This window comes from Pleuronectes platessa, chromosome 12, assembly GCF_947347685.1.
Source record: "Pleuronectes platessa chromosome 12, fPlePla1.1, whole genome shotgun sequence".
Classification (NCBI taxonomy): Eukaryota; Metazoa; Chordata; class Actinopteri; order Pleuronectiformes; family Pleuronectidae; genus Pleuronectes; species Pleuronectes platessa.
In genome coordinates this window covers 5,599,267-5,656,056 of record NC_070637.1, presented here as the reverse complement: position 1 = coordinate 5,656,056, position 56,790 = coordinate 5,599,267, and the positions used below count along the sequence as shown (strand labels likewise).

The window sequence follows — 56,790 nt, the reverse complement described above, 5'->3', positions numbered from 1 at the left end:
CAGCTATGAACTATGAATTTACTTCAGACTGGTGTTTTTTCAACATTGTTCAGGATTCTGTTCAATAGGTTTGACTAAATTGGTAAAATAAAGAGCATCAAAAACTTGTTAGCATTCTGTATTTACAGTCCATGATCCACACACTGCTGATATAGCTTCTAACTTGCTAATCAGCTGGGGTAGTGTTAGCTCTAAAAATAGCTTGTATTTTCTTACTATGTGTTCACCTCAGGCCTGTTACTTCAACATTCTCTTCCTCTCAACACTGTACAACATTTCGTTCAAAGAAGTCATTAACCAGGGAAAATAAAGCTCAAGCTAGCTTACCAATGGTTAGCTCAGAAGCTCATCACCTTGTTAGCTTAGCTTGGTTGCAAACAGGATTATAATTTTAATTTTTTTGTATTTAAAAGAGGTATTTGTACAAAGAACTGTCATACCTGTTAAAAGGTTTTACTTGTTGATAACAGGTTACCTGCAAATTGAAGGGTTATACACACCAACTTGGTGTTTCTCCAGATAGAAGTTTACCTCTGGCCTGTAAATTTGCAGGTCAGAGTTCACCCAAAATAGCATTGAATTTACAGCAGTGTGATTAGAACTAGGCCTATGTGACAGAAACCATCTTCGAGAAAACTTGGTTTCATATGTACTTTGTACTTGACAAAGAAGTCTGTTGTTCATGTCCTGTCAGTGGTGCACTGTCTTTGAAAGTCAATGGCCAGTTGTTCAATACCCCGTCAGGTTTGTTAATGAGTTACAGTAATTGGCTACTGTATTATTTATGATTCTACAGTCTGATCTGTCATAGAAGCTGTTCTAGTTTTCTACCAACATCAATATTGGTCACTGTTCAAATAAGCCTCATGTTTTGTAACCCTGGTACATTGACAGTAATTTACAAATACACATTATTAAAAACAATAAGCAACGTTCATGTCATTCAAAAAAAAATTATAAAGGAAATCATACATAATTGCATTGCTATAACCGCATGGTTAACCCACTTTCCATTTATTTATACACAGTGGTAATCCTTCCACATAATATTGAAATAGTGATTACAAAAGTATCACATCAGTATCTTGAACCTATTAAATAATAAAAATGTAATTTTAGGCTTTTACAGAAAGCCTGTTTTATCTGTATTTTTAAATGTCTCTCACATGTCTCGCAACATTGCAGTATGCCTTTAAATTAATGAATAAATCATGCTGCCTATCAGATTTTTTTAGAATAAATTTATACACCCAAAACATTAGGGGCCTCATTTCAAAAATCTAAATTCATGGTCTGAAGCTCAGGGAGCAGGAGCCTTTAGGGCATTTTCAAACAAACGTTTTCTAGTTAACAGTTGGAAAGAAAAGTTCACAGCAGCGGACACAGGGTTCAGAGGGTAGTGCTTAATTGACTCTTAATTAATCCTGTGGGTGTTTCGGGCAGAACATTTATTAATTAATTATGATATTAATGCATAGTGTTTTGGTCTTGTTGTTTCCTGTGGCTCGTTCCAACGTCATTAATAAGCTGTAACACAGGTCTGTTGGAAGAGAGTTGATACTCACATTTTCAGCTCTCCTACTGTGTTCGTAATTTGCTGCCCCTGAACTAAGCCAAAGGAGTAAACACCCCAGAGTTAAAAAAATAAATAAACACTCCACACATGGTATGAACTTCCCCTGAGGTTGTCGGCCATAAAAATCACACATCTTCAGCTCTGTCCGGTGGGGAGTAAACAGTTGCAGTTTAAAGCAGACAACAAACATTTTTACTGGAGGTAAAGATGTCTGCGTAAACCAAATTTTTGATTAAAGGAAGCTATGAAAAAAATATTAAAGCAAATTAACGAAGTTTATAGAGTTTCTCCGCTGAATGAGACTGATCTAACCAAGCCATGAAATGCAAACGGAAACAGAATGGACAACATGTCATACCCTAAAAGTTTCTGAAAAGTTAACATGAAACGAGTAATACGTTTAAGCTATATGGAAGAATTAGAAGCGTGAACCAACACGTTTTGTTGGCGAACCATAAATGTAAATGTTTGGTCACCTTTCATTTACTTGTAATTAAGGCCTAATATTATGTACTTGTTTTCATCCTTCAACTGGACATTAGTTATATTTAAATGAATGGAAAGGTGAGATCCAAGACAAAGCATAAAACCTTTATATATGGTTGTAAAACCACATAAAACGTCCATGTGTCTTTCTGTAACTGAAGCTTACTTCAGAGCTACTAAAGTTCTGTCTATTGGTTGGTGTACAGAAGTGCTGCAAATACATTTTCTGATCTCAACATTATTTTGATTTAAATCTTTTATATTGAACCAGGCAACACAAGCTATTATTCAGCTTACACATAGTTATACGTGTGTTGCAAAAATAAGTGAATAAATAACCAAAGTCTATATCAGCTATCAAAATCACTGTACAAATGACGATGCTGTAGAAATGTCTGAATCAAGTTTAAATACCACTGACACTTCAATATTTTGCTTTTGCAATGCTTTTTCCGAATTTACATTTGGTAAATATACTGTGGTATTCACTATGTATATCGATGAATGGGACGGGGCATAAGCCTGTAGTAAACGGGTTGAATTATGGAAAATGTAGTGTGGAGTTCTTGGAGCTCGATCATCAAGTGGTTTAAAGATAATGTTAGCTGTTATCCAGCAGGACGGAAGACATAATTTCATTATTCTAACAAATCCTTTATTATCAATATGATGAACAAATTGCATACTGTGCACCACACACCCAGGTACCTCATACACACCCAGGAGCCTAGGACACCACAGGCCCCAACTGCGGCCTGGATGACAGTGTACTGGTTGACTGGGATGGCCTGAGATGGAGCAGTTAGCACCCTATATGCTGAGCCTAGAGGGGAAGAAACATTAAGGTCATCCTAATTACTGTTTTTGCAGCAGCAGCGACAAGGGGAAGATCCCAGGTGTGGAGCTGGTTGTGGTCCTGCATTTCTCCACCAGCGCCACAAACGAAATTAGTCACAAACACATGTGAACATTGAGATGAACACAGGTATCTGGGATTACTCACGTTCCCATTAAGTTTGATCACTATGTTCTACTTCCTCATGATAGAGTTAATTTCAACACTTCTCTAAAAAGTATTTTTGAGAACCTGAAAACTCACTGTCAGTCTAATCTTAAGACTATGAAAATGTTAAATTGTGAGGGATCGTTTTGGTTGAGGAGCAGGTCCGTTGTTTGGCGTCAACTTTATGTGCCTGCACCAAGTCAAATCTGTACCAAACTTCATTTGTTTGATGAGACTTCCTGAGTTTTAGTCAAACTGTTAATTTGCATATACAAAAAAACTATTAACTCAGCCCATAATGGCAGATCTTTCTAAAAGTCCCGTTCTACAGGCCAAATGTCAGTCTTGGTCATAGTGCCACCTACTGGCACTAACTAGGTACTTTGACATTGTCTCATAGCAGGTTCAAGTCTGTTTAGTCTTCAAATCTGGTCAGGATGATGGACATTGTTGCCATGGCGATACATCATTCAACAAACGCAGGATGGAAGGAGGAGGCTGTTTCTTAGGGGACTGACATACTGGAAAACTCACACATTTAGCACACACTAGAAGACAAAATTCATTTCTTTGGGTATGTATTTTTGTATGAATATTAGGCAAGACAAATAAAAACACTTTCAAAGGTCATATCTTGATATGTCAGTGGGACAAAAATACAGCTGCTACTGATAAGACAAGTGCTGCTACTGTCTACCTTGTAATCACTCATAGACTGTATGCAATCACTGCACACAAGCAAACTCGCGAGTCCTAATCATAGTAAGAGTGTACTTTTATCTCGAGTGTCACTCATGAGGCCAGATTTAAGGCTGAACTTGAATTGCTGAGCCAGAGCTATGCTGGCTGTCTGTAAATTCCTATCCTGTCTACAGTACACCTATTATGATTTGACATGTACCAGCTCATGTTGGCCACATTGGTATAACAAGTTACCAATGCTTACTACAGTGGATCAATAGCTACACTTTTAAAACCTTGAATTTGTGACTGGGCCTAACTCATAGTTTGCCACCTGTCTGAAAAAGATATGACTGCCTGTAAAGTCATATCTTTGTTAATTCACTTATATATCTGATATTTCATCTTGAAGACAGCATCAAATCACATGCCATGCGATTCAGATCATGTAAACCAGATCATATGATCCAGAACCTGACCACACATCACAGTTTAAATTACAGCAGGGATTGTCCTCTTTCCATCAAACTGAGCAACTTGTAGCACATACAAAGCTGATTGTTATTATTTATTTATAAACGCCAATTTGATTTTGAAGTGGTAAAAACATAACCTCCTTGGTGTAGGTAACTGTGTAAACAGTCATGCAGAGCCATGCAAAACTATTCCGAAGTGCTAACATGACATTGATAGACCTGAGAGAGTTAATGACTAATGTTTGATTAAACATTTTAGATTTGTCAGCTCTCCCAGGGCTTTGTTTCCAATAACGTATTTTTTGTTTACATAATTAACTCAACTATTCATTGTATTAATTACATTTAATGAGTTTAATTTGTCTTCATTCCAGTTTAGCTGATTTTGATCTCAGTTCATATATTTAAATTTCTTATATTAATGTCGTGTGACTTTCAGTGAGTTAATGCTTCAGTTTTTCCAGCAGAGGGCGCGGCAGGATCACACACCAGATGCAGGCAGTCTAAAGACTTGTGTTTCAGAAGATGGCGCTGTTATTTGTTTACATAATGTCCTGATCGAAGCATGGACTGGAGTAGAAGACTAATCACAAGGCAGTATTCTTGTCCTGTGTTAACAAAATCCAATTTCCTGCACATACTCTCCCGAAGTATAAAACACAGGAAATTATTCATTTATATATATATTACTCTGAGAGCAATATATATGATAGCCTCTTTACATGTTTTGTCACAATGGCATTATTGTGCAATATCCCTGAAACCGTCCAGCAGTTTCCATTTCTACTTTCCCTTTTGTAAACTTCCATGGCGAGGCTGAGCTTTTAGGCAACGGGACAAGAGCAGCGTGAGCCAGCACAACAAATTACAAGTTTCTTTAGTTGATTGCCACATGGAGGTCAGCCCCCTGTTGTGGTGCAATGTTAATATATGTAAATGGGCTACAATGCCCTGACCAGACAGAACGAGATTTAACCAGCCCACGCCTGGCCGAGGTTGCTTACCTCCAAACTTCACACATGTCTAACAGTAAATTCCAGCACTGCAACAGGAGAGATGGGAGCTGCTGACAGTGAGGGTCTGAAGGCAGCTGATGTTTTGTGGACAACATCACTCAGCATGAAATAATGAGGATTTAACAGAAAAACTTTATCAGCCTGATGTAAACTTTGTTAAGTATTTTGATTGTAAAGCATTAGTGAACATGTATGAATATATTGTGCTTCTTGCTTGTGAAAAGTACTTTTTCGACAACAGCTTGAGTGGACCCAGCTTTCAAATCATTATCGCTTCAATGTCATGGACTACCTGATACATTTTCTAACAGATGAAAAATGTAAAGGGTCCCTACACACGCGCGAACACATTTACACGCTTAGTTTGGCAGATTTGAGTGTATTTGCACTTCTGTGGTTTGAGAAGTCATTGGAGACCAAATGGAAAAATACACTTTATACCAAGGATTCTATTTAAATAAAAAAAAAGGGCAGTCTATCCTGAATTTGTATTTGTTTGCAAATCTGATATCTGCAGTCAAATTCATCGGTGGACAACTGTGAACATGTACATGTAAATGACAAAAACCACAACAGTTAAAGTAGCAGTCATGGGACAAGGATGAACATCTTTCACCCCAGACCCCATTTGTCATGAACTGAACTTTAGGCAATGTTTTCTTTTCCTTCCAATACTAATGAGTTCATAAGAAGTTGTCTGACCTGTTTGTTTGTCTGTAGAGACGTGCATGCATTTAAATTCTTGCTGAAGTACAGGACTATGGGAATGTGACAGCATGGAGGGCACAACAAATGGCATCCACGAATCAACGCAGAGATAATAGGCTTTGAAATCTTGTTTGTTAATAACAGAGGCTCAGATATAGGCCTACTGTCTGGGGTGTGAGGCTGATCCAAGGACGTTGACTCAAACCGTGCACAGATACTGTAGGTGAGATAGACAGAATGCTTGCCTTTGAGGATGAAACATGGTATACTCAGAATTCAAAATGATTTAAGGTGACTCTTTGTTTTAAGGGCTTTGTGATGCATGGGGCATATGAGACCTATATTACAATCAGAAATCCACTCACCATGTAATCCATTATGACATATACCTTGTGGCCCTAACACTGCATGCTATGAGCTGAATTATTATTAGAATTATTACACGTTTCATTTATCCTTATTTTTGCCAGCACTTTTAAACAATGTTGTATTATTTCATGAGCTATCTTTGATTTCTAAATGTCACTGTATTGATTTGCTTCCTGCCTTTGATGTTTCATATCCCTGATTATATCAGTCATCTTTGTACATCAGTTTTGAAAGATGCTATATAAATAAAGTTATCATCATTATGACTGATGTGCAATCCTGAAACAACACAGCTCAAATAATTGCAGCTTTTACTGCTGTCAAGGTGTTTTCAGGATTAAATTACATTTTCTGTCCAATCCACATCCAACATGCACTTCAAAAGCAGATATTGTGCACACACAGCTTTGATCAAATGCAACACAATATTTCAAATGACCTGTGCACGTGTGGGTGGAGGAGACATGTAGAAATGAGTGGTGGAGAGTGTTGCTGGGTAGGGACTCAAACGCCCTTCGAAAAATCCTCTGTGAATGACTTTCCTGGGCTGTGTACTGTCTCCACTACACACCAAATCCAGTATTTTTCCATCAAGTAGCGCGCTGGACCACGTGACCATAGAGGAGAGGAGGGGTGTGGGGGGGGGAGACGCTGTCATGTTTGCATCCTCAGTTGACAGCGGTGATCTCCGCTACTCGGCTCTCAATCTGCAAAACGTACACGGCGCTATCACACATCTCGTCGGTGCTGCTGCTGACACCGTGTATTTCAAATCCACTCCACCATTGACTTTGCCACTGTTGCCCGGTCGCGGAACAACATTCTCCTCCAGGTCGTTTTTCTAACCCCGTGCGTTCATGATCGTGTAACCACTCCCACTCGTGGCTGGTGGAAAATTACCAGCGTACAAGCAACAGGCAGATGAATGGTACTTGCGGTTTGTCACGTCACTCAAGCGAGCGGTGAACCTGCAAGAGACAGCCACTGCCTGTGTATCACATTTAAAGAGTGACACACACTGTCTTAAGTGGACCAAAGCCTTCAATGGCTGCACTTTCACTCCTCGCGCTTTACGCACGTGTAGTAACGGTGTGTGGCGTGTACAGGAAGCGAGGTAATGTATGAGTTAACCCCAAGGAGGAGCAATAAAACAGATGTGCCTGAAGTTATTCTCCATTGTGATAAGCGGAGTCATGAAGGAGTCCATTCTGGATGGGAGTCTGTCTGCCCTCTTTTTCTCTCCGGGCGGAGTAGTCGCGTGGGCGCTTGAGCGAATTGAAATAAACGGACAGCCGTCTCAGCCAATGGGACGCCGACAAGGAAGCGCTCACCGAGGCCGCAGCCAATCGCGGCGTGGTGTGGGCGTAGCACAGGTCCAAACTTTACGCGGCGCCATCGGCTGAAAACTAAACCGAGATGGAATCTCCCAGTCTGAACCGGTTTCAACCGGTTGCGAGTTAGTTGCTTGAGAGAGGAGAGGAGGCGCAGGCACACAACCTCCACACTGCCCGCTGGAAATCTATCAGAGTCACCAATTAATTAGTGAAGTCAGGTTTTGTAAAATGTATCGGAGCGACAGATCGCTGGGTTTGCCGTGGTAGTAAGAATTGGAGTCCACATCAGGGGTGGTTAGCAGCCAGACATCACTCACTGCTGGAGCTGGAGAGTCAACGCTGCAGAATTAGGAAGTCTTTCTCCAATCAACTGTGGTCCTCAACTACTCCCTTTATCTTTCATAGTCTTTGGCCAACGCCACTCTTTCCAGTCAGAGCCTCGGACTTTCGGTAGGTAACTGGGCTGAAGCGCCAACCTGCTATGCTGTGATTACCTTGACTGTGTGTGTACATGGGATCCAATGCATTGTCCTGCTGGGTTGAAGTTGTGTTAGCTTATAGTTCACATCGTCTGTCACAGTGCACCTGAAAAGACGAGCTAATTCAAAATGCAGTAGCATCCACGGGATAACAGCTGCCGACTGCCCGCTAGCTAGTGTCCACCACTTTATAAGGATTAGCTAACGTCAGCTGTCATAGAAAGTGCTGTAACTTAACCTAAGTAACTGCACAGATAACGCAGGCTGCATGTGTTAACGGTGTGACCGCAGATGAATAAGTAACCAGAGAGCTGTGTGGATAAATCCGTGCCTCTCCCACTACAGCAGCATCACTCGTGTGCGTGATGTGAGCGGATGTCAAGGTGTTGCTAGGTGCCTAGCGGCAGCAAACGTGAACTTTATCTCTGTGTAGCGTAAAGAAATTAAATTAAACTATTGTGACGAGCTGCTGCAATTGTGTCTGTAGGGCAGTTGTAATACACAGCACCAGCTTCTCCAAACAGTTAAACGATAGCCTGGGTGTAATTCTGAGCGCTCCCGGTCCCTGGGACCACTGGTGGGAGTGGTTGTAGTCAGCAGCGAACCACCACATGTGAACTGTTTGTGCCCCACACTGCTAACACACACAGCTAGCCTCGATGCTAGCTCCTGTTAGCATTGTGTGTGAAGTGCGCAGCCTCCGCGCCAACACTGTTTACTTTAGCCATATTGCAGGTAATGCTAGTAGCTCTGCAAACACAGTTGTAGGCTGCCCTCAGTCTGTGTTTTAACCGCCGGTGGGCTGAGGCTGCTGAGTGTGTCATTAGGAGGAGTGAGCGCCGTCACATACGGATGTAAACAACGTGACGTCGTCTTGTATATTTGGCACGTGGCTGCCTTAACCTCCTTAATATGATCGTGGAGTAAGTGTTGCGAGGAATCTAACGGAGTGTGCAGCGTCCTCTTTAGTAGCTGCTTATTTCCTCTTTTGAATCTGTTATTTGTTTAAGTTCACTGGAGATTTAATTGACGCTGGTGGCATGAATGGTGTGCTCGCCCCTTTTGCAATCATGTAGAGTAGGTATGTGGTAACCTTAGGTTTTGAGATATTTTCACAGTAACACTCTGGTGTTAAAGGCCACTGGGTGGGACAATTAAGTTAATTTGTCGTTTCTGTCTTGAGTCCTCGCTTGCAATTCTAGACTCCTGGGGTAGATCAGGACACCTTGTCTAGAATCTCCAGCCAAAATGCAGTATTCCAAAATCAGAAATATACACGGTTTAATTCTCCAAATCATAAAAACGTTAACTTCCCTTTTGTATACTGTCTGAGCAGTGACAGGCTTGTGGCACTGTGAGCTGAACTTATTTGAATGATGGCTGGCTGCAGAGACTTGGGAGGTTTCTGACATGGTCAGCTGTTTGGAATTGTTTCTAAACGCACTGTTCACATGACTTTGCCTATTGACTGTGTTATGTGCACTCTTGACCCCTCCCTCTGCTGTCCTTGTTGCAGAGCTCTATGCCAGCAGTTATGACAATGTTAGCAGACCATGCAGCACAGCAGCTGCTGGACTTCAACCAGAAACTGGATATCAACCTGCTGGATAGTGTGGTGAACTGTCTATACCATGGGGTGGGACCACAGGTCAGTTTTCGAAGCATATACAAATGCACAAAGTGCGAGTGTGTGTAATTTATAATTATGCCTGGAGTGTTTTTCCACTTGAATGTTAACTAAAACCTCACCTAAAAATACAGTATGTTAATTCTCAATTTCCTGTTCCACCTGTAAAATTAATTGACATGATGACTGTTTAAGCACAAAAATGTGTGGAAATTGCAGTTGCAATGAAATAAAGTATCTTGACCCCACCTCAGTGTTTAATCTAACGTGTAATGCATATTTGCATCACAGCAAAGAATGGCACAGGAAGTGTTGACACACTTAAAAGAGCACCCGGATGCCTGGACGAGAGTGGACACCATCCTCGAGTTCTCTCAGAACATGAACACTAAGGTAAGCCATCTCAGTTCAGAAAACATTGGTGAAAACACTCTTACTTGTATTTTGGTGACAGTCTTTTAGAGAAACAGAACAAAAAAATACACTAGGTCACAGTGGTTTGTTTATAGCATACTTTTTTTATTTAAATATGCTATATGGTGGATCTTTAAAAAAAAATTAATAATATAAGAACTTTATTTGTATATCACTTTATCACTAAACAAGGTCACTAAGTGCATCACAAAATAGATATTTTAAAAAGGTATGCAAATGTAAGGGAAATATGCAATTCAATCTAATTTTAAGCACCAAATCATAGCATATCAAGGTCGAGACCTTAAACATTAAAGAGTAAACTGTTAACAGTAATGGTTAAAACTGTGTGTGTGTGTGTGTGTGTGTGTGTGTGTGTGTGTGTGTGTGTGTGTGTGTGTGTGTGTGTGTGTGTGTGTGTGTGTGTGTGTGTGTGTGTGTGTGTGTGTGTGTGTGTGTGTGTGTGTGTGTGTGTGTGTGTGTGTGTGTGTGTGTCAGCAGAAGTTGGCTACATAGCCCTTGGAGTACTTACTTCATGCATTAACTCTGGGCTATGCAGGACCTCTGTTTTTCCGATAAAACTAATTATGTTGGATCTGTACCTAACAGACAAACAAGGATGTTACCTCTTAGTGGTTTTAAAATCTAAATACCAAATAAGTCTGTTGAGATTTTGGCCTGTTGGTTCTGGAAGGGAAAGAGCTTCTGCTATTTCACTCATCTATCTTAATCAAACCATCCTATCAGCTGAATTGATGTCAAAAGTTGTCTCGTGTGCATTTTTAGTCAATTGCAATATTGTTTTTTAGTTTACTCCCTTGTCATACAGAAAAGGGCCACACAAAATACTAGTGTGTTAAGATATTTCTGTGCTCACTTGAAATGATACAGTGCACATAAATTCGATGGCACTCAAGATGCAGGAAAAATCCAACCTAGTTTTTATAAAGAAAAGTGATTGTAGTTTATAAATGATGACATCAAGTCAAAATATAAAATGGGCTGCCCCACTCGGGCCCATTTGTACGTCAAGGCTGCAACTCTAACTCTTCATTAAATGTGATTTGGTGAATTAGTTTTGCAAGAGATAATAAGGTTAACAAAGGCCTGCCATAATTACCGGTTAGATAAAAAGATGCAGTGAACAGATGGGTAGCTTAGTGAAGGAACGCTCCCAGAAGCATGTCAGCGTCACCTCTTACCAGCCTTACAGTTTCATGCAATGAAACACATAATTGTAATAGATTGATGTTGATTATGTTTAAATAAATAATTTTATTCATTTTATAAATACATCATTAACATTCCTCGAATCTCTTCTGTTATTTGAGGTCCTCAGATTAGCATGATAACTGTGGCCGTCCTATGTTTTGTGATTCAGCTGATAATGCAAACTGACTGTGAATAGTGAAACCAGTGCTTCGGTTTTCAGAAGCACTTGCAAGAGATTCACAATTGTATCAACAAAACAGAATCACTGATATGATCAATATTTAAACCATATCTATGTCCATTGAAAGTCTGTCTGAACCCGAATGAAGTAATCAAAGTGCCAAACAACCCAAACTTCCTCAAAGTCACAGTGACTAGGTTTTTTTCTGTTTTGCTTGTCCAAGTTTACTTTTAGCACTGACATTCTTTACTAATGTCTGAGTTGATGTATCATCCATATTATTTCTAGTTTTAAATTTGTAATTTGCACCAGAAATTGGGGTTAAAGGATAAAAGAGGAAATTAAAGGTAAAACCGCTGGAAATCTGCATTTGCCTTGTTTCTTTAGTTTAAAAAGTAAATAATTACAAAGCTCCTTGAATATTTGGCCTCCTTTTCTTTGTATCTATAGTCTTTATAATATTTGAAAAAACATGTAATGAATTCAAGATGTGACTATTTGATGTTAATCACAATGTCCATTATGTTTATGGCTTGTAATAGGAAGAAAAGGGGTGTGTCATCCTGTGCATCATGACACAGCTAGACTTTGACGGCAGGTCTCCACAAGGTCTACCCTTTTTGAATTCCCTTTGACTGAATTCTGTTCATCCGTCTCTATTGCATCTGTTTCATTGGACAGAGGGAATGCCATTGCAAAGTGCCTTGTCATGAAGGTGTCTGGGGTTTAAAGGAAAACGGATACATATTTACAGTTTTTTAGTTTACAATATCCCCATTATCCCTTGGTTGTATTAAACTTAGACACGCGTTCAATCGTGGGGCATTACGACTATAACTGGGGTTTTAAAAAGCTGCATTCTTGGTGGGCGTCAAACCAAAATCAGCCCTGTGTTTAAAAAATACAAAGCTGCATTGTTGAGGCTGTGTTGCTTCAGGTATTGGTGAAATAAAAGAGTTCCAGTTTGAATAATACATACATGAATTCAAAGCTCATCAAACTGCACAGTGCTTTAATATTTTGGTGGAGGATTTACTTTATATAGAAGGTTATCATTTTATTTACAGAAGCCATGATCTTAATGAAAAAATATTCATTGTATAGAATAATTTCCAAGGAATATGCAATTCCACATGCTTCATTTACATCTGCAGCACTTTGACCAAATGACATCAGGTGTCATTGCAGTAAAACCTGAGGTGTGACTTCTTTGTGGGGCGACCCTGCACTGGCACCCCTGCTGTATCAATAAAATAGTTCCATTAAAATGAATGCAAGGGATGTAGTTTTCATACGCCCAACTTTTCATGTAAAGTTGCTCTGAATGTGACCTCATTTAAATAAAGACCTTGTTACCACACATGGATATTCTTTCTTGCACAAGTCCATTTCAGCTGTGATTACATTTCACTGTTTTAAACGTAGCTGCTCTTTTGAACTTAGGCTCCAATCTGTCTGCTGTTAGAACTGTACCTGTGTGTTGAGACATGCACCTAGCAAGGCAGATGGAGACACTGACGGTTCAAACGTTGCCTTCAGGAATTGCAAATGAAAATCCGATCAAGTTTTTTCAACAAATTCAAACCAGTCCCAATCGAAAACCAGTTGTTGATGTCCAACCTTCCATAGGTTCCATAGTCTCTGTGAAAGAACGTTTAACATTGCCCTTGTTATGTTTTCTAGGCTATTAGACTCAACCTTGGAGCAATCCAAGCCAAAGCTGCTTAATGAATTGTTTTATTTTTCTGCTGTGTTTTGCTGTCTCGTGTGATGCTGGGAGAAACAGCAGGACTTCTGCAGTGTTGCAGCTCAATGCTGCTTGTGTAGATATAAAAAAAGAAGATGTGAATTTTCTGCATACTACAAAATCTGCATGAAAGCTGTGGTTCAGTCAAATCCAGTGAAGAAATGCAAGTTATCACAGACTGGTTAACTTCATACTATTTTTGGTTTGTACAAAAATTACACAGTGCCTGTTGTTGACTGTGATCATAAGGCTTTATACTAATGCTTCTCCCTCCTCTGCGTGTTACAGTACTATGCTCTTCAGATTTTGGAAACGGTAATCAAAACAAGATGGAAGATTCTTCCCAGGAATCAGTGTGAAGGTAACATTTTATTTTTTGGTTTAAATCACCAAAATTCTGTCACCATTGGTTGCTTTTTAAACATTGTGACAGGCTTTTGCCAAGTGGAGAAGTATTCCCCCGTTAGGCACGCTAGTTTGCTTTGTGCTCAACTGGCTTGCACTGGCCACTGCAAAATGGTTGAGTTCTGTGCTATAAAAGTTGTTTTATTGCAGAAACCACTATAAACACCTGAGCACTGATTTAATGAAGCAGGGATACATAAAATCAGAGTTATCAGCTCAATTTACAATGTAAAGGCCCCAATTGATGAATTTTTATTTGACAGATTATTCACATGTTTGTGTAGAATAATAAACATTCCCAGTGTTACTATAATCCTATTAATCTCATTGTACCCACAGGAAAAAGAAGGTTCAATGGATTACTGACATGCATTAGTCTCTGGCAAAGTGTATTTTTTAACTAACTTTAAGAGTTACTAAAGTCAGAAGTTTTCACAATCCAATGTAAGGGATTCCATTATGTGTCTTTGGAAAAATAAATTTTCCTTCACTATTATTATGAAAATAATAGTATGAAAAGTAGTTTACAGTATAAATCCTACTTTTTAAATTCAGGACAATGAGTAGGAACATTAAAGTCTACAGAGTGTGGTACTGTATAAGGACCATAATGTAAAGTTTCAAATCTAATTGTTGCGTAATTGCCATTTTATCTTACTGCCTACAGCTGAAGTCATTTGAGATGTATTTTTAAGAATCTGAAAAAAGTGGGATAAAATGTCTAAAAAAGATTTTGGTATGAGCAAAACAGGAATTTTTCTGAACTAGAAAAACATGATAAAACAATCATGTGCAAATCATTTGGTTCTGCCTCCCTCCATTCTTTTATAATTTTGCTCAAAATTCATTTTTTCATTGACCTAAGACTTCCCTACTTCTGACCGTAGATGCCTGAATTTTGTTCAAGTGGCAAACCCAGTGCAGGGCGACCGGCAAGTATGTATTTTCCCCCCTTGTGCCAGAGTATTGCCTTGTTTTTCGGCTCCGCTCACTATGTCAAAACTGAGTAAAGATACAGTCTAGAAACAACCATGAGGGAGCTGAAAACAGTTTTTAAAGATGCTCTGCTCACATTGACAATCTTGACTTGTCTGTGAAAACAACTGGGGACATGCCGCTTCCACTGAACTGACCAACCTTTTTCCCAGTAGAGAAGTTCAATGGGAGCTGCAGCCCATATCCATGTATTTACAAACTGGCTTGGCAAGAGTGGAAGAGGACCACGCCTTTTAAAAAAATCACTGGGATATGATTTTCAGATTCAGCTACTTATGAGCCAGCAGACAGAGTAACATGCTCCAGGCAGCTGGTCATGTCAGGATATGTTTAGATTTACACGTTTATCTTGTGCACACTAACTCTTCTTACACCTTTGTGTATTTTCCAGGTATAAAAAAGTATGTTGTTGGTCTCATAATCAAGACATCATCAGATGCATCAAATGTGGAGGTGAGTAAATTTAATTTGATTTAAACCCATAGATTTGTGGGGTAATTGTATGGGTGCACCAATGTTGGACTTGTAGGGAGTTGTCAAAGATGGCAAGTGTGTTGCATGTTACTAAAATTCTTAAATTGAATTAGACTTTTTAGTGTAAAGGTTAACACATAACTACACTGAAGTTCCATTCCACCACAGCCATGTTGACTAGTAATACAGAATCTAGTTTATTTAACTGTCGACCCTGTCTAAGGTTAGTCATGTGTGATTATTAGAGCCCGACCAATAAATCCATTAGCCATTCATATTTAATACAAGTCTTTAACAGACATAACATGTATGTATCTGTTTATTTCTGATAAGCTCTGATATGAATACTTTAATTTTTCGGAATAAACAATGATAAGATGTGCATTTATTTTTATATTTCATGAACAAAATTTCCTTTCTGAATTCAAGTTCTTTATATTTGGTTTATGGTTATACTGTGAAATATCAAGCCTCAAATAAATTTGACACAAAGCTTTATAACCTTATCTCAAGAATCATTGCCAATTTTTAGACATATATACATACATCGGCTAGAATTCTAAATATTTTACTCCCTCATCGGTTGGACTCTAGTAATCGGGGTAACTATAGTGCTAAGTAATATATACCAAAAATGCCGTCTTTACCACTTAAGCAGAAGGTAGAATTGTCAAGAAAAAAAGCAGAAGGCAAAAACAACTGCAGTGAGAATAAGTGACTTTGGTTGGTTGTCACTCATGAGGGTATAACACAACTGTATGAATGTAGCGTGGGAAATAGGAAGTCATGGTGTGTGAGTGTCTGTAATAGTCCAACCTAACAAAAGTTACAAGTCATAGCAGAGGCGCTATTTTTCCCTTTAGTGACTAATATTAGAAGTATTATTGCTATCATGCTAAAAGCAATAGCACTGCAATACTAAAAGCAAAGCAAAATTGAAAACCTAATAAAATAAACCATAAAATGAAACTATGGAGCGGCAATATTATAATATATGTATAATTGTTGAACTTTTGAATTCATACCCCTCCTACCCGTCTCATCACAACAAAGTTTACTTAGTCATGTTGAGCTAACGTTAGCTTGAATAAATCTGAGCAATGTAGAGCAGTTGTTGAAATGTTGCCAAACCTGCATGAATTGGGGAATTTAACCGGATTATGTAAGTAGTCTGTAATTTTTGGTGTTATTCTTAGACTGACAGCAATGATTTCCAAAACTCAGTCAGAGACATAAGATGTAGAGGTGGCAGGATTTGAGGGCGAGCCACGAGTGGTTGAGTGACACGAATGAGAGAAGCATCAGTATCTGTAACCTGGGTTTATAGCCTCACAGTTACTGCTCCCTTATCCTCTCAAGTTGGACTGAGGGCAGATTAGAAGCTCCAGTGACTCAATTTTGCCTCTTGAGGTACAAAATGGACATGGTCCAAGGGTCCAAAAAGGAGTCATAGTTCATGTAGATGGCTATGGCCGAATTGAAATGAGACTGTCTGGTCTGCAGAGGTTTAACACTATTTGCGGCATCAGCTTGTCCCAGTCCTAACGCTGCCACCTACCAACAGAGCTACAGTTGGAAAGGACGGGAAAGTTTTAATGCCCCTTGGTTTTTTGAAGCGTGTTTTGTTGTTGAAGCTTTATACTAGAATTTAACAGTGCAATCATCAGACGTTTTGGTCTCGTTGCTTGCCACCGCTATTAGCTCTTTGAAAAAATGGTACCATAGCGCAATGAATCATGGGATAGGTTGGACTGAGAAGTATCCACCCGTTGCTTAGGGATGAAAGGATGCATTTGTTGGCTGCATTTTAAGGAGCCTTAGAAATGGGATCTAGTTGCGCTGTTGTGACGCAATCAATCTTCAAATGCAGCCATAGAAGGAGGTTGTCCATAAATTGCGACACAGCTGTTGTCTTTGACATAACATCAAAACTATTATTTCTTCATTGTCTGTTCAGTATAATTCTTACTTATTCCCACTTTTAAATGCAAATTGAAAAATGAACTAGAATTGAGATCAGACATTAGATAGACAGTGGCCACTGTTTGCTGCCAGACTGTTTTGAGGCAAACATGTTTACCTTTAACAAGAGGTTAGCCGTGGTTAAGAGTCAGTTCTTGTCGAGGCTACATTTAAAAATTACAGAGTGCTAGTGCCAGCTAAATGAAAACGCTGTCTAGCTCTAACTAATGTACAACCACCTTGCTGCTAGTATTTTACTTCATGCTGAGAAAGCAGTTGTGGTGTTTGCATGATTCTCAAGCACGTAACTCTGCAAAACATTACACATTAAACCAAGATGCACAGACCATTTGAAGCCCATTCAGATTATTGAGCCAGCCAAGCAGACCAGGTTGTCTTTGATTCTATGAATGGTCTGTTATTCAAAAGAGAACCCAGCTATTTATAAATATATTCCATTAAGCTTGGAAACTCGTAAGTTGCAGTGTGAGAGAAAGTATTACAGTGTGCTTGTTACATATATTAATTGGTGCACTCCAGCATCGAGCATGGTAAAACGGAGCCATGCTAGAACAGACCTTGTATTAACAACACTCCTGAGTGATCCCATCACAGTGGGAATTCACCAACTGTGTCGATGCGCCTTGAGATCCGATCCACTAGACCAATTTCAGAGGTGATCTGGGATGCATGTGGCCACATTCTTGTCACTTTTAAAATGCAAGTAGGTCCCGGGTCACATATGAAGCGCTATCTACTCAGCTGACATCCTCTGACCCACTACAGTATTAAATGGGTAAAATCTTTCTGCATAGCAGATCTTCACGCAGCTCATTGATTCATTCAGCCTCTCCGGACTCAGCCTCCTGTCTTTCTCTCTCTTTTGTGCTGACACAATTAGACTGACACACACACACACTCCGACTCATCTGTAAACTCAGACTGGGTTAAAACAATAATATTTGGTCTTTGCTACCACAAATCACCCACCTGGAAAAAAGCCGATCTCTTCAGGATGCATTTTAATGCCATGTCCAAACAAACAAATTTAGCACTGTCCATTTGTGATCGGATCTCTCAGGACAGATTTAAATACCAGTTTTTAACAAGGCCTTTGACATTTTTAATCTTACGGTGTGAGAGACTATAGTGAAGCCTCTCAAAATACAACACACAAATATGAGCCCCATATTTCAGCCTAACCTAGAGTTTATCCTACATTTCATCACAAAGGGTGCATGTGACATTAAGTTAGAAGGGCAATTACCATCATGATTAGATCCTGGTTGAAGGCATAGCATGCTACATGCCTATTAGCTCACTAACAATGATCAGAATAATGCTTGGTACAGAATGCTGAAGAATTTTTTTCAATATTCTTTATTCAGTTTGGTTTAGTTGGTGTCCTTTTTAGTCTTACAACCTTAGTCTGGTTTGTGACGTTTAATTCTGCATATTATTTTATTACATTGTCACTATATTAGTGCTATATATTGTCATTGTTACTGTATTAGTAAAATATCTCCCCTCTTTTGTTTTTACTTACTACAGAAAGAAAAGGTGTACATTGGGAAGCTGAACATGATCCTTGTTCAGGTAAGTCTTTAATACTAATAACCAGTCAAAATAAACTGTTTTCAAAAGCGAGCCATTTATTTCAGCTGATTTTACACTTCAAACCCCCTGTTCTGATGTAATGTTTAGTTTATGGAATAGTAAAGATAGTGTTTCTCTTTTCTCCACACTGGAAACTGTGATACTTCAAATCAGTCTGCAAGAGTGTTTTTGTTTTTTCAAATGAACAGTATTGTCTGTATGATGCCGGCCATTTTTGTGCTCTGCTGAAACACTGCAGAGTTTCCTTAAGCCCCACATAGTTGTGTGTGAGTATATTGTGGCAGCAAACTGTTTCAGTGAAGTTATCCACACTGACAGGGAGAGAGTAGCACACGGAGCACAGAACCCACTTCAACACTGCAACTTGAATCCTACTCACTGGCCAGGACAATTGGGAGAGTACTACTAACCACATGTTAGTTAAGCAAAATGCATATTATTGCTCAGTACTTCCTGTAGGAAAGTCCTGAGTCGTCAAATGGCTTATCAGAGTTGAAATGTTTAACAGCTTTTAGGCGGATGTAAAGTTGAGGTGGATGACTAATAGTGCTAAACTGTAAGTTTGTTTTAGACAAGCAGTGATTTATTCCTAATGTTGCTGCTTGGTTTATTGATCTTGCATTAATAATCATTCTAGACTACATTGAGGGGGCAGTGTTATCCATTTATAACCTTGACTTGGGCAGCATTCCACAAACCAAATTGCCCGGCTACAGTTTTTTACTCTTGAGAATAACTTGAAGTATCTCTACACCGTTGCCTCACTGTAGAGCTTTGTGCAGTGCATTGATTTGCTCAGACCCTCCTTGTCTCTCTTGCTCTTTCAAACACATTAACCACACCTTTCTGTCATGCTCAGAGAAATTCCACTACATCGTTCGGTCCAGTGAACCTTCAAAAAATGTATGACAGAGCTTAGCATAACACCAGTTCTCTTTGTGTACCTTTTACTCAAGGTGCACACAGGATTGTCTATCACAGAATAAAGTCAAGTGTCATCAAGCTGTTATAGATAAAATATAACTCTATGGGAAACACAGGGGTGTGGGGGGGGATTGCACAGTACTGTACAATTCATATTAAAAAAAGAAAGAGATGCTGACTGTTGTTATATTAATAGAATTTCAGGATAACTGGATTTTTGTACAATGTTGCTGCCTCATTGCTCCCCCTCAGTTTTTGTAGTGATACTTTTTTACCTGAAGATGTCAGTCTTAATTAGTCTATGTGGCTCAAACAGTCAGTGACAGTTAGGTTCACAATTCCTTATTAAATTTGCATAGTAATTCTTCTCAAATGTCTCAGCCGATGTGTGAAAATTCATGGTTGGGACTTGATGATTGAAAATACGGGCATCTTGATGCATGATGCAGGAGAAGGACATATCCTTGTTGAATGTAAACTGGGATATAAGATCACTAGTCATTGTTCATGTAGCAGTTGTCAACCATCAAAGTGGTTATCACAAGTGACACGATATAAGTACACAACAACAACATATTATATAACACATAGTCCCAGTGATAATTGTACCCTCACTTGAGGAAAGTGATGCATCCTGTTAATGCTCTGCTGCAGAAATTAGCTGTTCACTGCTGTGTGCCCTCCTATCAACAAATTAGTCCGGACCACTTCAGGACACTAAAACAAGTATTTGCATGCTTGTGTGTGCATGTCTGTCTGTGTGTGTGTGTGTGTGCGTGTGTGTTTGTGTGTGTTCAATGTATATTTGACAGAGGGAGGAAGCTATTGGCTCACTGGCTACACGAGTGACTTGGCATTAATGCCAGTGATAATGAGTCACTGCTTGCGTCAGCTGAGCTCTAACGTTGTTTTGGCCTCGAGGGACTGTAGAGCTCCAGATTCCACTCTCATACTCAGGAAGGCTGTGCTTCAAACATGTGTGTCCAATATTTTTGTAACAGTGTGGTGTTGGCTTGTTCTTGTGTACATGTCATACAGTATGTGACATGTCTACAGTCTATTTACTATTAAATGCTGATAGAAGGTTCTTCTGCAAGATTAAACTGTGGCACATACTCTTCTTGATATTATTTTTGTTTAACTCTGATACATGTGTGCTTCTGTGTCTTCAGATCCTGAAGCAGGAGTGGCCCAAACACTGGCCCACCTTCATCAGTGACATTGTGGGGGCCAGTCGTACGAGTGAGAGCCTTTGTCAGAACAACATGGTGATTCTGAAGCTGCTCAGCGAGGAGGTCTTTGACTTCTCCAGTGGTCAGATGACCCAGGTCAAGGCCAAGCACCTAAAAGACAGGTCAGCAAGCTGCAACGTTTTATATTAAACCCTGGGAAGAAAATCACCTTAAAGAAATGTATTCTGATTATAATATCGGAAAGACCTACAAATTGCTTTCATCATTATCCTTATTATCCTTGCAAGCCCACAGGGTGTAGAATATCATTCAAATCTGATTTCTAAATATTCAGCTTAATTAATTATAGTACTAATAAAGCATTTGTCTGTCATTGAGTTTCACCAAATTTAAAGAGTCCAAACTATTGCAGCACTTTCAGGTCATCAAAAAATGATCTCAGTGTGATGGCATTTGGAAATATTACAGGCAGTTAATCCAATAACTTCATGATGTGATCTATATCTAACACAGCTGCAGGCTTTGTCATGCCCTGACTGCATGGCTGCATTTGCCATAAGCTTTTGAGACCTTTTATTACCACAATGCTGCATTTGACAAGTCGATCAGTGTTATTCTTATAAATATTATGTATTTGATGTGATGCAAGGCAAATCGAAGATGAATACGCTTTTTTCCCTCATATCCAAAGACAGTTGTCTCCTGTTGAGCTCAATTGATTGTTGTTGGTGTTTCATTGCATCATCAATGTATTGCTCTGGTTTGCCTACAGATCATTTTGCTTCTTTCGTATTCAGATGTTCCCCAGTCATGTTCACTGGAGCTGAAGTCTTGTAACTGAGGGGAAAAGCTGCTCATGTTAAGTTTTATGAATCTCTGAATGTCCGTGACAGCTGTGGCCAGAGGCGTTATGTTTTCAGGTTGTCTTTCCGTCTGTCTCATTCTCATGAACGGGATACTTTTGGAAAACCTCAAGGAAACTTCTTTAAATTTAACATTAACGTCCAATTGGACTCAAGAAGAAACAGATGACAGTTTACGGTCAATTGTCATAGGTAGAGGGCACTTAGACCTCACATTCTTCTGAAGACAAGATATTTGAAATGCCTGGATGGGATTTACACTGCTTTTACTCTATCACTAGAGTATAATTTATCTTTGGTCTCAGCGCTGTCACAGACTTCATACAAAATTCTGCTTAACGTTTTGTGCACTGTTATGTCTTCTTCTTGTGTGCAAAGTATCTTCTAATGGGTAATAATAATTTCACTTTCATTAAATAAAACAGGGTTAATTTGCAGAGGCTTTTTTTTCACATGGAAAATGTCATATAGTTGATAAGTGATTGTTAAGAAAATCAATCACATTCAGTAAATAAGCCAGACATGTTTCACAGATAACATAACTATGTTTATTTCAACCTCAACATTTTGTTTTCAGGAGGATCTGTTGAAAATCAGTCGCAGCATTATTGTATGTAAATGTTTTATAATATTTAATGTAAATGTTTCTAATGTGTCTCTTTGTTTCTTTTAGCATGTGCAATGAATTCTCCCAGATATTCCAGCTTTGCCAGTTTGTTATGGTATGCACATCATCATCTCTTCTTTTTTCTTTTTTTTTATTTCTGCATGGTTTTACAATGTTTTATTCTGTTACAAACCAGTGTTTATTCTTCAACTATTTGCTTACTCATTGATTGCACCTTAGGAAAATTCCCAGAATGCCCCCTTGGTCCACGCCACTCTGGAAACCCTCCTACGTTTTCTCAACTGGATTCCTCTGGGCTACATCTTCGAAACCAAACTGATCAGCACATTGGTGTATAAGGTGTGAACACACACAATATCCCGTAGCAACTTAACTTTAATTGCTTAACTGTTACTATGTCAGAACAAATTTTTGAAGAAAAAGTCTTCAACTGAATATCTGTTTCAACTGTTTCCAGTTCTTGAACGTGCCCATGTTCCGCAATGTGACACTGAAGTGCCTGACAGAGATCGCCGGTGTCAGTGTCAGTCAGTATGAAGAGCAGTTCGTCACACTCTTCACACTGACCATGTGTCAACTCAAACAGGTTGGTGCAGATTGAAACAATTCTGACAATTCCCTGTCTAAACTGCTGAGTAGAATTTAATTCTGAATAATGTGTCTGTTTAGATGCTGCCTCTGAACACCAACATTCGACTGGCCTACTCCAACGGGAAGGATGACGAACAGAACTTCATCCAGAACCTCAGTCTGTTCCTATGCACATTCCTCAAGGAGCACGGACAACTCATTGAGAAGCGGCTTAACCTCCGAGAAACATTAATGGAAGTAAGTCAATCACAGGGAAAACATATTTTATTTTCTATAGTGGAGTTACTGCTCAGATACACAGCCTGGAGCGGATTAAACAAAATAGTGCAGTGCCCGTTCTAATCCTGACAGTTTGCTTGGGAGCTTCTTCAGAATTATTCCTTGTCATTAGTGAGTCCTCTTCAAACAGTTCTACAACATAATTTATTTTCCCTCACTTTTTATTGTTTGTGTGTTTCTAATAGTTTATGGGGCGAATTGACTTTGCGTTTATCAGATCTGGTTTGTGAAGATTTTATAGTCGCTGGTTGAATGTTTATTCATTTTCTATTAATTTTGAACGTATCGTATTCGACACTGCACTTCCTGTGACCACTAATAATACACATGCCAAGTTTAAAGTTGATCAGATTAACAGTTTGGGAGATATGATTTCAACATACAGACGTTTGTGGAATTGATTATTGCATTTTAAAAACTCATGTAAACCACATTAATACTGTCATTGCTCCCTCTTTCAGGCCCTCCACTACATGCTGCTGGTGTCAGAGGTGGAAGAGACTGAGATCTTTAAGATTTGTTTGGAGTATTGGAACCACTTGGCTGCGGAGCTCTACAGAGAAAGTCCCTTCTCTACATCCACGTCCCCTCTGCTCTCTGGCAACCAGCACTTTGACGTGCCACCACGCAGACAACTCTATCTGCCTGTCCTCTCCAAGGTAGAGCACACAAACAGATATAGTCCACTAATAAAGAACAAACCCTTTCCTGTACATTGATTTATTTGATTGGCATTGTACCTTTTTTCTCGTGATAATATTTACATCCACACCAATGCAATCTGATACAGTATGACAATTATGTTTTGGGATATAGTAACATGGCCATCAGCTGACAAATTCATCATTATAAATTACATGAAGGTGAAGCTCACACAGACAGGTGGTGTTTAGAGGTGCAGTAGGGTTTCAGTGAATGCAAGCTCAGTCATAGTAGAACCACCTGGCACTGGTCAAGCGACACATACTTTCCAAACTGCTTTCAAAAGAGTTGCTAGTTCCAATGTTACTGAAAATCAGCAGTAAAGCTACAATAAATGTGTCGTGCACAAGTGTCAAATAAGCGAGGCAGTTCTTCAACGTGTTTTGACGTGCTGACCAGTTTTTATCTCTCGCGACAGGTGCGTCTGCTAATGGTGAGTCGGATGGCCAAGCCGGAGGAGGTACTGGTGGTGGAGAATGACCAGGGGGAGGTGGTCAGAGAGTTCATGAAGGACACAGACTCCATCAACCTCTACAAGAACATGAGAGAAACACTTGGTATGCATCAGGAATTAGAGCATTCACTGACATTATTCTTAGTCCTCTTTTTCTTGGCCATTTCTTTTGTATATGTATTATTCAATTGATCATACCCAAAAATAGTTTGATTTGTGCATTACTTCTAATTGAGGTATCTCCATGGTCATATACAACCACAGCACTGTGTCAGTGCTGCTCAAGAGGCAGTGATGATGTGCCTGCTGAGTAGTGTTTTTGTGAGTTGATCCCTGTCATCAAAATGGCTAATTCTCCACAAAGAAGAAGCCACAAAAACAGAAAAATGTAGTATGCCAAAGGAGGGGAGGAGAATGCAGTGTGAAAAAGTCGTCCAATGGCATGTTTGTACTGACAGACTGCCAACAGTAAATACTGACTGATCACATCAGTCCATTAACAAGGTGAATTTTACTCAGTGCTGCTGTGAAATTTAAATATTGTTGGATAACCATGTGGCACTGCCTGTTTGCTGGGGCCTGTATGTGCAAAGTGTGATGTTCTTCCAGTGTGTACATGGATTTTTTTTCCAGGTGATCTGGTTTCCTACCATAGTCCAAAGGTATGCAGACCTGTCAACCTGGTCCACTAGGACAGACTGATTCTCTTTAGACGAAGAAGAGGATAAGCTGTTTAAAAATGAAGGGATATTGGGAAAGATTAAGCTTTTATCTTTGTACTATCTACAATTGCGTGGTTGGAAAACTTATACTAACTATGTAGTGATGGTGAAAGAGATGAAAGATCAGGCTGCACTCACCTACACAGACTATCATATAGTTATTTTTTTAAGTTGGTCCTAAACATATTTAAGTTCTATCAAAGACTTTATTTTGATGATTATGTTGTTTAACAGTATTTGTAGAGCACCAGCTGCTCTGATCGACTTTTGATGGATATATTGATAGATGCAACTGACTTCACTGGCCTTTGATGTTTTTATTGTAAAACATTTCTCCGTTTTGCACTTTTGTTGTGTTTCCAACAGTTTTAGTCCTGGTTCATTTCCCTTATGAGATGTCCTCTTGGCTTTTTGTTTAGCAGCAATGATACACTGACCGATACTAAGATTGTGCTCTGTTATCTTGCAGTGTACCTCACTCACTTGGACTACGCAGACACAGAACGCATCATGACGGAGAAGCTTCACAACCAGGTGAACGGCACTGAATGGTCCTGGAAGAACCTGAACACATTGTGCTGGGCCATCGGATCAATCAGCGGGGCAATGCACGAAGAGGACGAGAAGAGGTTCCTGGTCACAGTTATCAAGGTATAAAAAAAACTTAGATTTTCTAGGTGATAGTGGAGGTCTGGTAGCACTAGTCCATATAGGCAGTAATAAAAAAAAAAAAAAGCTTATTAATTCTAAAAGTTTATATTTAGTGCTGGTGGTGCGGTGGTCAAATCTTTATAATGTCTTCAAAAGATTATATAGAAGATCTTATAAACAGCGTGTACCATTTAAACTAATTTAACAGCACAACAAATACAATGTGCAGAAAGCAAAGGGTTCTGAATACTTTTTTAAGCCTGTGTACATTTATAAACATTAAATCCTGAGCCTGCATTGCATGTTGTGTGATGCTGAGTTATCTCCACTGTCTCAGGACCTGCTGGGTCTGTGTGAGCAGAAGAGAGGAAAGGACAACAAGGCAATCATAGCATCCAACATCATGTATATCGTTGGCCAGTATCCACGCTTTCTCAGAGCCCACTGGAAGTTCCTCAAAACTGTGGTCAACAAGCTGTTTGAGTTCATGCACGGTAAGAAGTTAAAGACCATGACACTGATAAATGAATAATAAGTTATTTTGAGAATCTCCATATTTTTCAACCTCATCCTCCTGTCCCTTCATCAGAGACCCATGATGGAGTTCAGGATATGGCCTGTGACACGTTCATCAAGATTGCCCAGAAGTGCCGGCGCCACTTTATCCAGGTGCAAGTGGGAGAGGTGATGCCCTTCATCGATGAGATCCTCAATAACATCAACACCATAATCTGTGACCTCCAACCACAGCAGGTCAGCACAATGACACAAATGTTTTTTTTAATCTTTCTTAGAATTTGCAATAAATGTCAAACCTTCTAACCGAAATTCCACTAACCCTAAATTAATCATCTCACTTGCTTGCTCAATGTTGCATGCTGATCATTTTCCCTCTTTGTGTCCAGGTCCACACGTTTTACGAGGCGGTAGGTTATATGATCGGAGCCCAAACAGACCAGGCTGTTCAGGAGCACCTTATAGAGAAATACATGCTGCTACCTAATCAAGTGTGGGACAGCATTATCCAACAAGCCACTAAGGTAAGACACAAGTCTACTATTACCCAACTTATCAGTTTGTACATCTATAAACGACAAACAAGAACAGTGTGTAAATCTATTACCATCTCCATGTCTCCTCCTGCCACTCACCTCTCAGAACGTGGACATCTTGAAGGACCCAGAGACTGTGAAACAGCTGGGCAGCATCCTGAAGACCAACGTCAGAGCGTGTAAGGCTGTGGGACACCCCTTTGTCATCCAGCTGGGACGGATATACCTCGACATGCTCAATGTCTACAAGTGCCTCAGTGAGAACATATCTGCTGCCATTCAGACCAATGGTAAGGGAGGTGTGTGTTTGTGATCTTACAACTCACTCATAACATGTCTGTAGGTTGATCTCATTGTTGTTCTATCAGTTTGCGGGTACAGCAGCTCTGTAAGCAGCAGGCCCATGGAGATGCGCTCTATATGATCACTGTAACATCCTAACCAACCATTTAATATGTCTCTGGACAGAATAACACCAGCAAACGACTCCTGATCTGACATACTAACTCTTCTGTGTTGCACTTGCACATATTTCGGTGTGATAGTGTTTTAATTCCTGTGAACAGATCAGCTCCATATTGTGCTTAGACTCTGACACTTCATTGTTGTTATGGCATGCCGTTCTTTGTGTAACTCCAGCATTGCATCAGTGAGATGCCAGGTTTGAAAAATGCCCACATGCTTTCAGTGGCATGTGTTTGTACTTTGTGTGGAAAGAGTTTATCAGGAAATGAAAGATCAGGCTGCACTCACCTACAAAAACTATCATTTAGTTATTTTTTTAGTTTGACAAATATCACAAAATATGTACCTCGGAGCAGGGGGGAAATAGTCACAGGAAAAATAATGACAATAATGCTATAGTCTGTTTGACTTTGTATCTACTGATAACAAAATTCAATTGTATGAAATTTAGATCAAAGATATCTGCTGAGAAAATAAGCTTTTCAAGGAAAGGTGGTAATTTGTGGTTGACACCAGGATCACCTGTAGGGAAGGAAATATGAATACAGATATGCTGTGATGATGATGTTTGTTGGGAATGTCCATTTCTGGCAATCCTATTAACTGATTTGAATCATTGCTTTTAACTGGGTAAATATTCTAATGCCATAACTGAAATGGTGGTTTAAAATCTCCATGGCTAATTTATAATCTCAAAGTATATTTTATCCATTACAGACTCCTGCATGAACATAATATTAATGTTTAGCTGGGGAGCAGTTTGACATTTACCAAACTAAATTATACAAATGCGATCGGGAATAGAGGCTCATAAAACGGCTCTAGTGCACGTTTAGCTTTTCTTCTCCATCTTTCTGTTTTCACGCAGTTTCACAAAACTCAGCCAGAATCGTTATACTTGGTCCTTGTTGAATGTTTTTCATACAGTGTGTTAATATGTGTCTCTTTTGTGTGCAGGTGAGATGGTGACAAAACAGCCTTTGATCCGGAGTATGAGGACAGTGAAACGAGAGACTCTGAAACTGATCTCAGGCTGGGTCAGCCGATCAAACGACCCACAGATGGTGAGAAATGTGGAAGAAAAACCTCATATTTTCTAATGTTTGTATGAAGAACAATGGTCCAAATATGTTGGGGTAATGACCTAATTTCACAAAGTAAAAGTATATCCTACTTCTTGAGTAAACAGCAGTGATATATTTTCACCATTGTGCATCTTCAGGGTATTGTCACTGTGCACTGTGGCAATCAATGAACCGGCTGATGTTAGAAAAGAAGTAGAGCTAATCCTGTTGGTATTTTTAGATCAAGCACAAAACTACGTTTCCTTGTGGAGGACTTGGTTGTTTCTGCCCTCAGCTTTGTCTTTATCTGTGTAATAATTCATGTTCAGTCTCTGTGTAATACACTGAGCAGCCACACAACTAAAACCGCTAATTGGTTTTAATATTGTAGCACATTCAGGGTTCATCTGTTACCTTTGTTAAATAGTTTATTCTGAACCTTTAGTAATTGGATTAAAACAAATAATTATAGTTGGTTATTTACCATTGATTAAGTTAAAATACACTGATCAGCCACAACACAACATTAAAACCAGTAGCTGGTTCTAATGTTGTGGTGTTCAGTGGATTACAAACTTGATCTTCACCCAAAGAGGAATTCAAATTTCCCTTGTTTTTAAGATGTGGCAGCGCTTGCCCTTCTTCCTCTGTTAGCATGTTGATCCATGTTATCTCTCCTGTCATCTTCTAGGTCGGGGAAAACTTTGTTCCCCCACTGCTTGACGCCGTCCTCATCGACTACCAGCGAAATGTCCCTGCCGCCCGAGAACCTGAAGTCCTCAGCACCATGGCAACCATTGTGAACAAGCTAGGGGGACACATCACCGGCGAGATCCCCCAGATCTTTGATGCCGTCTTTGAGTGCACCCTAAACATGATCAACAAGGTGAGACTCTTAATTATTTGCCATTTATTAGCACTATTATTATACTATATTAGCAAAATTTTTGAAAAATGATGTTGATTGACACGGACATCACATGAACTGGGACTTTCATTTTGAAATAGTTACATTGTTTGTGTATTTCATATATATTTATATATTTATATATATATAAATCTCCTGAAGGTCTGTGAGTGTAAATCCAACCTTGAAACTATTTTGTCAAAGTAAAAGTACAAATAAATATCAAAATAAAATAAAAAGTCAAATAAAAACTAAAAAGTACTACAATAAGTTTGCTACTTGAGTAAAGTTACTTGCTTTTAATATACTTAAAGGTTCAGTGTGTAGAATTTGGTGACATCTAGTGGTGAAGTTGCATTTTGCAGCTGAATACCTCTCACCCCACCCTCCCCTTCCAAAAACGAAAAGAGAAACTGTGGAAGCCTTCAGTTGTCATATAAACTCAAAAGGAATTTAGTTTGTCCAGTCTGGACCGCTGGTATAGCTGCTGCAGGAGGCGTGGTCTAATGTTATCTGCCTGCTCAGATTGGATCATTGGACCAATCCTCTTAAAAAAACTATAAAAAACCTCTTGAACATTGTAAAAATTCAGCTATTTGTGGATACATGTAGTGCAGTAAAAGTATCTGAAAATAATCTACTTAAGTAAAGTACAGAGACATTTGCTCATACAGTAATGAAGTAAATGTACTTTGTAACATCCCACCGCTGGTGAATAGCCACATTAACTCATGGTGCTGATTCTTCTGCATGGAATAAATGATCCACACTCACCGATGCAGCTACCGTCTCCAAACAACTCTGCAGGCTTGTAAACAATGTTTAAACTAGACCTCTTGAACTATATAGAAGGCGAGAACATATTGAAACAAGTGTTGTGTGTTTCCAACAGAACTTTGAGGAGTATCCAGAGCACAGGACCCACTTCTTCTACCTGCTGCAAGCTGTCAACTCTCACTGCTTCCCTGCATTCCTCGCCATCCCCCCGGCCCAGTTCAAACTGGTGCTGGACTCCATCATCTGGGCCTTCAAACACACCATGAGGAACGTTGCGGACACCGGTAAGACTGAAAACACATAACCATTTCACTTAGGAGACAAAAGCAACAGTATAAATACTCAACGCCGTAACCACCACCCTGGGTTCTGTGTTTTCTCATGTCATGAGGACAGACTGTGTCAGGCCTGGAATAATCTTCTAACAGTGAAAACTCTGTGGCTCCCTTTATCTGTTTAAAAGGCAGAAATGTGACACTGCAGGTGCACGGTGATGCTTTACCTCAGCATTGTTCAGATGGCTCGTATTTAGATCTCAAATCAGGCTCCTGGACCCAGGCTAATGTACAGGTGTAACGGTCCTGAAGTGAGGAAGAAATGTAAAGAATGCTGACCTAAGGATGCGTTGATGTTTCTCATCCAGGTCTGCAGATTCTCTACACGTTGCTGCAGAACGTAGCCCAGGAGGAAGCAGCCGCTCAGAGTTTCTACCAGACGTACTTCTGTGACATCCTGCAACACATCTTCTCTGTGGTGACGGACACGTCGCACACTGCCGGTGAGTTCAGAGGACAGATGAGGGGACACCCAGGGCCCCAGGACCTGATATTAACACCCTTAGAACGAGGACACAATTGGAAGTAAATGTGTCGGTGCTGTTGTGTGTATCCTGTAGGCCTGACCATGCACGCGTCGATCCTGGCCTACATGTTCAACCTGGTGGAGGAGGGGAAGATCACAACGGGGCTGAACCCTGCCAACCCCACCAACAATCAGGTCTTCATCCAAGAGTACGTGGCCAACCTGCTCAAGACCGCTTTCCCTCATCTACAAGAGTGAGTACATGCACACACACACACACACACACACACACACACACAGCTGTAGGTTAATCCTCACGGTGCCTATGTGTTTGTGTTTCAGTGCTCAGGTGAAGGTGTTTGTGACCGGGCTGTTCAGCTTAAACCAGGACATTCCTGCCTTCAAGGAGCACCTCAGGGACTTCTTAGTCCAGATAAAGGTGAGGTTGTTAGAGTCATGTCCAACTTTCAGTTCACACCATTTCAACTAGGTGTCATGATAATGAGTTTGAATAGAGAAACCTGAGTTTTTTTCCTCTAAGGTACAGTATAAATACATCCTTGTATCTGTATTGTTTGTTTGTTAACGTGAATCCAACCAAGCTGTCTACGTCTGCTCAGCCTTTTGTCGCTTCTCACAGAGGTTATCAGTGACTACATAGTTTACTGGTTAGCTGCTGTTTCCAGAAATAACATTTTCCTCCATGGCCAGGTTCCCTTCTAAATATATGGGAGGTTTGTGGCTGCTGTGCCAGTTTATTGTTGGAATAAATCTGTGTATGACAGTGATGTGATGATCCACTGAAGGACATGTAGACTCGTTCTTGTCTGCTGATGGCTCCACTTTTCAGCTGTCCAGATCAAAGAAAGATCATTTTATGTGCCGCTTTATTAGTGATTTTCCATAGCCTGACGTTGTCATACTCACAATTCTAGTCAGAATGTGAGTCTGATACCGCTCCATTGGGCTGTGATTATGGGGCGTGTTTCAACCGATCGTTTCGGCGTCGAGTCTATTTTTTGCGCTTGACGCGAGCGTATCGCAACAGGAAACACACTGAAAAATTATTTTAAACGATATTGATGACATATTTTATATGATATAAATTACCAAATATGCATCCCATACTTTGAATTCCCCTTCTGTTGTCCTGGAGTTTTAATTTTACCAATGACATTATTAAATGTCCCCCTCTGCCCATCCACTACAGCCACACAAGCAGTGATAAAGATAAAAAGAGAGAGAGGGGGGGCTACGTATTCTCCACATAGGCTTGAGTGGAGAATATGTAATTTACCCTCGACACCTGACATTTAACGGAGCAAACAGCGGAGAAGTTCTTCAACATGGATGATATTAAATTAATAATTGAGGTGGAGAAGTAGTGAGTTGTATGATCCCCGGAACATGTTGTATAAAGACAACACCAAAAAAGACAAATGTTGGGACGCTGTTGCTTAATGTTGGAGCAACAAGTAAGTATATGCTTGAATACTACTGGATCAACGGGTGATATTATTAGCACTGCCCGGTGGTTCAGCGTCGCTTCAGTGTCCGGTGTGAACAGCCAAGCGCCGGCGCGCTAGGGATTAGCGCGATTCTCTGTTCCTCTTTCAAAATGAATGCGCTGTCGATGTCTTCTAAAACAGACTCAAATGCAGCATCTACACATCTCAGCTCTCCAGCGGCAGGCGTGTTTGTTGAAAACGAATTCAACCCAAGCGCACTTTGATGACGTGGTTGATTACGTTACTGTTGATCATCTGTCCATCATCGTATAAAGCCCGCCCTGACAATCTGATTGCTCCGAACAGTTTCTGTTCGGGCATAATTTCTCCCCAACGGAGCGACTCCAGACCGAACTTCCCGACCTCAAATGTTGTGGTCGGGGCTGGTCAGAAACCCCCAAACATCTGGTCTTTGTCTGCAATTGGAATGGATACAATCGACATCCACTCCCAGGTCAAATTACTTTTTTTATCGGCTCCTGCTTTCGATGAGCAGTGATGGAAACATGAAACCTGGGTGAAGGTGCTAATTTGGCAAGACAGCGAGGTGAGAGAGCGTTCATGACGTTGAACATGACACACCGATGGAAAAAAGAAAGACCTTTTTAAAGCGAGTTTTCCGCCTTTAAAAACCTACGTATACCTGCAAATTTTGTTGTAAAATAGGTATAATTCTCAACAACTTTTTTTTATTATGATACAAAATATGAGTTAAACACTTACTTTCTGTTTCTCAAAGTAATTAGAATTATGTGATGTCACATTGAGCTTTATATTTCTGACATTTTTCTTAAACCAATCAATTGACCATAAAATGAATCAGCAGATGAATGATCACAAAAGGATCATTAGTTGATTCCCCAGTCAGGATCATACAGTAGGATGGATGGATGTATGGAGGTGAAGTTTGACTGAAGCCTTTCTTTCTCCTCCGCTGTTCTTTCAGGAGTTTGCGGGCGAGGACACCTCAGACCTGTTTCTAGAGGAGAGGGAGGCGTCGCTGCGTCAGGCTCAGGAGGAGAAACACAAGATCCAGATGTCGGTGCCGGGCATCCTCAACCCTCACGAGATCCCAGAGGAGATGTGTGACTGAGCAGCAGCTCAACCAAACTGTACAGTACTCCAGACAACCAACCAACAAACAAAAACAAACAAATAAACCCTGACCACAGCAAACGCATCAAAACCCAAGAGAGGCACTTGAGTGTGGTGGAAGGCCACTCCCCCTCTGCAGAGCGGGGCCGTCCCACTGGATGTTTGTTGACCAAAACGATGCCAATCACATGTAAATGAAACCGTGTCACCCTGTGGCCCTTTTTACATAATCTGCATTTTTCTATGGGAACCTTTTGTGTGAGCTCTTTCCAGAAGCATCAATCTGAGCTAAAGTTTTGTTGCTCTCTGTTCCATCTGACCTGCATGATGAGGTTGTAACGATTAGGACACGTTTACGATCTGTCTTTTTGTTTTCTCGTTCTGTTCCCTTCACCTTCCTCGTTCTTTTGCTCAGCTCTTCCTCCCCCCTCATATATTTGTTTATATATAAATATATTATATATACAGTCAGAGCAGGGTTTTGGTGAGGACACCATATGTGTCACGTCGGCATAGAGGCTTCTAGACCTTTGGCGAGACAGACAGGAAGTGGCTCTTTTAGAGGCACACACGCCGCTTATTTGGTGCCCCACGGCATTGTGGGAGAATGTGAATCTAACAGTTTATGAATGAAGGCTGAGAGATGCTGAATAATATTTCAGCATCTGTTGCTACCGAGTTCTGCTTCACCTTAAAAAAGTGTTTGGCTGCTGCCGGCAGGAGTTTTTTGTTGTTGTTGTTTTTAGGGAAAGCAAAACCGAATATGTGCATATCATCCCAATTGTATAGCATCTTTACTACCATGGGAACTTTTTTTCCTTTTATTCTATTATTTCTTTTTTGTTGTGGGTGTGTGCGTGTGTGCTGTCGCTTAGTCGACATCAGCGTTTTGTTTTCCTCTAAGAGGATTGTTGCTCATTTGTGAGCCTTCATTAATGGGATGTTTTACGGACGTGGCAGAGGTATTTATGGGTTCTTGGTTGATTGCATCTTTATAACAACTCCTGTTTAACTCAGACGGCTTTCAAGATTTTGAATTGTACTAATTTAGATTGTTTACCATGCAGTAGTGCTTCAAGACACTACCTTTAGAGCAAAATGAAAAATAAAACTGGGTTTACATTTAATTTTGTATTTTTGCATTTTTTCTCATTTGTACCTGTTTGAGTTCTGTCCAATAAACAAAAGGCTTTTTGTCCAGAGAGCAAATAAAATGCCAACGAGTTTAATTTGGAAAAGAATGTATAAATCCAAATAAGTACCCGATCTCTTATGGCAAATTTCCCTTCTCGAGGTGTTACATTTGTTGTGAGCTTTTTGAACTGATTAAAGTTGAGAATTTTATAACCCTGCCTCTGCTCAAATTTCTTTATTTCATGACCGGGACACATATTTTATTATAATTTTTTTCACCACCTCTTCATAAATGTACTGAGATGTAAATTTAAATGCAGGCAAAATAATCATGAATATTTAATCAACTGTCCAAAAGGCAGAAGCTCAAACTAATGTTCAGGTAACACTTGAGTGTTGCGTGAAATGAAGCTCAGACCCTGCAGTCTGAATAAATCTGAAGCAGATGAGGTGATAATGTGTTGGCATAATTCTGGGATGTGGAAAAAATAAGTCTACACATTATATTTTCACTCTCAACAGTTCATCTGTGATGTTTAGGATGAAAACTTTCCTGACAGATGTCTGTCAGGAAAGTTACTTACTACTTACTACTGAGCTCATTTCACTGAGCATTTTAAATATATTACATTGATGTAAAATGAGTTCTTATCATAGTCATTAAATTCAGAATAAAAAAAAATATAAAGATAATAGTAACCATCATCTCTACAGACCTATGTGGTTTAAAACTATTCTTAATGTTAGTGTACTCAAATCAAAACTGTCTGATGGTCTAACTGAATATTAGGGTCTCATCTCAACATCATTAAACCAAATCATTGTTTCTCCACCAATGTTAACTTAAAAAAACTTAAGGAAATTCATTTCCAAATAAAAACAAGAAGTTTTCTTATGTGATGTTAAAAACATCACATTAGTGGAGTAAGTTTGCATTTTGAAGTGGAAATATTTTGTGAAAAAATGTAAATGTTAAGCGTAGTGACTGCCAGAGTGTTGCATCCTGGGAGTGTTGGTCTGGTTTCTCCTTATGACAATACACTTTTCTGCACAACCTCTCCAAAAACTGAACACCGATTATTACACTGGGTTTATGAACTAAAAGAAAAATAATTTGCCTGTAGCTAAAACTGATTCGAGGGCAGAACTTCACCAGTTCATCTGCACAAGGTATTTTGTAATGTTAGAAGTTTGATATTTGAGTCTATTCTCAACATTTGTACTTAATTTCAATGTAGAAAAATGTTATCCTCAATAAACCAAATGAGATTTTAGTTTTGACATTTTTACTTTGTTCTTAAAATGCTAAATGCAATTAAAATTCTCTTAAGCCTGGCCGTGTATAAAAGAAATGTTGAATCATCAGTATTATGATAATTGCTTATGATTTGTTTGTGACATAAGACGGCATGTTGCCATCATAAGTAAATAGGAAATAACAATATATTTGTCGTTTGTCTCTGTGTAAATCCCAGATGTGTAGACTCACCTGGACAGCTGTGACCTGAACTCAAACACACCTCACACACTGTCGTCCCTTGGTACCGTCGTGTTCCCGCAGCATCCGACTGCTTCCGCTCAGACACGTTTGGCCGCGGCTGGTGAAGTGTAAGGCGAGCCCGGTCACTAATCCCTGTTAACTTACTGGTATTACAGTGAAGGTTATGATGATGCTTTTCCAGTAAAAGTTGAAACACTCGTCTTGACACCAGTCCAACAACCTGTCGGCTCTGATGCAACCAGAGAGGAAGCTGCTGGACCTGAACAGATATCTGCTGTCAGACTCTAAACTCCACATTAACTCCTGTTATAAAGACGTTGGGTTGATTTTTCTTTTGCAAATCTCAGATGTGGGTTTCTCTGTTAGTTGTGGCTCCGGGGGCCTTTTCTTCTTCTGCAGTGGAGGGAGGGGGTTTAACTGTTATTAGCAATAAAACTACTTTGTGCATGGGCTGCCTGTGGTCTTGTGTGGACTCAGCATCTCTCTCTCCCGCTGCATTACTGCTGCATATGTCTGATTTGATGCTGCATATCTAACCATCTCTCTGGGACCATAATTCAGTCCGGCTGTACTGTAACTGGACCCCTCCCTCCCTTCCTGACCCAGATCCAGAGATCCTCAGCCATTCTCGGCATCCGCTGTCGAGGAGAAGAGGGAACAGCTGGGGGAGCCCCCACCTGCCCACCAGAGGGGGAAAAAAGCCTGCTCTCTCTCCACTCTATACCCCGTTATGCCCCGCTCTGTGTGCGCTCTGTGGGCAGGAGCGGTTATTAATACCCCTGTGAGTAAGTTAGACAGGAAGAGCCAGGTTAACACACCCACCGATCGGAGGCTATCAAACAGAGAGGCTGGTTGACCCTCTGCCCAGGGGCACATACCAACCCTCTGCACAGGACTTTTACACTTGCTACAAACTGCACTTGTTCTTTTAGTCTCATGCACAAGAATAAAAAAGGGAAAATAAAACGACACAGTTAGCAAAGAGTAAAATCCCCCAGATGAAAAGTGTGTGATATCACCTGGTTGTTAGCCCAAAGCAGAGGGGACAGTTTGTGGTCTAAATGGGGCAAAGTTAACTTTCGAGGTCCCAGCGTCTCCCTGGAGGGGATATACTGCCACCAAGTGGACAACGAGCAGAAAATGAAGGTCAGTGTCATTCATGTTTTATTGGTCCCGGTGTCATACAGAACACTCACATTCCAGGACAGATGGAGGTGACTACACATCTCTCTATAAGAACTGGGAGTTAAAACCTTTGTTAGTTATTATAGCAACAGTCGAATCCAGACATGTGTGCTTCGCCACATTAGACAATGAGAATTAGTGCAGAGTTAAATGTACTGACTGATGTGCTGTGATGAGCAGAAACAAGCTGAGCTGTCTGTGCTGTCACAGATCTCAAGTCAGATCTTTTCACATCGTCTTTTACTCTCAAAGCTTCACAGGCTCTAAACAATTCGGATCTAAACGGTTCAACTTCATAAACCATCATTTCTCATGTTGCACCTGCACTTCACTGGCTCCAAATGAAAACGAGATCCTGAAGAAACACTTCGGTCGTTAACGTGCTTTTCCTCAGAGCTGAGCTAGATCCAGTTCTCCTTGTTTTTCCAAGGCTGGTCACAGCTGCACAAATACACAGCGAGCTGAGTGATAGAGGACGCAGTTAACGGTGATCCATACATAGTCACCTGAGATAAGCAGAGGGGGGGGGGGGGGGGGGGGGGGTAAGTGTGAAAGGATGGTCCACAGTTATAAGAGGTGGCCGTGCTGGAGGGGGCTGCCGATAGGAAGTTACTTTCCTCCACACAGGAAGATCTCGCCTCTTCCTCGTTTCTTCTGAACTGTCTTTTCATCAGCCCAGAGGCCTTCTTCCCACCGGTTCCTTTACGTTGTCCGGATCTGAGCGTAGCGAGTTTTAGATCTGAAGAGGCAGAAGATGATGTGGTCAGATTATGACATACAAGATGTACACATATGTGTTTGTGTGTGTGTGTCCGTGTGTGTTAACCTGGGTGTCTTCTCTGAACTCTGTCTGGCTTGAGATGTACTTTTAAACTGCCCTTCCAATCTGGAGTAGGTTCCCCCTGCCGGCTGCAATAACACACACACAAACAGGCACACAGTCCAAAAACAATCCAACGTCAGGCAGCTGCAACAACTAGAACAACTGTGCTGACAACAACAACCTCATGCTGTGAATAAATCCTGGTCACATTTCCTGCAGCAGTGTGATTCTACACATGTGATGACTTGCCATACATACCGTATCTATCAGCAGACACACACACACACACACACACACACACACACACACACACAGGCACACACACACACCTCTTTAGTGTCCTTAGATCTGCTCTGCTCCTCGTCTCCAAACCTCGTCTTCGTCAGGTGGCCGATGATCTCCACCATGCGACGCTGGTCTGGTTCATAGAGACGATAAAACAGTAATGAGTAGAACTAAACAGTCAGAGTTTACATTTATGTCTTACTCTTCTCTAAATAAGTAGTAAAGACCTTCAAGGAATTTAATCAAATGTTCTTAGTGCATTTTGTATTTGTTATTTAAAAAACAGTGTCGTGAAGTCAAACTGACATTGACCTTTGACCTTTACAATATAGTCAGAAATATGATCAAGATAAAAATGTTCATGTCAGTTGACATCGATAATTATCACGATAAATGTCCAAGTATAATATTTTCAGTGTGAAGTTCCTGAGTAGGTTTGTGGTTTAAAAATAAAAAAAATGACAAAAACTTGATAAACAACTAAACACAACATAACAGTCAATTATATGTTATAACTCCTCACCGTGCTTACACAATGCTTAAGTATTGTATCGATTTATAATGAACCTTTGCTTTATTGCTATTGATGAAAATTGTAATGTGATACTTATTGATTGAATACGTTTCTATCTCCACAATGAATGTTTCCAAAAGTTTGTTTCTGCCTAAACTGAAACAAAAGCCTGAAATTTTCTGAATAAAAGTCGGCCAGCAGTTTCTCCAAAGATCACAAGTGATGTGCTCTAAAACTGAAATATTCATGTAAATGTTTGTGCCAGATGTAATGAAACTCCCAACTCACATTCCTGATAAATTCACAAAACCTAACGTCACAGTGAAGTGAACACAGAGACCACAGAGATCAGAGTGAGTGAAGTCAAGGTTCAAGCTTGAAAGGATTTCCCACTGCGTTCCTGACATGTTGTGTGTATTTGGCCACATACATGTTTTGTGAGGTAACTTTAACCACAACTGGACAGTTGTAAATGTCATAATAAAATAATCAAGTAGGACTCATTCTGCTATGAATATATAATACATACTTGACATGCCTAAAAGTATAGAAGTATTATAACATTGACTTCCTGTGGACGCCTCCTTTACCTTCTTCTCTCTGAGCGTCCTGGTTGTAGCGCATGGAGCGAGAGCTGTCCCACTTACTTCTCTGAACGCTCACTCTGCAAAACACACACCACAGGCACCAGCGTCAGGCACAGCTCATTCAAACGGCCGACAGGAGCACTGAGAAGCAGCACTAACAGCGTCAGATACACAAGTGTGTGAGAGGAATGTGTGTGAGGAGGATGGTGTTTGCGGATGAACTCACACGAAAGGTGTGTTGTCCCTCGTCTGTGACTGCAAGGGAAGAAAAACAAAAGAGGTCCGGATTTCAGAAATTAAAGCGTAAACTACTGTTCCAGCTGCTCTGTGTTGTTTGAGCAGGAATAAACAAGAAGAAGTTAAAATGCAGTTTGTGATTGAATTTGTCAACTGTGTCACTTTAGGCAGATGTTTTAGAGCAAACATGCAGAAATATAAGAGACAACTGTGAGTCAAAATTCTTTCAAGATGAATTATTTTGCTTGAAATAACTTCATGTATATTGTATATTGGGCCACTAAAAGGGAAAATAAAGTCACAATATTTATAAAAGTCAAGTTGTAAATTTGCGTGAGTTAAATGTTACTATTACAGGAATAAAGTCATAAATTTGCAACAATAAAGTCATATTATTATGTGAATAAAGTCGTACATTAGCGAGAATTAAGTTGTAATATTATTAGAATAAAGTTGTTAATTTGCCACATGTAAGTTGTAATATAATGGGAAAAAAGTCGTAAATTTGAAAGAATAATTGTAGTACATTTGTGAGAGGAATATGTTGCATTTTGTTAAGTTATACTTTAGTTAAGTTTCCCAAAATAAATACATACATATTATAAGTATCAGGACTTCACTGTGCAAGAAACCAGTGGTCACATGGGCAGAAGGAGTGAAACTCTGTTGAGCACAAATTCTCCTTGCTGCTTATTTCCTGAAAATTTTCTTTATTCATAGAATATTATGCCTTGTGCTCATTAAATCAGAACTTCATTCTTGTAATATTACAACTTTCTTTTCGAAATCTCAGAATATGAATTCTTCATATGGCCCTGATACTAATATTGTATATCTAACTTCATGTCAAATGTAAGTGAAAATACTGTTAAAACATATATTTGACACACCCTGTTCCAGAACTTTCTCTGTTCAGCTTCCTGACACTGAATTAAAGACCAAAGCAGTGAACACGTCCAGGTTTCCCTCTGCAGGGGACTGAGGAGTGTGGACTGAATATTAATGAAATCACTGACTCACTTTCTCTGGTTTGTCTTTGCGTTGGAAGTTGGGAGAGGACATTTGTTTCTTCAGAGGTCTGTGAGCCTTCTTTGCCCTCTTAGCAGCTGGAGAGAGAGAGAAACCAAACATATATCAACAGCATCTGACGCCACCTGCTGGACAATCACAGCAACTGTTTTATTTTCCAGTCTTCAAAATACAAAGACTGAAACAATGAAATGATAAAATGCAGAGTGAGAGTAGAACAGTGATGAAGTGCTCTAAAGAGTTAAATCATTTAAACTACAACAAGGACTCTGTGTTCAAGAAAAGCTGCTGCTTGAGTCAATTGAACCAAAATTCATTGAAACACCAACAAACGTGACATTTGTGAAGAGGCAAGGGAGATTACTTGTATGTATGACATGACAGTATACTTGTGTTAGTAAAAATCTTAATTGCTACCCATTAAGGTATTTTTGTCAAACCAATACTTTAACTTCTGATGAGGAGAAGTGAAGTTAAAGTTGTGATTTTTAAATTCTTAAATGGTTAAACAGAAAGTTAAATATGAATAATATTAATTGTGGCTATAAGTTATTATTCTAGTCAAGTATAGAGTAAAATACCAAAGAAAAGCTTGCCTGTATTTCATCTATCAAAAAATCAATTAATACTTATTTTGGCATCAGGATAAAAGTACACTGTTATTTCACCTTGTTTCTTGGACAGCTCCTCTTCATCCCCCACCTCATCTTCAGTGACCTCTGACCCCGTGGTGTACTCCTCGTCCTCTGACAGAAGAGACTGGTGCCTCTGAGAGGTCACACACATACCAAACTCAGTTGCTTGATGAAACTGACATTAGCCGACATTTTGACTAATCGGTAAAAGAACCCATCTAGAGTTCCCTTCTAACAAAATGAACGATCCCAGGTTAGAAGCAGACACAGTGTGATGAAGGGAATGAGGGGAAAAGTCCTACCAGCTGCAGACTCCAGTTTTTCAAGAGGGAAAACTGGTAAGAAAGAGAAAGTAGCTGAGGTCAGAGGGAGGAAAAGAACCGAGGTAGAGACACAAAGGTGAACAGATGAAAAGCATCAGACGGACAGAGAGAGGGAGACTTACTGTGCTGCCGTCTCCTCTCAGAGGTCCGAGGAGTGTTGGCTCCAAGAGAACATCACAGTCCTGAACCTTCTCGGCAGTGGACGGACTCTCCTCAGTACTGACACACACACACACATCATCAGAGGACTGTATTACCCTCTCACATCAACACTGCTTTAAAACAATAACATGCACACAAATACACGCTGGGAGAAAAAGAAGAAGTGTTGCTCACCCATCTACCGGTGGTGTGTTGGACACACACACTGCGTCTCTGTGCAGCAGCAGGTCATTGAGGACTCTGGTCTGAGCTGAGGTCACCTCATCACAGTTCTCTTCATCAGGTAGGTTCACTATGTGGTCCCGCATCTTACAGCCCTGCAAACACAGACACACACATTTGATGATTTCCTCCTTTTACAAGAATCCGACGCAGCAAACGCAGCAGCAGATTGAAGCAGCACTAAAAAACGTCCATGTTCAGGGTTTATGTCAAAGTAACTGAGTGTCCTCCTCTTTTCCACTCGTACAGACATTTGCAGTTGGAATGTGCAGCAGACCACAAGTCAAGTTTCAAAGGTAACTGCTCACAGCTTAGACGCTGACTGCAGACATGAATAAATGAGCAGCAAGAAAAATCACAAGTTAAAATGACAGTTATATTAAACACTGCCAGGGCAGCCATTACTGAGTCCACCTGTTTTACTAATCATATGATGAGACTGCAAAAAGCACGTGGTTTGATTTGTTGAACATGCAAATATTTATAAGCAACAAAGTCGATTTATTTTATCAATCTCTGTCAGTCTGTAGCTCGCATATATCAACACTGTTCAACTTGATGTCTTCACACTCGGCATGAATGGGTCCAGTGAAGTGCAGTGTCAACTGTTGTGCAATTTGAACACGCAATTGTGATAACATTTGAACAAACAGCTGAACAGCTCTTAGTGCGGCAGCATGCAGGGCTCTTCTGCTGCAGGTCACTTTTACAATATCACAAAGAAACCCTGTGACCAGCATCACCACAGGCCAAACCAACGGCACATTCCAAACAGGCCCGTTTAGAATGGGCACTGTATTAGTTTCCATTGAATTGTGGTCCATACCTTGGGCATTCCAGTGGGGTCAAAGCGGAGAACCCTCTGGTTACAGCAGGGATAAACTCCTGCACCATGCAAGCCCTTCTCAGCACCAGGGCCAGGGTACAGAACACTGTCTTGATGGTACTTGCAGTGGGTCAGCTCTGCACAGACAAACAACTACACACACACAAAATGTACATGATAAATATGTCAGATTCATAGAATAAATCTCAAATGTTCACCTCACACTCTTAACTTCCTCATTTGATCATTTGAAAAAACCCACACAGACACACAGACAGACACACACACTAACCTGTTGGCACCGGGAGCAGGTGAGGTAGTTGATTGTACCCCAGATTCTCCAGTAAACCAGGACCCAGGACTTGAGCTCCTCATATAGTCCACTAATGTAATCATGCACGTCCCAACTCCTCTGTCTGCAGATACACACACACACACACACACACACACACACACACACACACACACACACACACACACACACACAATAACATGAATCATGTCCTCATACATGTGAACCGGAGTCATGATGAACGAGTGCTACTCAAACCTTGTGTGGGTATAGATGATTTCTCCTTGAGCATCGACGTTGATTTTCCCTGGAACACAACAAATCTTCCTCTCTGTGTCTTTGGTCAGCATCTTCACACACAAACCACACCTGGGAGCCAACACACGTACGACACACAATAACAGTCAAAATAATTAAGGCAACAGACTGAAGGAAACGTGAGGAAACAAAGAAGCTTCCTGCTCACCTGTAGAGGGTTGAGGCGTTGCCCGGTGAATCTCTGCTCTGATAGCTGGGATCGAAGAGACGCTCGATTTTCTTCTGGAACAACTTGCTTTTAAGGTGAAAGGAAATAAAGAGAAAAAACAATCAAACATTGTTTGCTACTGCACTGTAATGCAGAGACGAATATAGACCTATATTTAATTCAAACACAGTGCTGTTGTATCAACTTCTCGATGCCATTCAGATGCTGTGAGAAATGGCTGTTGATTAACGTTCAATCAAATACACTCTGAGTGCAGAACAGACTCCACACACTGTCGACTGATCACATTATACACCACTTCAACCATTTTACTGAAACATGATTTTTCTGTTGATTGTTATTTCTTTACGTTTTAATATTTAAAAAAAATAGGGCTACGTTGGAGCACTAACGGACCCGAGCACAGGCGATTTCAAGTCTGTTGCGAACCAGAGACGAACCAGAGACCTTTTCTGCCCATAGTCCAAGTTTCTGCCACTTGTCCACCACGATACACCTTTGTCCCGATTTTGGTGAAAATCGGTTATGTGGAATCCTAGGGCCTGCGTTCCAGGTGGCGCTGTTGAACCATTTTGCCACGCCCATTTCCAAATACTCCAGAATACGTACATTTTCACCACTTTCTAATTTACTGCAAACTTCCAAAGATTTTTGAGCACGTTGAAGCCCTCAAAAAGCCAATTCACTACGCTTAGAATAATCCTTACAATTTCAATAGGGCCTTTCACCATTCGGTGCTCGGGCCCTAAAAACTGCTTCAAAATAGCGAAGTTTCGAGAGTGAGTCACTTTTAAAGCTATAGGAATAAATATTCATATATATAATTTGTCATTTTTTAAATATTATATTTCTGTACAGAGTGAGTGTAGAGAGAGAGTTTTATCATCAGTTTGACATTGAGTATCTTCCCACCGTTGTATTGGTACTTTTAAAGCAGTAAACAGATTCTCCTGACAGATGGCTGTATACATACATATATATATATATATTTATATATATACATATATTTACCACTGGCAAGGCGGTTCTTTTTTCGCCCCTGTCTGTGAATTTGTTTGTTTATTTGTTTATCACCGCGACTACGCAAAAAAACACTTAACGAATTTCCAAGAAACTTAGTGGGAGCATTGGTCATGGTTCAAGAAGGAACCCATTCAATTTTGGCAAAGATCTGGATCAGGGGGCAGAACAGGATTTTTATTTTTCCCTTTCTTTGACATTGCAAGATAGAAAGTGTCTTTTAACATTTTAACAAATGTCCCAGAGATTAATTATCGGGACTATTGGCCCTTGGCCGAGCTACGTGCTCTACAGAGTGCCATTCTTGTTCCAATACTTATTCCCCAGTATCCAACCCCTGCTTTTCTGCATAACATGACTAAGTGGTGATTGTTTTTTGAAACAACAGAATCAACTCAGGAACGATAGTTGTGATAATATGCTGTTTTTCAAACACTTGTCATGTCACTTACTTGTGAACAGGAGTCATTTCTCTGTGTCTCCTCCTCTGCTGTTTGTCTTCCTCACTGAGCTCAGCCACACAAACACTGTCCACACACTGACTGAACACTGTGTAGGTTGTTTACACTCACCTCTTGAACTTGTCCTTTTTGTCCCTGATGTCGTCCGCCTCGTTGTGGCTGAAGAACTCGGCGATGCGTGTGGCCAGGTTGCTGTTGATGCAGTTCATGTTACAGGGTGTAGCCACGATGGCGCTCATGTATTTGTAGCAGTACTGGATACATTCATCCACCTAAGCAATAAAAAAGGTAAACCGCTTTTACAAGAGCCTTCGACTTGGACCGTAACATTCATATGATCCCACCTTCACAAACACATTAAACAACACTGCTACAGTTTTAGCTCCTCTACTTAAACTCCTTGAAGCAAAATAAAATCTACTCTAACACTAACATCCATGCAACATCAACTATCTATGGGTCTCTTGTTTTTCCTGTTTCAGGAGAGGTTACAAGATGCAAAACACACAATTCTTTGTATTATAAATATAAATGTAAATATGAAAAGAGAAATTTTACAAGAATAATTCCCTGCATTGCATCTGAAAAACAAGGGGCCCGAAGGACAACGACACAGTTGGCATCAAGCGTCACAACACTTACTAACGTATCCATCTTCAAGAACTCGGAGGAGATCAGGATTGAGATCACATTGCTGGGCTCTGTAATGGACAAACACCACATGACCAACCAAGCAAACCCCACAACCGACCCACAACACAGAACACACAGCCAGTGGCCCAGCAAACACACACACCACATGACCAACCAAGAAATCAAGCACCGTCCACTGATTCACACCGACAGGTGCTATGAGTGACAGCTCAGGCGTTGCCATGAGGAATAACGTTGTGTCTGATGTTGTTTTACAGTTTTTCTGGAGAATTTTACCGAGCCGGGGTTTGTCCCTGTTTCCCTCTCCTGCGGAGTTCCTCCTGACGTAATTCATGAGCCAGTCGAAGATCTGCACGTCACAGTGCACTGAGATGTCCACTTCCTCCCATCTCTGGGCGTCCACAGACAAGTACTCAGCGAAGTAACGCATCTCTTTGACGAGAAGATCTCTGGGACAGGTGAAGTCCTGCTTCAGGTTCTTAGTCTCATCACACACATGGATGACCATATTGGGACTGTGGGAAGAAAAGTATGCATCTATTTTTTGCAATAGAGTCAGTCATTAAAACATTCTACTAAATAAAGTTCAGCTAAGCAGGTTTACATACTAAATATGTAAACCTGCAGACTTTTAAAATCCTATTTTCAAGTGGACAGGGGGTGAGTTTCACTTAAAGCAGATCTGTATGTTTGAGCAATCCACACTTGTATCTAGTTTAGCTGGCTTCACTGCTCTGGAAAGCAGCACCTTGTAAGGACTAGGAACTACTACCACTTACTCTCTTGGCTTCTGAGGTCGGTCGTCCTCATCTACTGACACTCGTTTCTCTTTCTTCTCCACACCCCCCCCAACCCTTCCTGAGAGCGTCGATTTAGAGCCTGGACGTCCAAAAAGAGAAAACCATCAATAACATAACTACTGATATACATTTTAACGAATCTAAATCATCTGGATGTTCTAGTAGTGATTTCTCATGCAAAAAGAAACGATCTGAGTCTGAAAGACATCATCTATATTAAATTACTTAAATTATTCCTTAGATGACCCTAAACTGTAAGAGCAGAAAAGAAAATATGTGTCATGAAAAGAAACTAAACAAGGTTTTTTTAGATCTGTATTGCTCAGTCTGTCACTGACCAACCTGTAACTTTGCTGCTGCTCTGGCTGTCTCCTGAGTCGACCGTCTCCCCAGTGTCCAGCAGGATAGACAGGCCATTTGAAGAGGAGGTACCTCCCTCTGTCAGAGTATTACATTGGTTGTCGACATGAGGGAACCCCCCTGTGTTCTTCAGCTCCTCAAATCGACGGGCACACTGCAAGATCACAGCATTGTCCACATTTGTGTTACTATGTCATGGGATGATTGGTGTATGGATGGAAACATTCACAGTCAACCGACATTGACGTTACCTCCTTGGGAGTGAATCCTGGGACCAGCTTGGCGACGTTGTCCCAGTTTATGGGCTGGGGTACTCCCCACATAGAGCCCAGCACCATGTCCAAAACCAGGACGTTGTTGTCATAGGGGAAGTTGTTGTTGTCCGAGCAGTAGCGGCTCATCTCTACAGAGACAGAGATAAGAAACAAGTGGCAGTGTGTCAACAATGAACAACCCTCACATCCAAATCAGCCTGGAACTGATTGGTTGGCCGCTCTGACTGATCTATCTTGATAACTGTTTCATTAATTTCAAGCAGGACTGATGCTCGCTTTAGCCAGCTTCCATAATGTTAAGTATCCATACGACTTTGACCTTCAAATGGTAAATTATTAACACAATGTATTTAAATATTACAAAAACAAACTCAGATTATTCTAAACTACATAAATTATATCTGGTCTACAATGCAGAAGCCATACTTCTCACATCATTTTAAGGCGATCAGTTCTGTCAGGGCTCACTCTCTTTGGAACAATCACCTTGAGGAGATCTGTCTGGTAAACTCTTTAACTCTTTTGAATCTTTCTGAAAGACACATTGTCATTTCTCCTGGTTCTGTTCTTTCTATTTTCATCATTTTATCTTGCTTTTACCATTTTCTCATTTGTAACACTTTCTATTTTTGTATTTGTGACATAATGGTAGGTGATCTTCTAATAGCTTTTTTATCGTTTCCTGTTGTGTTGCCCTCAATTGTTTATTTTTAAACATGTAAAGCATCTTGTTATTGTTTCTAAAGTTGTTATATAAATACAGTTTTGTGTTGGAGATTTCTGTTGAATAAGGAGCAATGTCAACACTAGTCTTTCTGGGATTTTATTCGGCACCTGCAGATGAACTCACATCACGTGCATGAGATGTGAAAACAACACAATATTTTGGTGGTGAAGCACTTCAGGACATCTTGTCATGTCGTTGGATGTACAGTGAAGTGCTGGCGCTCACACAAGTGTGTCACGCAGAAGATAGTAAAGAATTCTGTGCCGGATGAAAAGACCATTTACTGTTACACATAAGGAATAACAAGGTTAGAAATAACATCAGGCTTAGGACCTAGATTTTCTTATACTGTGGTAGAGAGGGTAGAGCGGTTGACCTCTACGGTATATGGTTTGATCCCAATCTTTCCCATCTGCATGATGAAGTGTCCTGGGGCAAGACACTAAACCCTGAATTGCCCCTCTTAGAAAAAGTGCTGCCCATAGATGCACTGTATGAATGAATGGGTGAGTGACAATAACCTGCAGTGTTCATCAAGACAAGAGAACCTATATATAAATACAGAGAAACAATCTATCCACTGGTTTTGTCTGGTGACCCAATGCTGAGTAACGCATCAAGAGAAGACTGAGTATTGATAACTGTCATTGCCATGACATCCTGAGGGCTCAGTGCTATCCGACCGGACATACGATGAGTCACATCGTTTATAACATCTGCACATTTGCTGGTGCACGTGTATCACGCACATCCAGCGGTGGTGAAGGGGCAGGCCGAGCCCCTCTGTCCTGCTGCTCCATCAACATCTGCTGCTGGCGGGTCACATAACACACAGCCGCTTCTTTCCACATCCCTCACTCAGACACACGGAGGACATGTTGTTCACTCACTTGTCGTCACAGTCAGTCCTCCCCCGTCGCGTGGTTCTGGGTTCTATGCTTCAGCTGCTCTCATGGCGATGTGTGAGGATGATGCTGCGGTCCTCTCCTCCTCTACCGGCTCTCTGCCTCCATTGCTAGCTAACTTTGCGGGACAGCATATGCTGCCTTCGGGGACTCCTCGTAAAACTCCCGATCTCCAGCCCAGTGTGCGTCACGACTGCTCCTGTAGTTGCTTCAGTTGTTTCTGCTGCTGTTTCATCCAAATAATAACTACGTAATAATAACTGCCATTAACTATTTAATTCCTAATGTCTCAGAGGAGAGTTTTTTGCAAGAATAAAATACTTATACGGTAAGATATTTAAGAAAGGGTGGGATAGACTGAATTCTTTATAAATATTTAATGAACGTATTCAAAATTCAGCCTCAAATACACTACCGCAGCTGTACAAATCCCGACAGTCCTTGAAGGCGGCATTAGCTCCAGCTATCATCTAAGCTAAAGTAGGAAGTGTCAACACATTTTAAACTCGGTAGGAAAAGACGCGTGTGGTCCACAGCTGTTCTGTGAACATCCAAACTTAGTGAACGAGTCCTGGGATAGAAACCATCAAACTGTTGAATAAATGCGCAGTCGGATCTGCAGCGGGGACTCGTCCCTGTTGTCGCACTGCAGCAGGTTCAGGCGTCCCGTTGCTTAGAGACAGAGGTCGTAAACCTGCTGTTTGTGCAGGAGATCCTCCTTAAGACCTTTAAAAAGTGTCACATGAGAACAAGTCTCATATAAATTAAACTGCTGCTACAACTTAAAGAAATATGAATAATACTTCTAATAACAATACTGATAACAATAATAATTCTGCACTGAATCCTCCTTAGAACTTCAAAAGTGCGACAGGAGCATTTTTAGATCTGCACCAAGTTGTATATTCTCCTAAATATCAGTCCCCTAACCCGGACTATTTTTCCATCAAGATCCATTCATTTTTCACTGAGAAATCAAGGGAAATGTTTTTAAAATGCAAAAGAACATTGAAATTGAAAAATGCCCAACATCATTTTGTTAAAGAAGGTGAAACTAATTCCCGGACCTGCACCAAAATGAAATCGGTCTTCCCTGACACAAACTGCATCTTTTCACTAAGTTGCATGGAAATCTGCACAGTAGTTGTTGTGTAATCTTGCTAACTAGACAATACATAAAATAATATTATTTGTTATTAACCACACTGTTTTATTCCATTTGAGTTTATGTATAACAATTGAAGAGTGAAGAGAAAGATAGATAGATAGATAGATAAACAATAGCCAGATCATTTGGAAATATATTTATTTTCAAAATTACTATTAAATATTTTTTTACAAATTTCATCCTGTGAACTAAATTAGCCCCTCAACCTGGATGAATCAAATCCCATTTGCTTCACAGAAAAACAGTGTAAAGTCCAGATCCAACACAATGTTACATCATTAGTGTATCAAACCAAACACAGGTGATACATCAGTGCCCCTCATTTACTTAAACATTAAAATAATTTCTGTCACTAAACAATCTTGACATAATATTCTGTATGAGACCTATTCTGACCAATGACCTTAGTAAAGGCTCAGATTATGTTAGATTATTTGAATCATCATAGATGAATCTATAAAGTACTTTGAGCATCTTGGTGAGGTCCATGATGTTTTTCCAATAATCTAATGTCAGATGATTATTAGTTCAACGTTTCTAACAAGTACAGACTGAGCAGATGAATGCTATGCACCCACACAGACCTACATGTAGCGGTATGTACATATGCGTAAACCTCACAAGTCTATCGTCTCATTAATATTTAGCACTGTGCAGGAGGGCACACTGGAGGCAGCTGGTGCTTCACTGTACACTGACTCTAGCAGCTCCTCTGAGGAAGGCAAGGTGGAGGCTGACCCAGGGCCTGGGGTGAAGCCTTGGGCGAGATTTGGTTGTGGGTGTGAAGACAAAGCCGCCTGGGAGGCATGCGTGTTTGCTTGCTGGATCTGAGAAAGCCTCTCCATCTCTGCGTGCTTACGGCCTCTCCTCTTACCAAGTACCTTAACGTAGTTGGCTGGGACGAGCCCTGTGGTCTGACTGTCCACACTGGCTAGCAGCCAGCCGCGCACCCTGGGCTGTTGCTCTGCACACAAGAGAGAATAAAAGGTCTGAGCTCATCGACATAGAGGAAATATCATGTTATCAATATATACTGTATATTGTATGCTACAACAGAATCAACTCAGAAAATGTTAAAAGATCACAAAAACAGATGAAAGCCTAAATAGTAAATAAAGCATAAATAAAGGTTGAATGCACCAAGAAACATTACAAGATTTCCCTGTGGGGGGAAACCTTAGGGCAGAAAATAATGGCCCTCAGTCACTTAGGAGCTGTCTCACCTTTAGGGGCGAGGTTGACCATGTCCCCTGCCCGAACAGAAATCTCCTCCTCAGACGCAGCAGTGAAGTCGTATTCTGCTCTGGCCACCACATGGTCATCCTCTCCACTGGCCCAGTCCGTGGCTAAATAAAGAAACATTAAAGATGTTTATTTGTTTCGAGTAAAAGACTGGCTGGATACACCAATACTATGAGATTCACTTTCTAGCCATGTATAGAATATCATTTGAGAAATATTTATGTTTTAATCAAACACGTAGAGCATTTGTTCAGTAATGGCTGCCTTTGGTACAAGTGATGTAGTTCTCGAAAATGTTCCCAGTGATCAGATGCTGTTGCCTAACTGATACTATCTAGACATATGGTCCTCAAGATGGTGCAAGTTTTCATTCAAAGTAACTGATAAAACCGGGTGTCATCATGAATCGAAAACCACCTGCAGTCATAGGGTTTGATGTTTCGAGGTGAGAGCTGATGATCGAAAATATAAAGTAACAGTTTTGTGTTTATTATTAATAGTTTATAGAGTTGTTTATTTATTTATAATAATTCATAACAAATTCAGTCTTCTTCGTCATACGGTTGTAATAATGCGATTTGGCAATTATAAAGGCCAATATGTTGGTATCAACACCAAAGGGCAAGCTCTAATATAAAAACCTGGGAAGGTATTATCTCATCAACGAGTACCAAATCTTAAATGTACTGAAAGTCTCACCATTTTCTTCAGGGGTAGGGCTGGAGCTTAGCAGTTTCCAGATGAGGTAAGGTCCACCCAGAACCACAGCAAAGAACAGGAAGATTGGCCACGATTTGACAGTCTGTTCGTCCATCCCTGCTCCAAGCCCTGGGGCTGCATTTGTAGCTAGGGCATCAGTAGCACTGTCGGCCCATAAGTCCTCAACTTCTGCATTTGACCTCCGCCCCAGCAGCCTCTGTATCCGCCGGTAGAGGTAACGCAATGTTCGCACCAGAGCAAAGGCTGACAAGACTCGGGTGAGGTGACTACGTAGCCGCGTTAGGTGGTTGGCTACGTCCAACACGGCACGGAAACTGTTATACACGGCAGAGAAGGTGGCTTCCATCATCATGCTAACTGAGCCAAAGGCCTGAACGATGCTCTCGATGGACTGAAAGGCACCGCGGCTGCTCTCCTCTGCCTGCTGCACAAACCTGCTGGGGGCAACGTCTTCTTGGTGGGAGAGGCGACTGTAACCTCCCTGGCCATAACCGCCACCACCACCCCCGTAGCTGTAGGGGCTGTAGCCACTGTACATGGAGCTCCCATAGGGGCTGTAAGATGAGGTAAAGGGGCTGTAGGATGGACGGTAGGACTGTTGGACGGGATGCTGGACAGGACGAGGAGGCACTGGGGGAACCATCCTGGTCAGGATAGGAGGGCCGGAAGAAATGGGGGGCCCTAAGGTTCGTCCGAAGTCTGCAGACCTATAAGATAGAAAGGTCAAGATAAGAAAATAATTAGCCATGTGACTGATGCCCTACAACAGGCATTAGGTAAATCATTAACAGGCTGTTCAAAACAACCCTCAGGATTAACTCATGCAATAAACAATACGATTTGACGCAAGAATTTAGGATTTGTTCAAACCCAACACACAACGTTATTGGTATGAAAGTACAATTACAAGCAATGAGCTAACCTGTTGAGTCTGATGTCTCATGAGTAGCAGTAAGCAGAGAAGATATAATATAGTGTGACTATCGTGTTCAATATTACCCAACAATTATAAATACAATTCATCTGTGTTTAGTCTGATATAGTCTACAGTGTTTACATTCATGATAACGTAATGAAACAGAGACGCAGAAAGTACAGGTGAGGTCTGTGAAGAAACACCAGGGCCGGAACATAACAGGGCCTCGTTGGGCCTAGCTCAGAAGTTACCTGTCCGGACTCGAGTCTTTATATAGTTAAGCAGACTGAGAGGATACACTTTATACAGAGGATACAGTTAACCTAAGTGTTTGACTGATAGATAACAACTTGTCATTCCCCCCACAATCTTTACTTTTTGGTTTCTCGTGCAACAACTTCAGTATTAGCTAGCTAGCAACAAGAGCTAACCAGCTGCAGCCAAGTAAACACGGAGCAGATTCCAAGATGGCGAGCGAGCTGCCGCGGCTAAAGGCGCGTTTACCTGTAGTTTACAGGCGCAGACATCATCCCTGGAACCCGTCTCTCCCACGGCTTTGGAGGAGGCTGTGAGTCCATTACGAGACAAACGTGTAAAAAATAACACGGAACAGTCAGACACTGTTTCTGCTGCTGCCTTCCAGGGCTCCTCGTAATTCCCTCCTTCTGACACCGCCACTCGTGCTATGCGTGTGGACTATACAATACTTTAGGCAACTCTGGATCTGTTTAAACCTGTTTTAACCTTAATGCTGTGTGTTAGATCTTTACACGACTTAAGAGATTTCAATAAATCCCCCGAAAATATAATGGAAGTATAAGGGTTGCAATTGAATGTCCATATTCACATCAGCTCCTGAAGGCACCACCTGTCCTTGTGACTGGAACGTGTGCTACGAGACTTTATCATATAAATGCAACAGTCACTGTAATTAATTTATTTTATTTATAAAACACTAAAATACACTTCAGTAACTTAAAAAATATATACAAATCCATTAATAATATTTCACACTCGATATACAAGGCCCTGAGCCTTAAAATAACCCGCAATTTACACTTTTGTCCAGCAGAGGGTGCTGTAACTTAGCAGAAGAGGCAACGCACCTACAATAATAGAGATAAAATAAGATAATATTAGTCCCACACCGGAGAGATTTGCTACAGCAGTAAAGAGGACGGACAAAATGGACAGAAGGAAAGTAATACTATGTAAACATACAATATAAAGTTATGGGAGGAAACAGCGAATAGAGTGTTCCCTTTTAATGTGTCTATTAGAGGCTTCTCAAAATGTGGAGTTAATTAGATTTGGTCTCATAATGGAGGACAGAAAATCAGGTTGACCAACAATAGATTCAGTATAAATAATTGTCACACAAATTCTTTCACACTGATAAAAACTGGAAAAGTTGCATATTATATATATCAGCAGTATCACTTTCGTAGTCCCTAGATAAGAGATTTATTAGATCAATGTCACATTTACATTTTATTTATTAATTCAATTGTTTATAAATCTTTATTTTAATTGTCTCACTTATCATGTTTGTGTTGGTGCATGGTTATGGATGTAGTAGGGATTTCATTGAATAAAACATGTTTTTCTTAAAGGCTGTTGATGTCATATGGACTTGTGGCTTCTACAGGAACATATGACAACGTTTCACAATCTCATAGTTTGGGGCAAGTCTACCTCGGATGATTAAAAATATTATGGCTGATAATCAAAATCTCTGTTCAGAAAATTAATAAATTCTTCCACAACCAGGCTGTTGAACTCTATACAGTGTGGATAACAAAGAACAATTTCATTAGTATGATTTGACTCTAGAGAAACATTAACGCTGCTGTGCTGAGGTTTGGACTTCAATGTTTGCCTGTCCATCCTGCACCAAGAAGCTCACATGTCAAATGCGAGCTGAGTAAACAAACTACAGTTCTCCTGTAACCATGATCCTGGGAAGCCCTCTGTCCTATAAAGCCTCTTCATCGCCTTCATTAATGCTTTACTGGTATGCACTGAAATTGCATTCTAAGAAAGACATTACATTTAACCCTCACCAATCCAAAATAGATCCTTTCACACAGTCAAACCACTGGCAGCAGATGGAGACCTGTCTGCTAAACATAATGCTCATAGTCCTCAATCAAAATGCACTATCTAGTCACACTGAGCACTGTCCTATCCTACATCAATCTTCTTGTATTAGTTATGGAGCAACCCTGAGATTGACATATAGACATGTGAATTTCATTTGATGATGGATTCCCCTTTGGGCTTCCACCAGCGCCCAGAATCCAGCCAAGTGTTCAGTTAACCCCGTAGTGGGGGTTGTGAGGGGGCAGCTTGTGACTCTGCTGCGGTGAAGAGAGCTGCTCTGACAGTGAGTGCAGAGGTGTACGCTGTGGGTTTAGGAGGGAGCCCTGATGTCAAGAGTTTTGGGTGTGTGTGTGGGCGTGTGAGTGTTTGCGTACAGAGCTGTCACTCTTAACAGCGGGTGACTGTGTGAAGCTGTAGTGTAGGTGTGAGAGTGACGTGCTGCCGTTCGTGACATGATGGAGGTAGATCTCCGGCGAAAGGTGAGAATCCAAAGTGCTGGCCTGTGATGTCGCTGTGTATGGGAAGACCTCGAGCTGAGGATGGTCCTGGTATTTAGGGTTTGTGCAATGCACCTGTGACATTTCCCACCCTAAGGTCATAGGAGGGTCAAAGGCAAGAAAGGACCATTCAAGAAATACTGAAAAACTGATCTTTATAATAATAATAATACATGTATTTATACAGCACCGTTCATACATAAAATGCAGCTCAAAGTGCTTTACAAATCAGAGACATGAAATAAGATAAAAAATAAGAAATGAAAGAATAAAAATAAAACAGAGAAGACCAATTAAAAGCAACATAGTAGAAATAGGTCTTGAGTTGTTCCTTAAAACTATGAACAGAAGAAGCTCGTCGGATGTGTGGTGGGAGTTTGTTCCAAACCTTTGGTGCATAGCCAGAGAAAGCTGCTTCCCCAAACTTTTTATAGTTTGTTTTTGGGATATTGAGCAATAGACGACCTGAGGGAACGGTTTGGAACATATTTCGATAAACAGTAAGAGATGTTTGAGGGTGCTGTACCATTAAGAGACTTACAAACAAGTACACATTAAGTTCAAATCAATCCTCAGTGTTACTGGAAGCCAGTGTAAAGACGCTAAAACCCGACTAATGTGATCTCTTTTCCTATTTCTCGTTAAAATCCTAAAGTTTTGATAAATAAAACTAATCTAAATACGTGGCCAAATAAACACCAATCTTTGTCTATTTCATAGAAATTGAATCAAATGTCAGGCCAGGCACAGAGTGTATCTGGTCTGTTGCTGGGGCATCATGAAAGACTATAAAATAAAGATCAGAGATCCCTCAGCTTCCCGTATTGCTTTGTATCTGTCAGATCTCTTTCTGTTCTTGAATAGCGATTAAGCCAAGTGGCTAAACAAGACCAATGACTTCACTCTTACAGCATTCCTTTATGCACTCTGAAATTCCAGTGTTTGTAACTTGTTGAATGGTGTATTTTTTCTGGGCAGTACGCAGGACTGGCATTAAAGAGATGTGGTTATTTACAGAGACACATGGTTCCGTCTTGCTCTGTGTCGTGTCCTTTTTTTGTGCTGCGTGCATCGGTATTGCACAAAATATGCACAACAGAGGGGGAACATGGCGGAATTCAAAAGTGGAAGTGTCGAGGGAGGAAAAAATTGGTGGAACATACAGAACTCATTGAAGTTTGTCTGTAAAAGTTATAGTTTGTTGACATGGTTGTGTGGCAGCTTGTCAAAAAAGGAAAAAGAAAAGGGAAGAAAACTACTG

General features: G+C 40.5%; 3 protein-coding genes across 7 annotated transcripts; 1 reads left to right on the top strand and 2 right to left on the bottom strand.

The window, feature by feature from the left end:
• The first annotated feature begins 7,708 nt into the window (after positions 1–7,708).
• On the top strand, positions 7,709–34,791 carry xpo1b (exportin 1 (CRM1 homolog, yeast) b). Of its 4 annotated transcripts, none has more exons than XM_053436213.1 (25): positions 7,709–8,099; positions 9,645–9,776; positions 10,047–10,148; positions 13,598–13,670; positions 15,102–15,163; positions 18,698–18,742; positions 20,860–21,041; positions 22,417–22,465; positions 22,591–22,710; positions 22,829–22,957; positions 23,041–23,199; positions 23,703–23,900; positions 24,362–24,500; positions 25,589–25,770; positions 26,108–26,264; positions 26,360–26,523; positions 26,676–26,810; positions 26,929–27,112; positions 28,245–28,351; positions 29,043–29,237; positions 30,151–30,319; positions 30,679–30,813; positions 30,931–31,090; positions 31,179–31,275; positions 33,291–34,791. In XM_053436213.1, the coding sequence occupies exons 2-25, from the start codon at positions 9,651–9,653 to the stop codon at positions 33,435–33,437; spliced, it is 3,216 nt and encodes a 1,071-aa protein (XP_053292188.1). In that variant the 5' UTR covers positions 7,709–8,099; positions 9,645–9,650; the 3' UTR covers positions 33,438–34,791. The 4 variants fall into 4 exon arrangements, with proteins under 4 accessions (XP_053292188.1, XP_053292186.1, XP_053292187.1 ...); XM_053436211.1 differs by having other exon boundaries at positions 26,929–27,121; XM_053436212.1 differs by lacking the exon at positions 7,709–8,099 and adding an exon at positions 8,877–9,051 and having other exon boundaries at positions 26,929–27,121.
• Positions 34,792–37,801: 3,010 nt separating this feature from the next.
• On the bottom strand, positions 37,802–49,004 carry sanbr (SANT and BTB domain regulator of CSR). 2 transcript variants are annotated; one of them, XM_053436497.1, is made up of 21 exons: positions 48,869–49,004; positions 47,228–47,379; positions 46,959–47,130; positions 46,596–46,695; positions 46,093–46,331; positions 45,805–45,863; positions 45,274–45,434; positions 43,661–43,747; positions 43,453–43,563; positions 43,195–43,318; positions 42,903–43,055; positions 42,029–42,171; positions 41,815–41,911; positions 41,672–41,704; positions 41,403–41,502; positions 40,726–40,811; positions 39,695–39,723; positions 39,472–39,545; positions 38,412–38,500; positions 38,086–38,168; positions 37,802–37,998 (listed from the first exon to the last, which is right to left on the bottom strand). In XM_053436497.1, the coding sequence occupies exons 2-21, from the start codon at positions 47,375–47,377 to the stop codon at positions 37,962–37,964; spliced, it is 2,127 nt and encodes a 708-aa protein (XP_053292472.1). In that variant the 5' UTR covers positions 47,378–47,379; positions 48,869–49,004; the 3' UTR covers positions 37,802–37,961. The 2 variants fall into 2 exon arrangements, with proteins under 2 accessions (XP_053292472.1, XP_053292473.1); XM_053436498.1 differs by lacking the exon at positions 41,672–41,704.
• A 1,168-nt stretch (positions 49,005–50,172) lies between these two features.
• On the bottom strand, positions 50,173–53,810 carry pex13 (peroxisomal biogenesis factor 13). The gene is made up of 4 exons (XM_053436120.1): positions 53,434–53,810; positions 51,993–52,720; positions 51,275–51,397; positions 50,173–51,015 (listed from the first exon to the last, which is right to left on the bottom strand). Exons 1-4 carry the CDS (start codon positions 53,505–53,507, stop codon positions 50,669–50,671), a joined length of 1,272 nt encoding a protein of 423 aa, XP_053292095.1. The 5' UTR covers positions 53,508–53,810; the 3' UTR covers positions 50,173–50,668.
• Positions 53,811–56,790: the final 2,980 nt, after the last annotated feature.

Excerpts from the sequence above, each read along its gene's own strand:
- xpo1b (XM_053436211.1), top strand. The coding sequence starts at position 9,651 with ATGCCAGCAGTTATGACAATGTTAGCAGACCATGCAGCACAGCAGCTG. Across the intron at positions 22,466-22,590 it reads AGCTTTGCCAGTTTGTTATG|GAAAATTCCCAGAATGCCCC; the intron begins GTATGCACATCA and ends ATTGCACCTTAG. Across the intron at positions 31,091-31,178 it reads GCTTTCCCTCATCTACAAGA|TGCTCAGGTGAAGGTGTTTG; the intron begins GTGAGTACATGC and ends TTTGTGTTTCAG.
- pex13 (XM_053436120.1), bottom strand. The coding sequence starts at position 53,507 with ATGGACTCACAGCCTCCTCCAAAGCCGTGGGAGAGACGGGTTCCAGGG. Across the intron at positions 52,721-53,433 it reads TCTGCGCCTGTAAACTACAG|GTCTGCAGACTTCGGACGAA; the intron begins GTAAACGCGCCT and ends TCTATCTTATAG. Across the intron at positions 51,398-51,992 it reads CCCTACCCCTGAAGAAAATG|CCACGGACTGGGCCAGTGGA; the intron begins GTGAGACTTTCA and ends TTCTTTATTTAG.
- sanbr (XM_053436497.1), bottom strand. The coding sequence starts at position 47,377 with ATGAGCCGCTACTGCTCGGACAACAACAACTTCCCCTATGACAACAAC. Across the intron at positions 46,332-46,595 it reads CGACCTCAGAAGCCAAGAGA|TCCCAATATGGTCATCCATG; the intron begins GTAAGTGGTAGT and ends TTCTTCCCACAG. Across the intron at positions 38,501-39,471 it reads GGACGCTCAGAGAGAAGAAG|ACCAGCGTCGCATGGTGGAG; the intron begins GTAAAGGAGGCG and ends TCTATGAACCAG.